The sequence below is a fragment of the Heterodontus francisci genome, chromosome 29, assembly GCF_036365525.1.
Source record: "Heterodontus francisci isolate sHetFra1 chromosome 29, sHetFra1.hap1, whole genome shotgun sequence".
NCBI lineage: Eukaryota > Metazoa > Chordata > Chondrichthyes > Heterodontiformes > Heterodontidae > Heterodontus > Heterodontus francisci.
The window spans coordinates 44664868-44720703 of NC_090399.1; the positions used below are offsets into that span (position 1 = coordinate 44664868).

The 55836-nt window shown below is 46.6% G+C and overlaps 2 protein-coding genes across 2 annotated transcripts; both read right to left on the minus strand.

Moving 5' to 3' along the window:
* Nucleotides 1-14700: 14700 nt before the first annotated feature.
* On the minus strand, nt 14701-32961 carry LOC137346257 (E3 ubiquitin-protein ligase TRIM69-like). Its single transcript, XM_068009716.1, has 6 exons — nt 32303-32961; nt 26579-26674; nt 26256-26489; nt 25941-25963; nt 25732-25847; nt 14701-18002 (listed from the first exon to the last, which is right to left on the minus strand). Exons 1-6 carry the CDS (start codon nt 32705-32707, stop codon nt 16633-16635), a joined length of 2244 nt encoding a protein of 747 aa, XP_067865817.1. The 5' UTR covers nt 32708-32961; the 3' UTR covers nt 14701-16632.
* A 955-nt stretch (nt 32962-33916) lies between these two features.
* Nucleotides 33917-35343, minus strand: LOC137346260 (syncytin-2-like). Its single transcript, XM_068009719.1, has one exon. It carries the CDS (start codon nt 35239-35241, stop codon nt 34048-34050), a length of 1194 nt encoding a protein of 397 aa, XP_067865820.1. The 5' UTR covers nt 35242-35343; the 3' UTR covers nt 33917-34047.
* Nucleotides 35344-55836: the final 20493 nt, after the last annotated feature.

The following is a 55836-nucleotide window of genomic DNA, read 5'->3' on the forward strand; positions in this document are numbered from 1 at the left end:
TGGGATCAGAGTCTAACTAATTTGGAGGGCTCGCATTTGGAATCATAGTAATTACTCGTATCTGAGATAACATATTTAAATTGGGGTCTTGCGTTTGGCATCATATTTAATTTCTCTCAAGTCTGGGATCATATCAATTGGAAACTCAATTATTGGGATCTAAATCAATGCCAATTACAAAGAAATAAAAGAACCAGGTCTCTTGTATAATAAGGTACAGTCTATACCATTGTAATGGCATTAGTGGCAGTTCCGAAGAAGGGTCACTGACCCGAAACGTTAACTCTGCTTCTCTTTCCACAGATGCTGCCAGACCTGCTGAGTGATTCCAGCATTTCTTGTTTTTGTTTCAGATTTCCAGCATCCGCAGTATTTTGCTTTTATTATTATGCCCCCTCACAACCCCGTCCCAGCCCGCCCCCCCCTCGCACCATCTTCACCCCGCACCCCCTTCCCCTGCACCACCCCCCCCCCCACCCCCTCCCTCTCCCCCTCCCCCTTGCATCCCCTCCTCCCACCGGCACCATCCTACACCTGTGTAGGGGCCCCAACAACCCCACTGCCTTGTGGGCGTCTCGGGAGAGACCAAGGCTAAGGGAGTAAACCCTAACAGAAAATCCGGAGTGGAACCCCGTAGGCGGTCATGTGTCACCTTTGGCATGTTTCCGGCAGTTCCTGCAGCCATACTGGTGCCAAACGTCGTGTCCTGCACTCCTTTGGACCCCACCAGAAAGGCCGAGAGGGGGGTTTTGACGACTGGGCAACTCTCAACCTCCATAAATTTGCCCAGGCATGCGCCATGGAGAGGTCACTCCATAGTTGCCTCACAGCGACTGAAACAACACGGAAGGCAGCAGTTACGGGTTATAAGTCCAGATAAATTGGCGTAGAAACTGGGCGCCACGGGTTGCCTTTGTCGGTGGGAGAGGTCATTGCACCTCACTGGACAGCTACCGCCCGCCTCAAACCGGGCAGCCCCCGGTCAATAAGGTTCTGTCCTGCCACAGTCTGCCTGCTTCAATGGGTGCATGGAGCTCAGGGTCATTGCCCGAAAGGTGGACTGATACACCGCACCAAACAACATGAAAAAAGGAAAGAAGATACCAGCCCTTCGCTTTGAAAGCTGGAACGTCAGAACTATGTGTCCTGGCCTGTCGGAAGACCTTACACAAATCAACGATTCTCGGAAGACCGCCATCATTAACAACGAGCTCAGTAGATTCAATGTGGACATTGCAGCACTTCAGGAGACTCGCCTCCCCGCGAGTGGCTCTCTAGCAGAGCAAGACTACACCTTCTTCTGGCAGGGCAGGGATTCTGAAGAACCAAGACAGCATGGAGTGGGCTTCGCCATCAGAAACTCCTTGCTCAGCATGATAGAGCCTCCCTCAAATGGCTCGGAACGCATACTGTCCATCCGACTGCTCACCACCTCTGGTCCAGTACACCTACTCAGCATCTATGCTCCAACACTCTGCTCCGCACCTGAAGCTAAAGACCAGTTCTATGAACAACTCCATAACATCATTAGCAGCATCCCCAACACCGAACACCTATTCCTGCTGGGGGACTTTAATGCCAGGGTTGGGGCCGACCATGACTCATGGCCCTCCTGCCTTGGGCGCTATGGCGTTGGAAGGATGAATGAGAACGGGCAGAGACTGCTTGAGTTGTGTACCTATCATAACCTCTGCATCACCAACTCGTTCTTTCACACTAAACCCTGTCACCAGGTTTCATGGAGGCACCCAAGATCACGTCGTTGGCACCAGCTAGACCTCATTGTCACAAGGCGAGCCGCCTTAAACAGTGTTCAAATCACACGCAGCTTCCACAGTGCGGACTGCGACACCGACCACTCCCTGGTGTGCAGCAAGGTTAGACTCAGACCAAAGAAGTTGCATCATTCCAAGCAGAAGGGCCACCCGCGCATCAACACGAGCAGAATTTCTCATCCACAGCTGTTACAAAAATTTCTAAATTCACTTGTAACAGCCCTTCAAAACACTCCCACAGGGGATGCTGAGACCAAGTGGGCCCACATCAGAGACGCCATCTATGAGTCAGCTTTGACCACCTACGGCAAAAGTGCGAAGAGAAATGCAGACTGGTTTCAATCTCATAATGAAGAGCTGGAACCTGTCATAGCCGCTAAGCGCATTGCACTTTTGAACTACAAGAAAGCCCCCAGCGATTTAACATCCGCAGCACTTAAAGCAGCCAGAGGTACTGCACAAAGAACAGCTAGGCGTTGCGCAAACGACTACTGGCAACACCTATGCAGCCATATTCAGCTGGCCTCAGACACCGGAAACATCAGAGGAATGTATGATGGCATGAAGAGAGCTCTTGGGCCAACCATCAAGAAGATCACCCCCCTCAAATCTAAATCGGGGGACATAATCACTGACCAACGCAAACAGATGGACCGCTGGGTTGAGCACTACCTAGAACTGTACTCCAGGGAGAATGCTGTCACTGAGACTGCCCTCAATGCAGCCCAGCCTCTACCAGTCATGGATGAGCTGGACATACAGCCAACCAAATCGGAACTCAGTGATGCCATTGATTCCCTAGCCAGCGGAAAAGCCCCTGGGAAGGACAGCATTACCCCTGAAATAATCAAGAGTGCCAAGCCTGCTATACTCTCAGCACTACATGAACTGCTATGCCTGTGCTGGGACGAGGGAGCAATACCCCAGGACATGCGCGATGCCAACATCATCACCCTCTATAAAAACAAAGGTGACCGCGGTGACTGCAACAACTACCGTGGAATCTCCCTGCTCAGCATAGTGGGGAAAGTCTTTGCTCGAGTCGCTCTGAACAGGCTCCAGAAGCTGGCCGAGCGCGTCTACCCTGAGGCACAGTGTGGCTTTCGTGCAGAGAGATCGACTATTGACATGCTGTTCTCCCTTCGTCAGATACAGGAGAAATGCCGTGAACAACAGATGCCCCTCTACATTGCTTTCATTGATCTCACCAAAGCCTTTGACCTCGTCAGCAGACGTGGTCTCTTCAGACTACTAGAAAAGATCGGATGTCCACCAAAGCTACTAAGTATCATCACCTCATTCCATGACAATATGAAAGGCACAATTCAACATGGTGGCTCCTCATCAGAGCCCTTTCCTATCCTGAGTGGTGTGAAACAGGGCTGTGTTCTCGCACCCACACTTTTTGGGATTTTCTTCTCCCTGCTGCTGTCACATGCGTTCAAATCCTCTGAAGAAGGAATTTTCCTCCACACAAGATCAGGGGGCAGGTTGTTCAACCTTGCCCGTCTAAGAGCGAAGTCCAAAGTACAGAAAGTCCTCATCAGAGAACTCCTCTTTGCTGACGATGCTGCTTTAACATCTCACACTGAAGAATGCCTGCAGAGTCTCATCGACAGGTTTGCGTCTGCCTGCAATGAATTTGGCCTAACCATCAGCCTCAAGAAAACGAACATCATGGGGCAGGATGTCAGAAATGCTCCATCCATCAATATTGGCGACCACGCTCTGGAAGTGGTTCAAGAGTTCACCTACCTAGGCTCAACTATCACCAGTAACCTGTCTCTAGATGCAGAAATCAACAAGCGCATGGGTAAGGCTTCCACTGCTATGTCCAGACTGGCCAAGAGAGTGTGGGAAAATGGCGCACTGACACGGAACACAAAAGTCCGAGTGTATCAGGCCTGTGTCCTCAGTACCTTGCTCTACGGCAGCGAGGCCTGGACAACGTATGCCAGCCAAGAGCGACGTCTCAATTCATTCCATCTTCGCTGCCTTCGGAGAATACTTGGCATCAGGTGGCAGGACTATATCTCCAACACAGAAGTCCTTGAAGCGGCCAACACCCCCAGCTTATACACACTACTGAGTCAGCGGCGCTTGAGATGGCTTGGCCATGTGAGTCGCATGGAAGATGGCAGGATCCCCAAAGACACATTGTACAGCGAGCTCGCCACTGGTATCAGACCCACCGGCCGTCCATGTCTCCGTTATAAAGACGTCTGCAAACGCGACATGAAATCGTGTGACATTGATCACAAGTCGTGGGAGTCAGTTGCCAGCGTTCGCCAGAGCTGGCGGGCAGCCATAAAGACAGGGCTAAATTGTGGCGAGTCGAAGAGACTTAGTAGTTGGCAGGAAAAAAGACAGAGGCGCAAGGGGAGAGCCAACTGTGCAACAGCCCCAACAAACAAATTTCTCTGCAGCACCTGTGGAAGAGCCTGTCACTCCAGAATTGGCCTTTATAGCCACTCCAGGCGCTGCTTCACAAACCACTGACCACCTCCAGGCGCGTATCCATTGTCTCTCGAGATAAGGAGGCCCAAAAGAGTGGTTGTAGCAGAGTTTTTGGAAAAGCAGAATGTTTCCCTGAGTGACTTGATAACTTTAAGAACAAATTAAAAGAATTGGCAACGAAATTGGGGTTGGAACTAAAATCAGGTGCCAAAAAAGCAGAGATAATTGACATAATAGCCGAACATCTGGAATTAGTAGAAGATGATGATGATGATACAGATCAAGGGCAATACGAGAAACAAGAAAGGGAATACAAGAGACAAGAAGGTAGTAGGTCCGAGAGTAATGCAGTGGAATTGGCTAGGATTCAGTCAGAAATGAAAAAACTGGAGCTTCAACAGGAAAAAGAATTAAGAAAATTTGAATTGGAAAAAGAGGAAAGGGAGAAAGAGAGAGCATTTGGTGAGAAAGTGAAAGAGAAGAGAGGGGATTTAAGTTAAAAGAGATGGAACTAAACAAAAGAGTAGTCTTGAATCCAGGGAGAATTCAGGTCAGGAAGAATCTGAATTTAGATCAGAATCCAGCAAGAAGTTGTTTAAATTTATACAGGCTCTTCCTAAGTTCGAGGAAAGGGGCCTAGAGCCATTTTTCATATCTTTCGAAAAAATAACCGAACAGATGAAATGGCCAAAAGAAAGCTAGACAGTGCTTATTCAGGGCAGGCTGGTAGGCAGAGTTCATGAAGCTTATGCCATGCTTTCTGAAGAGGCTTCTGCAGATTATGAGATAGCAAAAAAGGCTGTTCTCTCTGCGTATGAGTTAGTCCCTGAAGCTTACCGTCAGAAGTTTAGGAACTTACGGAGATTGGCTGGGCAGACATATTTAGAATTTGAGAGGGTGAAGCAGGTGAACTTTGACCGTTGGATACAGGCATTAAAGATAGAAACCACAAATGAGAACCTTCGAGAATTGATTCTCTTAGAAGAGTTTAAAAATTCCATTCCTTCAGTAGTGAGAACTCATATAGATAACCTGAAAGTTTTGAAAGCTAGTCAAGCAGCAGAGATTGCTGATGATTTTGAGTTTGTGAATAAGCCAACCTATTTTGTCCATCACCCGATAAACCTGAGAAGGATAGAAAGTGGGACAGTGAAAGGAAGGCAAGTAGCTGGGGACAAGAAGGAATAGTTGGAAATGCCCTCCTCCTCAGGTCAGAAAGGAAGGTGCTGTGGGTAGAAGTGAGGTTCACAAGCCAAAGTAGTATCATTGCAACAAAACGGGTCATCTTCGTTCAGAGTGCTGTAAATTGCGAGGTAAACCCATAGGACTTGTTGGGGTACGCAAAGTTAGTGCAGAGGAAAAGACTCTGACTGAGAGTATAGCAGACCAGGCTATAGCTTTAACAACAGCTGTGAATGTGAAATCAGATACTAAAACTAAAAGGAGTGCAGAGGTTAAGAATAAAATACCTGAGAGTTATAATAAATTTTTGTCAAAGGGGAGAGTAACTCCGTCTCCTGTAAGTGAGGCAGAAAAACCTATCATTATACTCAGGGACACAGGAGCAACCCAAACACTCTTGCTGGGCAAAGATATAAGGGTTCCACCAGAGAGCACCTTGAATGCTAAAGTTTTAGTAAATGGAATTGGTGGAGTGTGTATATCCATACCTTTGTATAAAGTATGCCTAGAGAGTGACTTAATATCTGGGATAGTAACTGTAGGTGTTGTCCACAGTTTATCAGTTAAGGGAATTAATCTACTCCTAGCAAATGACTTGGCTGGATCAAAAGTATCAGTTTCTCCTATAGTTACAGAGGAACCAAGTGAAATTAAGGAAATGGAGCAATTACAGGAACAAGTTCCGGGAATATTTCCTGCGTGTGAAGTTACCCAAGCAATGGCTAAACAGGATCCATTGTCGGAGGTAAAAGGGGCACCACAAATAGACAGCCAAGCATCTGAAACCTTATTTGGGGATTTGGATAATCCAAATGAGATGTTTAACAGATCGTCTGTCATTGTAGCATAGCAAGTGGATCCAAAGATATACCGAATAGCATAGATGGCTCTGTCAGAAGCTGAGGCGAGAGGAGTTCCGGAAGGCTATTATATGGCAAACGGGGTTTTGAGGAGGAAATGGAGATCGCCTCATAGACCTGCCGACAAAGTCTGGACAGTTGTTGAACAGATAATGGTACCACCTAAATATCAACAAGGATTATTAACGTTAGCACACGACATTCCTTTTTCAGGACATAGGGGAATTCGGAAGACCAAATCACACATAAGCAAACATTATTATTGGCCGGGTCTTACATAGGATGTGAGACAATTTTGCAGGGCATGCCATACCTGTCAAACGGTGGGAAAACCACAACCTACCATAAAACCAGGGGATGAGGTACTCGTGTTGTCACCATTACAGGGAGAACCAGTGAAAGCACGGTTCAGTGGCCCATATAGAGTGATTAAAAGAGTGGGTAAGGTAGATTACTTGATTGACACCCCTGATCACCGGAAGAAGAACCGGTTGTGTCACATTAATTTGCTCAAACAGTATTACTGCAGGGAGGAGGATAAGCCAGTACAGGTATATCAGAGAATCGGGACTGTGGAGAAGGAAAAGGATAATGAGGATGAGGCAGAAGTAGGCTTAGGCAATTCTCAGATTGAACCTCCAACTATCCAATCAGTGAATGCAGAATGGCTAGGAAAATTAAACAATAGTCTTTTACACTTAGAGGCAAAACAGCGTGAAGACTAACCAGGGTTTTGACAATGTTTCAAGAAGTTTGTTGGTATAAGCCAGGATGTACAACCTTAGCCACACATGATGTGGGTATAGGGGGAGCCATTCCTTTAAAACAACATCCTTGTTGCTTAGGTCCAGACTGACAGACCCAAGTGGAAGCAGAGGTCCAATGCATGCTGAAGGGCAGCTTAGATGAACCTAGTCAGGACAGCTGGAATTCGCAGATGGTCTTGATGATTAAACCTGGTGGGACGGCTCAAACTTGCATAGACTCTAGAAAAGTCACTGTGGTAAAAAAGGCCGACTCCTACTCAAATTCTCATTTAAAGGACTGTATGGACAGAGTGGGCAACACAATGTGTCTTAAAGAAACAGATGTGTCAGAGGGATACTGTCAAATTCCTTTGACGCCGCAGAGTAAGAAAAAAATCAGCTTCTGTTATACCGGACAGGGTTTTCAGTGTCAAGTGATGCCACATAGGTTAAGGTGTACTCGAGAAACTTCTCAGAGAATAGTGAACCCAGTAGTGGTCAGTGCTCCTAGCTGTGCAGTTCACCTGGCTGAGGTGATGGACAATAGGGACACTTGGAAGGAAAACACGAAACAATTGGAAGACTATGCTTGTAGATTTGAAATGGGTTAATTGCGACAACCTTCTGAAAATTTAAAGCCAAAATGTTTTGGTGGAACTTATTGCTGTTGTCTAAACATTTTAGAAAGTGTATGCCTGTAAATGCGAAAGAAAATATGTTAGCATTTTTTCAATTTATACATTTTTTTACCCATTATAATGAAACGCATTTCAGGAATGGTGTTTCATTCCACCAGGGGCAGAGGTGTTACGATCCTATAGTTTTTTTTCGGGCAGAATGCGTTGTGCCTTTAAGGCTGGAAAAGGAGATGTACTGCTTTAAGAACCAGCAAGTCTCAGTGAGAAAGTGCATTTTGGTTGCCGTTGGATATAACCATATGGAGAGGGGACGAACCAGCTTCAAAGAATGCATCCTGGTTACCTGGCAACAGCCATTCAGAGACCAAGGACTGTATATACAATGTTGCAATCTTTTGAACCGGCTTTTTAGTTGAGACAGACTATTCTAACTGAGGAAACAGACAGACACCTGTGTGTTAGCACCTGAAAGGAGTGCTCTCAGACCATTTAAACGAAAGGAAGAGAATTTAATCTGTTTATTTATTATTTTCTCTCAAAATTCTAAAAAGTCAAGCCAAAACAGAGATCTCTGATAATTTAAATTGAAGGAAGGGAAATTAGATTGTGATAATCTTTTATCCCGCAAAAATCCTAAAGCCAAATTGTTTCATTAAAAAGTGTTTGCAAGTTGTTAATTGTTGAAATTCATCACTGGAGAAGGGGCAAAGATTTCGACTTCCACATTAGACTACGGAGTGTTCTACTATTGAAGAACCTTTTTTCTCCATCGGACGGCTGTGAGGACTTCAAGCAGCATTGGACTGTTCCACATCCGGCAGGAGCGTAAATCTGCAAGGACTCTATTTTTTTCTATTTTAAATGTTGTTTCTATCTTCTCAGTGTTTAATAATTTAGTTTTTCTAATTAAACAGTTAATTTGTTGATTTCAAGACATCTGGTTTGGTTAGCTTCATTCGGGGGTTAATAGATGGTACAATTTGGCTGGGTTTTTCTTTAATTTGGAAAGTTTAAAATGATATATTAGGCGATTGGTGGAGGGACAGGATTGAATTTATAGTGCATTTCTCCCACCACAATCAGAATCATATATTTTGATTCGGGGTTTTGACTGGAACGGTAGGTCATATCAATACTTACCCTTGATCACAATCTTAGTCCTCATGTTCTGATGCTCCTTCCCTTCACTGAACGTAATGCCACTCGATACTTGTGTTGAGTTCATCCCATTCAGCTCCCGGTCCTCCTGCTCTTTGCCCTGCTCTGCTGCCACGCTTTATATCCCATTCCATTCTTGATCAGTTCCTGCTCCTCATGGTCTATCTGTGGACTGGGAAAGAGGAGGGACCGAGCTACCTGGGGAATGGGAATGAAGAGGGACAGAGCAACCTGGGGAATAGGGCGAAGAGGGACCGAGATACCGGTGGAACACAGGAGAAAAGGGACCGCGCTACCTGGGGAATGAGGACGGACCAAGCTACCTGGGGAATAGGAAGAGGAGGGACTGAACTACCTGGGGAATGGGAATGAGAATGGACCGAGCTACCTGGGGAATGGGGAGAGGAGCGACAGAGCTAGCTGGGGAATGCGAATGAGGAGGGACCGAGCTACCTGGGGAATGGGAATGAGGAGGGACCAAGATTCCTGGGGAATGGGAATGAGGGACTGAGATACCTGGGGAATGGGAATGAGGAGGGACCGAGAACCTGGGGAATGGGAATGAGGGACTGAGATACCTGGGGAATGGGAATGAGGACGGACCGAGATACCTGGGGAATGGAAATGAGATGGGACCGAGATACCTGGAGAATGGGAATGAGGAGGGACCGAGATACCTGGAGAATGGGAATGAGGAGGGACCAAGATACCTGGAGAATGGGAATGAGGAGGGACCGAGATACCTGGAGAATGGAAATGACGACTCCATCAAGGGCACATGGGACAGCCTTATTGGTCCGGTCTCAGAATCTGCTGTGCAGGCATTGACTGTAGTCCAGAAGCCCATCCAACAGCTGACTCACCAGTTTCAGCTGCCATGGGCCATCCAGCAGGTCCCCTGCAAGCAGACAATGGAATGGAAGACAGAGCCTCCCAAACTCAGTGGAGGTTTTGCCTTCTGCTGCTCAGGGTTCAGGAGACAGACTGGAAGTCACCATAAGATAGGGTTACAGTCTGTCACTGAGACCTTGCGGGGCATCGCAGCTGCCATCATGGTGCTGGGTGAGTTTGTTGGTGAGCCAAGCAGAGCATGCATGGACTTGTTAAAGGCAAATGGTGTCTGATTAACTTGATTGAAGTCTTCGATGAAGTAATGGAGAAGGTTGATCCAGGCAGCGCAGTAGATGTATATATGGAAGGTCTTCAACAAAGTGCCACACAGTAGGCTTGTTATGAAGTTGGAAACCCATGAAATTAAGGGTAATTTAACAGTATGGATACGGAATTGGCTCAGTGACAGGAAGCAGAGGGTGGCACTGGATGGATGTTTTTCAAGACTGGGAGGTGGTTTGCGGTGGTGTTCCCCAAGGGTCAGTTTTGGGTCCATTATTCTTTTCAGTGTTTGTAACTGACCTAAACTCATTATTAGGGAGCAGCATTCTAAAGTTTGCAGGTGATACAAAACTTGGCTAAGTAGCAGTGAAGAGAATAGTTGTCGATATCAGGATGACATAGCCAGAACGGTGACACGAGCAGAAGCATGGCCGATGGAGGTCTGTGCAGACATGCAGTGTGATGTTATGCACTTTGGAAGGACTAATATGGAAAGATAGGAAAAGAATATCAAAGCAAAAAGATGGTGCTCGAACTTTATAAATCAATGATTAAGCCTCAGCTGGAGCATTGTGGACAACTATGGGCACGATACTTCAGGCAAGACGTAAAGGCCTTAGAAAGGCTACAGAGGAGGTTTACCGGAATGTTACCAGGGATGAGGGATTCCAGTTATGAGGAGAGGTTGGAAAAGTTTGGACAGTTATCCTTGGAACAGAGAAGGTTAACCTGATAGAGGTTTCCAAGCTGATGAGAGGTTTGGTTCGAGCAGATAGAGAAAACATATTCCCTCTGAGCCAAACGACCAGTGCGGCGCCCAAAGCCCCACTTCAAAGATACTTGCAAGTGTGACATGAAGGCCCTAAATGTCGACTATCGCACCTGGGAGTCACTAGCTGGTGAAAGAGAGAAATGGCAACACATCCTGAGGACTGGTGTGCACTACCACAAAGACCAGTTACTACAGCAGCTTGGCAACAGGTGCCAATGTCAAAAACAACAACTCACAGCGTCACTTGGCAGCTTCACCTCTGGCACTTGTGGCAGAACTTGTCTCTCAAGGATTGGCCTTCACAGCCATCAGCCAAGCTGCACCAATGAAGACACCCCCACCGAAATGGATTCTTTGCTGTGTGTCCATCATCTTCGTAGATGAAAGGAAAGCAACCAACAACATTCCCTCTGGCGAGTGGGTGATTAACCAGAGGTCATAGATTTAAAATCAAAGGCAAAACATCCAGAGGGGAGACAGGGAGAAATTCTTTCACTCAGAGACTTGTCGATCTGGAACACTTGACCTGAAAAGATGGTGGAAGCTGATTCCTTGATTAGTTTTCAAAGAGAGTTGGACAGGCATTTGAGAATGAGGGACTTACAGGGTTACGGACCCTGATTGGAATCCCATTAGATTGGAAAATAGCAAATGTAACTCCTTTATTCAAAAAGGGAGGGAGACAGAAAGCAGGAAACTACACGTCAGTTAGCTTAACATCTGTCATAGGGAAAATATTAGAAGCTATTTTATTAAAGTTGTTATAGCAGGGCACTTAGAAAAAAATCAAGGTAAACAGGCAGAGTCAACATGGTTTTGTGAAGGAGAAATCATGTTTAACCAAGTTATTGGACTTCTTTGAAGAAGTAACATGTGCTGTGGATGAAGGGGAACTGGTGCATGTACTGTACTTAAATTTCCAGAAGGCATTTGATAAGGTACCATATCAAAGGTTATTGTGGAAAATAAGAGCTCATGGTGTTGGGGGTAACATATTGGCATGGATAGAAGATTGGCTAGCTAACAAGAAACCGAAAGTAGGCATAAATGGATCATTTTCTGGTTGGCAAGATGTAACGAGTGGTGTGCCACAGAAGGGACCGAAGGGATGGTTGCTAAATTTGCTGATGACACAATGATAGGTAGGAAAGTAAGTTGTGAAGAGGATAACTACAAAGGAATATAGGCAGGTTAAGTGAATGGGCAAAGATCTGGCAAATGGAGTATAATGTGGGAAAATGTGAAATTGTCCATTTTGGCAGGAAGAATAAAAAAGAAGCATATTATCTAAATGGTGAGAGATTGAAGAGCTGAGATGCAGAGGGATCTGGGTGCCCCAGCGCATGAATCACGAAAGATTAGTTTGCAGATACAGCAAGCAATTAGGAAAGATATTAGAATGTTATCATTTATTGCGAGGAGAATTCAATACAAAAGTAGGGAGGTTATACTTCAGCTATACAGGGCATTGGTGAGACCACATCTGGAGTACTGTGCACAGTATTGGTCTCCGTATTTAAGGAAGGATGTAAATGCATTGGAAGCAGTTCATAGGTTTACTAGACTAATACATGGAATAGGCGGGTTGTCTTATGGGGAATGGTTGGACAGGCTAGGCTTGTATCCGCTGGAATTTGGAAGAATAAGAGGCGATTTGATTGAAACATAGAAGATCCTGAGGGGTCTTGGCAGGGTGGATGTAGAAAGGATGGTTCCCCTTGTGGGAGAATTTTGAACTAGGGGTCACTGTTTAAAAATAAGGGGTCGCCCGTTTAAGACAGAGATGAGGAGACATTTTTTTCTCTCAGAGGGTCATGAGTCTTTGGAATTCTCTTCCTCAAAAGGCAGTGGAAGCAGAGTCTTAGAATATTTTTAAGGCAGAGGTAGATAGATTCTTGATAAACAAGGGGGTGAAAGGTCATTGGGCCTAGGTGGAATGTGGAGTTGAGATTACAATCAGATCAGCCAATATCTTGTTGAATGGCGGAGCAGGCTTGAGGGGCCAAGTGGCCTACTCCTGCTCCTAATTCGTATGTATGCTCATATGGACAAAAAAAATAGGAATGCGGAACTCAGCACAACTGCTCTTGAAACAGCTCGCACAGGCACGATGAGCTGAATGAACTCCTTTTGTGCTGTAAGTTTCCATGATTCTATGAACTATGGACTGGTGCGTTGGTTTGTAGGGTGTATCTGGCTGATGCCACCTCCATGGGTGGCAGCATGACCCTGGACCCTAGTCTTATAACACCAGACCCCTCACCAGTTGTTTCACTCAACCCCTTGCCCAGCCGCATAAATCCTGAATCCTGGGATCCAGGCAGCAGCTTCCCTGCTCCAAGAGCAGATGGCTGCAAGAGTTGGCAAGGCTTATGCCCATGGCCCATCAGACCTCCATTCCTCCACCACATGGCTTGTAGCCAGTGCAGGGAGGGCAGCAGGTACCAGAGCTGATCTGGGAAGTTGGAGGAAGTGGGTGATTGAGGCAGCCTGAGAGACATGAAGAATTTACTTCCTCTCTCTACCACCTCCACTTTCTCCCCTCGTCACCTAATGGAGCAGTTAGCAGAGGGCCATTTGCACTTTTATTTGTTAATGTTTTGCGTTATTATAATGTTTCTTTTGAGTAATTGTTGAAGTTGCATTATTGCACGTTCTTAAAGTTGAACAAATTGTCAACATTTTTGTACTTAGCCTTGTCTATTTCTGAATAAACCTTCCCATTCCTGTCAATAACAGATGTGGACAACCAACAAATGGCGTTACATGTGTAAACCCGAAGTCTCTGTTCAGTTTAACATTGGTAGTTAACAATTGGGGATTGTAATGAATCTCTTTTGATTTTTAAATGATCGATCTCCAGTGCTCCCAGCTCAAGGGAGATGAGGCTGAGTTGGAGGTCACTGTTTGATGATATGGTCTACAAGCCGTGCTTTGACAGCTCTGCCTTGTTGAACAGTTGGCTCCTGTACAGGCTCAGCACACCTCAGCTGTTGTTCCCCAGGCAGGACATTCATCTCGACTGACTCCTTTCCTGGAATATCCAGTTCCAGGCTTTGTTCCAGAGAACAACTGTACAGGACCCAGCACATTAAGATAATCCCAGCCGCACTCTCTCTCCCTGGGGAATACTGCAGTAGAACCTCAGATCTATCCACACACCTGAAGCAGCTCCTTCAACATGCCAGTGGCTTATCTCCATGCCCTGCCTGGTGGAAATATGGGCCTCGTGGCCCCAGTGTGTGGTGCCTGAAAGTTTAAAACTCTCACCCTTGTTCTCAAATTCCTCCATGGCCTCGCCCCTTCCTATCTCTGTAGCCTCCGGCAGCTCTGCAAACCTCTGAGATTTCTGCACTCCTCCAATTCTGGCCTTTTACGCACCCCCAATTTTAATTGTACCCCCACTTGGCAGCCGTGCCTTCATTTGCTGAGGTCCTAAGCTCTTGAATTCCCTCCCTAAAACTCTCCACCTCCCTACCTCTCTTTCCTCCTTTAAGATGCTGCTCAAAATCTACCTGTTTGACCAGGTTTTTGCTCATCTGCCCTAATGTGCCTTGGTGTCCAATTTTGTTTGATAATGCTCCTGTGAAGCACCTGGAGATAAACTCACCTTTAAAGCCACTATCTAAATACAAGATGTTGTTGTTGATGAAATGGTGACATCAGCCGGTGTTAGGCCTTGTCCCCAATTAGCCAAACCCCCTGCCCCCACCAAAATATGTGAGTTATGTCAGAGCTCCTTATGATAAAAGCATTGTGAGTTGATGCAGCCTGCATGGCATTCATGTGTAGGATTCACAAAGGAGCAGCGCATACTACCAGGACATTAGGGCACGTGGAATCCCTTCCTGTTTGGGTTGCGCAGTGTTACAGACAGGTGGTAAGGGTTGTGGGTGATTCCCACTGTTCATCTCCCAAGTGACCGCAATCATGTTTTGTTTTAAAATATTGAGTTATCTCCTGAGTGTTTTACTTGTGAAATAAACAGACAGTGATAGGTTTTCTTGCAGGTTTAAACAGGAGATTTATTATTTCTGAACAATATTCATTCCCGAAATGTTCGCAACACCACTCACGCATGCATTCACTCTCATATGCACTCTTAAGAAAAGATGGATAGAAGGTAAAGGGTAGGAGTTCAAGGTGTGGTAGGCGCTCGTGGTTTACCTGTTGAATCTTCTAAGTAGGACAGTCTCTTTTAAAGGTGGAGGCCTGGGTTTTTTGTAGTCTTGAACTTGTTGAGGTGTTGTAGATTTCTGGTGGTTAAGATTTCAGATTGGAGGTGGCAGTTACTTTCAGTTCTCTGCTGCACCAAATTGAAGTGTAGAATTAACAGCAGGGTTTCTTCTTGTTTAGGCTGGATCTTTCCACAGCTCCTGGCTGGACTTCTTCTCTGTGATCTCTCTCTCTCTCTCCAGAGGGTTACCTCTTAAGGTCACAATTCATCATATTAGCATTTCTGGTACCTGACACATGGTCTTCTCCCCTAGTGTGACCACACAATGGATCAGGATGTGGAATCCATGGCCATCCATTAAGGTCTGGATGAGTACAATCCTGTTATGATGTAGCTACCTTCTTTGTTTCAGAATAACCCATTCAATTCAGGAGTGTCTCTTGATGGTTCCAGGGTTGGTGTAATTGGCACCTCTTAGTCTGGAATGTAACCTTTTGTCCTTTCAAAACAGTGAGACAGTTTGAATACACAGGCTGAAGATCATCTGACCTTTGGCGGCCATCTTGCAGCACACTGTCCACTTTTTAAAAGGAAAACTTAACTTCAAAGTCCACATTGAATAAAGTTCATATCTTAAAAGAAGGAATATGATCACTCTTTATTGGCATGACAGCTGTCAATCTTCACAGCTGAGCTTCAAAACCGTGCGAGTGCCAGCAATCGTTCCAAGCACCTTGGGGAAACCAACCACATGTCAAAACTCCAGTGAACTCCATCACTGCTCCACAACTGTAACAGTCATTTGCCCTTCACAACAGGGCATCTGTCCCCTGCCAGTGATTGACCCTCTCTGCCCCTTGACTGATCAGGCACAGATTCCCACCCCCACCCCACAGAGGCCTGGAAATGAGTCACTCTTGTGGAAATCTAAAGCCGCTGTGAGCTTCACCTCCAGAGCGATGCCGATCGAGGGCCTCAGGTCCTCCCTCAGTAAACTGCAGAGCTGGCCCATTGCAGACTCGGTAAAGAATGCACAGCCCCTAAAAACTCAAAGTGGGGCCTGTACACGCAAGTGGAGTAACTGCAAGCGGGATGAACTCTCCGCCTGCATAACCTCACTTGTGCTTAGTCTAGGGGCTTCTCATCTCCAAGGCTCTCTCTCTCCCTATCCTCCTCCTGCTGTTTTCCTTTTTCTCTTCCACTCCTAGTTATAGTGCTGGAGGAAGAATAGCAAGACAGTGCACAATTTTAAACTCAATGATGATGGACAAAGCTTGATCTCCTAGCACTGTAGTAAGATTATAATGTGAATAATTTTGCTGTTTAACTATTTCTGTGACACACAGGGCTCAACTGAACTAACATATTTGCCCTAAGTTGCTGAAGTGATTACGAGTCATTGCAGGAAGGTGAGAATCAGATAACTATGGGTGCCTGTGCAATTTGATAACCCTCCTCAAATGGGTGCAATTGACAGAAACTTGCCATCCTCCTTGTTTCAGTCTGGGGATGTGGTCAAGACTGATTTCAAGTGCAATGGATTTTTAAAGCAGAGTTAAAGTTTGTGGAAACTCGGACGCAAGTTAGTTTCGAATGTAAATGAGTTCTGAGCGTAACTCACTTGCACTCGTGTTTCCGCGAACTTTCATGTGCCTGGATTACGCTAATTTGACTGGCGGAAACAAGCTAGGAAACTCTAGGTCCATAAGTTTATCAGTGTAGAAATGAAGGTCAGGGAGTTGTACAAACTCAACCTAGCGAGAATAAAAGGACCAGCATGACCCTAAAATAGCAATGCCAAGTGTAACTGCAGAAAGCTCAGCCTCTCCCACCAAAGCACACCATACTCCATTGTACGCCAGCAAGCCAGTCATAATCCAACAGTCCCTAAAGTAGCCCATCATAGCCAAGCATAGCCCAACGATGCCCAATGCAATCCAGCACACACCAGCAAGCGGATAAAAGCTCAGCAGTAGGAGCCACAATCCAAAGTACCCCTTCGTACCGCAACACCACCAGCAGATCTCAGCCACGTTGTGATAACCTAACAAAGAAAGGCATAGCCCAGCATGTCCCAGCAAACCACAGCAGACCCACCAGACCCAGACGTCATAATCCGACAACCATACTAGTCCAACATGGGCCGCAAAGCTTAGCATGATCCAGAAAGGCAACAGGTAACCTTTTGAAGCAAGAAGCAACCCAACTAAGCTCAGCCCAACCAAGCAAGCCCCGATGGGTCCAGCATAAGACAGCAGTAAGCAGCACAAGCCAGCGTAACCCAGTACGCTGCAGTACACCCAGGAAATCCCTGCAAGACTTCTGTTATGCAGCAGAGCCCAGCACAAGCCGAAAAATCCGAGCATACTACAGCACACCAGGTATGTCTCCGTGAAATTAGCACGCCATGGTGAGGTCGCTGCCAGCAAGACCAGTAAACCAAAGCAGAGCCAAGCCCATTTCCAAGAGCTCCAATCCAAGTGCAAGTTCCTAGCGTTCCCAAGGGTAGCAGAGATTGTCGCATCCTCCCTCTCATAATCTGAGCATTGACTGATTCCATCCTCCTCGGCGTTGGGATTTGTAACAGTCGTGTGACACAGCCAAAGAGGCTCGGCATTCTTACCAACATGATTCAGTCCTGGACTGAAGAAAGGATAGAGTTTCTCAGTGAAAGTGTCGCTGAAAGTGTAAAGGTGGGACATGCCATCAGCATTGTAAAAGGACACTTGCCCTCCCTCATAGTCGAGGTAGATGCCAATCTCCTTGGGCTTCATATCCAGGTTGAGATCAATCAGTGCGAAGGTAAAGGCCTTGTACTTAGCCCCATTCCTCAGTCCCACAGCCCAATATCCATTGGGGGGTGATAGGATGATATCCCCTTTCCTGTTGACTGACTCCCTGGCCACTCCCACAGTCCAGGTGGTCTTGCCGCCCACCTTCACCTCCCAGTAGTGCTTCCCTGAAGTGAATCCGTCAGAGCTGAGGACACAGGGGCAGGGGTCAAACCTCTGAGGGTCGTCAGGTACTTGCTGTCGTTCACCTCCATGCGTCACGCTGGTCAGGTCCTCGGACAAAATGAGCCAGGGGCTTGCCGTGACAGGGTTCAGCGTCAGCGAGGCCGGGCCTGTAACAGAACAGAAATAGATCAAGATATGAAATTTACGTCCGCCAGGAACTGCTGGACGCCAATTACAACAGCAAGCACAAACAAATTCTGTTGCAGGACGATATAGGTCCACTGATGGTCTACTCAGTTTGCCACCCATTTATCTCCTAAGGGAAGGAGAACAGCAACAATAGGTCGATTGAGAATAAACAGCTGATGTTCAGAGAGAAGCAGCTGAAGTAGAAACTTGGAGTGTCTGGCAAGGAGCACTGGGCGGAGAGATGTGGGGCAGTCCCATAAATGCTAGCCTGCCACCACCCGAAGCGGGTCGCTAACCTGCCCATCACCAGCCACCCCCTCCCCGTGATTTAATCATTTAACTGCCTACAGCGAGGCAGCCTCATAAGATCAGAAGGAGCAAGCCGAACTGTCTGGAGCAGGGATTCCGAGGTCCCCCCTCCCAACCCCAAGTTATGAAAACTCCACAGGCATCCCCTCCCCCCACTCCACCCTGTAATACAACACCAAGTATTTTCTTCCATATAATAAGTCATACAATTAAACATATATATTTATTAATTTTCTTAAGCTTACTTAATGTGACTCAAAGATTGATCACACAATCTCCAGCGCAGTACTGAGGGAGTGCTGCATTGAGAGAGGTAGGAAACTAGAGGTAAGAAGTGAATGACAAGCTTTTGTGTCCTACCAGCAAGGTGAAGCAGGTCTTGAAAAAAAATTCCTTCCTTACTAACAGTAAGGTGCAGTGGCAATGTCGCTAAACTAGTAATCCAGATATCCAGGCTAACGTACTAGGGACATGGGCTCAAATTCTACCACAGCAGCTGGAGGAATTTAACTTCAATTAGTTAGTAAAAGCCTGGAATTGAAAGCTAGTCTCAGCCATGGAGCGATCATCGATTGTTGTAAAAACCCATCTGCTTCACTAATGTCCTTTAGGGAAGGAAATCTGCTGGTCTGGCCTGAGCCCAGACTCACAGCAATGTGGTTAACGTTGGATATACTTGCATTGGAGGTGTTACAGCAAAGGTTCACTGGATTGGTCCCTGGGATGAGAGGGTTGCCCTATGATTAGAGGCTGAGTAAATTGGGCCTATATTCTCTGGAGTTCCCACTGGTCAGGAAACCTAGAACACGGGGACACAGTCTCAGGGTAAGAGGTCAATCATTCAGGACTGAGATGAGGAGAAATTACTTCACTTAAAGGGTTGTGAATCTTTGGAATTCTCTACCCCCAGAGGGTTGTGGATGCTCCATCGTTGAATACATTTAAGGCTGGGATAGACAGATTTTTGGTCTCTCAGGGAATCAAGGGATATGGCGAGCGGGCGGAAAAGTGGAGTTGAATCCCCAAGATCAGCCACGAGCATTTTGAATGGTGGAGCAGGCTCGATTGGCCATATGGTCTACTCCTGCTCCTACTTCTTGTGTTCTTGTGACTCTTAACTGCCCTCTGAAATGGCCTAACATGCCACTCAGTTGTCAAGGGCAATTAGGGGTGGGCAACAAATGCTGGCAATGCCCACATCCCATGAAAGAATTGAAAAAAATGTGCCTTTGGACACACAGGTGTTATAGAATTAAGAGACGTTCCTGTTTACTGATACGCAGTTTGGTGAATTTCTATGTATTACTGTTCAGGGCCTGATTAACTTAAGGGAGCAGGCAATTCAGGGAAACTATCTTGAAATAATGCACCAGTGTTGGGGCATTCAATGAATTCCTTCATGAGTGTGAAAGAATCCCACTTTTAGAGTTACATCTTTGAATGAGCAAAACTGCCTTTAAAATGTACACAGTCATTAAGTCTATTTATGATACAGATGATTTAAAATCCAATCATACTTTAACCCCACTTCCTTTAATCGACAACTAGAAATTAGGTGCAATTTTATATTTTTACACTACCGTCATGTCAAAGAAAAACGAACACAGGATGTGGCCTGCACTCGGCCCGAAACCTCAGTATTATTGGCAGTCACCAGAGTGAGTGGGTGTAAAGGAAATGCTCTCTTTTAATGACTCTATTGTCACTGCCGGTTGTTTATTCTTATTCACTAACTGCTGCTCCTGACCGAATGAACTGAGGAAATACACTATCTTTTTGACGCCCTTTTCTAATGACAACCTCTCTGTACATCCTGCTGGCCCAGTTCTTTAACGCTCTGCCCTGCCGTAATCACTGTGCTGATTGACTTCATATCGCCCGTGCAAGTGCCAAGTAAACCAATCAGATTGGCCAATTCTAACCTGGAAGTGCAAGTTAGGCCTAAGATTATCGGTCAGGAGAGCAGCGGATTGAAATGGTGAACGAAACAAGACTTTCCATTGGTTATTTTGGGCCGAAACCTCCTGGCTCCAGGACATTAGTCCAGGCCTCGGGATTACTAATCCAGGAACATGACCACTTTGCTACAGTACACACAAGGAAACCTTCCTGTGGACCCCTGTAGGGTCGCAGGCTGCCGGTTGAGAAACCGTGACTTAGAGCATTTGTAGGAGCACCACATGGGGCTGAGGAGGGTTTTTAAAAAAAATAAAATTCATTCTTGGGTGGTGGGCATCACTGCCAGTATTTATTGCCCATGAGAATCTGGTGGTCATCTTCTTGAAACACTGCAAGCGTAGCAGTTCAAGGCTTACTAGTGTGGCTTACTAGGCTATTTCAGAGCCAATTACATTGCTGAGTCTGGCGTCACATGTAGGCCAGACCAGGAAAGGGCAGCAGATTTCCTTCCCTAAAGGGCATTAGTGAACCAGATTTTACAACAACCCAGTAGTTTTATGAACCACCATTAATGATAACAGTTTTTAAAATTCCAGACTTATTTAACTTATTTATTTAAATTCGCCCACAGTCAGGGTGGGATTTGAACTCATGTCTTCAGAACATTAGTCCAGGCCACTGGATTATGAATCCAGTAACATTGCCATTCTGCTCGAGTACCCACGAGGATCCTGAATTTCCATTGGGATTCTCCTGATCTCTTGCCATTGATGTCATTTCTCCACAGAAGATAGGATGGGTAATCATAGAATGCTTACAACGCACAAGGAGGCCATTCAGTCTGTCGTGTTTGTGCTAGCCCTGTAAGAGCGAATTGGCCAGTCCCACTCCCCTACCTTTTCCCCATAGCCCTGCAAATATTTTCTCTTCAGATAGTTATCCAATTCCCCTTAGAAAGCCACGATTGAATCTGCCTCCACCGCACTCTCAGCCAGTGCATTCCTGATCCTAACTACTCGCTGCGTAAAAAAATGTTTTTCCTCATGTTCCTCTGGTTTTTTTGCCAATCACTTTAAATCAAACACTTCTGCCAATGAGAACAGTTTCTCCCTCTCTACTCTTCCAAACCCCTCATGATTTTAAACACCTCTATCAAATCTCCTCTCAACCTTCCCTTCTCTAAGGAGAATAGCCCCAGCTTCTCCAATATATCCTCTGAAATATTCTCACAAATATTTTCTGCAGTCTAATGTCTTCACATCCTTCCGAAAGTGTGATGCTCCGAATTGGACACAATACACCAGCTGAGGCTGAAGCAGAAGCAGAATTTTTGAAAGGTTCACCATTATTTACTTGCTTTTGTACTTCATGCCTCTATTTATAAAGCCCAGAATCCCATATGCCTTATTAACCACTTCCTCAACCTGCCCTGCTACCTGCACTGATTTGTGCACATATACCCCCAGGACTCTCTGCTCCTGCACTCCCTTTAGAATTGTGTCAAGAAAAGCAGTGGTCCCAGTACCAATGCCTGGGGAATCCCACTATATATCTTCCTGCAGTCCAAAAAACAACTGTTCACCACTACTCTCTGTTTTCTGCCACTCAGGCAACTTCATATCCATGCTGCCACTGCCCCTTTTATACCATGGGCTTCAACTTTGCTGACAAGCCTACTTTATGGCACTTTATCAAATGCCTTTTGAAAGTCCATTTACACTACATCAACTGCATTACCCTCATCAACTCTCTGTTACTTTATCAAACTGATGGGCATAATTACTGCTGGAATTCTTTTATTCATTCATGGACTGTGAGCATCACTGGCTAGGTCAGCATTTGTTTCCATCCCGAATTGCCCTTGAGAAAGTGGTGGTGAGCTGCCTTCTTGACTCGCTGCAGTCCATGTGGTGTAGTGCTGTCAGAGAAGAGTTCCAGGACTTTGATGGTGAAGGAATGGCGACACAGTTCCAAGTCAGGATGGTGTGCGACTTGGCGGGCAATTTGCAGGTGGTGGTGTTCCCATTAATCTGCTGCCCTTGTTTTTCTAGGTGATAGAGGTCGCGGATTTGGAAGGTGCTCTCAAAGGAGTCTTGTATATGGTACACACTGCTGCCACTGTGCTCTGGTGGCAGAGGCGGTGAATGTTGAAGATGGTGGATGGGGTGCCAATCAAGTGGGCTGCTTTGTCCTGGATGGTGTTGAGCTTCTTGAGCTGCACTCATCCAGGCGAGTGAGATTATTCCATCACACTCCTGACCTGTGCCTTGTAGTCAGAGGACAGGCATTGGGGAGACAGGAGGGGAGTTACTCGCCACAGAATTCCCAGTCTCTGACCTGCTCCTGTAGCTACAGCATTTATATGACTGGTCTAGTCAAGTTTCTGGTCAATGATAACCCCCAGGATGTTGATAGTGGGGGGATTCAAGGGGATGTGGTTAGATTCTCTATTGTTTGAGATGGTCATTGCCTGGCACTTGTGTGGTGTGAATGTAATTTGTCACTTATCAGCCCAAGCCTGAATGTTGTCCAGGTCTTGCTGCGTATGGACACGGACTGCTTCATAGCTGAGGAGTCACAAAAATGGTACTGAACATGTTTGCAGGTGATTGCACAATCACCACTCTGACCTTATGATTGAAGGAAGGTCATTGATGAAGCAGCTGAAGATGGTTGGGCCTAGGACACTACCCTGAGGAACTCCTGCAGTGATGTCCTGAAGCTCAGATGATTGACCTCCAACAACCACAACCGTCTTCCTTTGCGCTAGGTATGACTCCAGCCAGCAGAGAGTTTTACCTGTGATTCCCACTGACTCCACTTTTACTAGGGCTCCTTGATGGCATACTCAATCAAATGCTACCTCGATGTCAAGCGCAGTCACTCTCACCTCAATTCTGAAATTAAGCTCTTTTGGTCAAAATTCAGGACCTGCTTTTATTATGAAATTCCTTAACTTGATCCACTATCTAAATTCTTCATTTCAACCATTGAGGTTTCCACTTATCAAGTTTAAAACAGTGCAATCACGGGAACATGTGTTAAAATAATGGTACGACCTGCCCTAAAATCCCAGGAGCTGCTGTCAGAGACATGGCCTAATCAGTCCATTTGTCAGTCTGGTCTGATGCTGCACTAAAATGTGGTCGTCAGGTACAAAAATGATCAAAAAGGTCTAATGGAAAGTTAGATTTATAAGTATAAGGCCAGAATATAAAGGGGAGGTAGTTTTGCTACAGCTGTACAAAGCCCTTGTTAGTCTACATCTGGAGTAATGTGTACTGGGCACTGCACCTTAGAAAGGATACATTAGCCTTGAAAGGAGTGCAGCACAGATTCACCAGAATGTTACCAGGACTGAAAGGGTTAAATTATGAGAAGAGATTACATAAACTAGACTTGCATTCCTTGGAATATAGGAGGTTCAGGGTTAAGTTGAATCATAGAATCATAGGAAGTTTACAACATAGAAACAGGCCACTTGGCCCATCGTGTCTGCGCCAGCAGGAGAAAAAAAAAAACCCCAGCCTAATCCCATTTTTCAGCATTTGGTCCTGCAGGTGACGGCACTTCAGGTGCACATCCAGGCCCCTTTTGAATGAGTTGAGGGTTTTCTGCCTCTACCACCCTTTCAGGCAGTGAGTTCCAGACCCCCACCACCCTCTGGGTGAAAAGATGTTTCCTCAACTCCCCTCTAATTTTTTGCCAATCACTTTAAATCTATGCCCCCTCGTCACTGACCCCTCTGCTAAGGTAAATAGGCCCTTCCCATCCACTCTATCCAGGCCCCTCACAATTTCGTACATCTCAATTAAATCTCTCCTCAGCCTCCTCTGTTCCAAGGAGAACAATCCCAGCCTATCCAATCTTTCCTCATAGCTGCATTCTTCCAGTCCCAGCAACATCATTATTAATCGCCTCTGTACCCTCTCTAGTGCAATTACATCCTTTCTGTAATGAGGTGACCAGAACTGCACACAGTACTCAAGTTGTGGCCTAACCAATGAGTTATACAGTTCCAGCAAAACCTCCCTGCTCTTTGACTGGTTTTTAGGATTTTAAAATGAATTGATAGGGTTGATGGAGAGAAACTTTATCTGATGGTGGGGGAGACTAGGACAAGGGGACATAAACCTTAAAATCAGAGCAAGGCCATACAGGAGAGAAGTTAGGAAACACTTCTTCACACAACAGTTGATATAAGTGTGGAACTCTCTCCCACAAAAAGCAGTAGATGCTGGAGCTCAATTAATTTTAATCGGAGATCAATAGATTTTTGCTAGACAAGGGGATAAAAGGAGAGAGAGTCAAGGCAGGTTTGTGGAGTTAAGATACACATCAGTCATGATCTCACTGAATGGCAAAGCAGGGTCAAGGGGGTCAAACAGCCTCCTCCCCTGTTCCCATGCTCCTGTGGTGTTAGACCCATGACCGAATCCTGAGGGCGGGGTCTTATACACAATGGCAGGGTGCCACTATGTGTCATTTATTTTGAATTTCTAAATAGCCACCTTGCTAGTCTGTCAGGGGGAGAAGATCTCATGGAGGGGTTGGGGGAAAACTAATGGGTCTGAAGATCTCCGAATATTTTGCCAATGATCCCTTTTGCTGCAGTTACTTTCACCAATGGAAATCAATCACTCTGTGTTGTCAAACCAGCACTAGCAACCCAACCCACCCCACCCCCCCTCACCCCTTCCCCCTACCAACTCCATACTGCCACTGGCTGCAGGAAAGGCAAAATTGCTGCCATTTCTGACAGGGCAGCATTAGCCCTCACGCCCAGCCTCCTTTGGTGACATCAAGGCCAGAGGTTTGACTGTTGCAAAGAGTGCCCGCCCTCCTTGGAATTTACCAACAGGATGCAAGCCCTTACGAGAGCAGGTCACGCCTCCCAATTCCATCTCTGCCTCAATTCCTTCCGAGGCCCAGGAACCTCGGGGCTCTGATTTATATCTGCACAGCTGGCCAATACAATGGCCTACTGCGTAAAGGCATGCATGTGGGTGCAAATCATACTTCAGTCACCCAAGTACATGCAACAGCCTTGGCTGAGTGGGTAACACTCTCGCCTCTGATTATGGGTCCATAGTCCCACTCGGCAGACTCGAGCACAACATCTAGACTGACAATCCAGTGCAGTACCATGGGAAAGCTGCACTGTCAGAGGTGCTGGCTTTCGGATGAGCTGTTAAACCTAGGCCCCATCAGCCCTCTCAGGTGGATGGAAAAAGATGCCAAGGTGCTATTTCGAAGGAGAGCAGGGGAGTTCTCCCCAGCGGCCTGGCCAATGTTTATCCCTCACTCAACGTCACTAAAAAAGATAATCTAGTCACTAGCTCTGCTATTTCTGGGACTTTGCTGCGAGCAAATTGACTGCCGTGTTCCTTACAAAGCAGCCGTGACGACACTTTAAAAACACAGTGACTGTAGAGTGCTTTGGGAGGCCCTGAAGTCATAAATGGTGCTGTATAAATGTTAGTCTTTCTAACAATTCACCTGGTTTGATGACATCCCTCAATTCTTTCCACACACTGTACTGTAAAGGACTTTTCAGTATTTCCAAGGAGAGGTCTTCAGATATATCACCTAGTGCTTTAAAGTCTTCTGTGGACCTGTACATATAAAAACACATCAACACCCCTGAAGTGAAAGTGGTGTCACAACAATTAAGCTCTTGGATGTTTTTCTATGACTAAAGTACATACCTCTTCTTTCGAAAACTCAATCCCTTCAAAAAAAAAAGAAAATTATTTTAACCCACATTAAGCTGTTTTTTTTTTCCTGTCCAGACATATCTCACAGTTCCTTTGCTAGACTGCTTAAATAGGATGTAGGTGGTTGGAATTATACTTTGCCAAGCAATTATGATAAGCTTTAAGCAAATCCTTGACACATGCACACACATGCACACACCACTCTGTAACATTGAGCTCCATTTTCACTTCCTCTACACCGAAAGGAATAGAAAGTTGTGTCTGTATAAAGTCTGCGGTCTGAATCCCATTCTCTCCGCACTTTACCTGCAGGAATCTTAAGTCATCTCGTTCCTGCATCAGTTCCTTTTCCTTTACGATTTCCGTCCCAATGGAAGTCAGCTGTTCCTGGATCTCCCCCAATCTTACTTCCATCCTTTTCGAAATGTTTTCCTTCCTTCCATCCAGTTTTTCCATCAAACTTTGCTCCTTTCTCTGGATGAACTGGTTCATTTCAGCGAAGCATTGCTTGATGTGGTTTTTCTGAGTCACAAATGCTTCCTGCACGGGGGAGAAAGCCCAATATTTACAATGGACGATATGGGGACAAGTAGCTCAGTAACAGTGAGAGCAATATCTGCTGAACTTACCTCCACAGCTGAGATGTTGTGCTTTTGTTGAAGTTGGACCTCGGTGAAGGTTTTCTCATTCTCCTGCAGTTTGTCCAAGGAATTCCTCAGTGCGTCCTACAATCAAACAGGACATGATCAAATAAAACCACACAGCCCATCAGACCTCCCAGACAACCAATGCTACAGCTTCAACACTACTTGTGGTAGATTCCATAACCTCTGGCTGTACAACTACCCCCAGGTCTCCGTCCTGCTGACTTTTGTGGAACCCCTTCCTTCTGTAGCCCCACCATTGGCTGCTGGCATGCCTTCAGGTCAGGGTTGCCAACTCTGCTGGGACATATTCCTGGAGGTTTTAATCACCTGACCTCTTGCTTCTGACTGCCCCGCCCCCACCCTCTCGCCAATGGTCGCCTGACATAGAACAGAGAACAGTACAGCAGAGTACAGGCCCTTCGGCCCACGATGTTGTGCCGAACCTTTAACCTACTCTAAGATCAAACTAACTACCTACCCTTCATTCTACTATCGTCCATGTACCTATCCAAGAGTCACTTAAATGCCCCTAATGTAACTGCTTCTACGACCACCGCTGGCAGCGCATTCCACGCACCCACCACTCTCTGTGTAAAGAACCTACCTCTGACATCTCCCCGAAACCTTCCTCCAATCACCTTAAAATTATGCCCCCTGGTGATAGCCCTTTCCACCCTGGGAAAAAGTCTCTGACTATCCACTCTATCTATGCCTCTCATCATCTTGTACCCCTCTATCAAGTCACCTCTCATCCTTCTTCGCTCCAATGAGAAAAGCCCTAGCTCCCTCAATCTTTCTTCGTAGGACATGCCCTCCAGTCCAGGCAGCATCCTGGTAAATCTCCTCTGCACCCTCTCTAAAGCTTCCACATCCTTCCTATAATGAGGCGACCAGAACTGAACACAATATTCCAAGTGTGGTCGAACCAGGGCCTTATAGAGCTGCAGCATAACCTCGCGGCTCTTAAACTCGATCCCCCTGTTAATGAAAGCCAACACACCATACGCCTTCTTGACAACCCTATCAACTTGGGTGGCAACTTTGAGCGATCTATGGACATGGACCCCAAGATCCCTCTGTTCCTCCACACTACCAAGAATCCTGTCTTTAAGCCTGTATTCTGCATTCAAATTCGACCTTCCAAAATGAATCACTTCACACTTTTCCAGGTTGAACTCCATCTGCCACTTCTCAGCCCAGCTCTGCATCCTGTCAATGTCCCGTTGCAACCTACAACAGCCTTCCACACTATCCACAACTCCAGCAACCTTCGTGTCATCGGCAAACTTGCGAACCCAGCCTTCCACTTCCTCATCCAAGTCATTTATAAAAATCACAAAGAGCAGAGGTCCCAGAACAGATCCCTGTGGAACACCACTGGTCACCGAGCTCCATGCTGAATACTTTCCATCTACTACCACCCTCTGACTTCTATGGGCCAGCCAATTTTGTATCCAGACAGCCAACTTTCCCTGAATCCCATGCCTCCTTACTTTCTGAATGAGCCTACCATGAGGAACCTTATCAAACGCCTTGCTAGAATCCATATACACCACATCCACTGCTCTTCCTTCATCAATGTGTTTTGTCACATCTCCAAAGAATTCAATAAGGCTTGTGAGGCATGACCTGCCCCTCACAAAGCCATGCTGACTGTCTCTAATCAAACCATGCTTTTCCAAATAATCATAAATCCTGTCTCTCAGAATCCTCTCCAATAATTTGCCCACTACCGACGTAAGACTGACTGGTCTATAATTCCCAGAGTTATCCCTATTCCCTTTCTTGAACAAGGGAACAACATTTGCCACCCTCCAATCATCCGGTACTACTCCAGTGGACAGTGAAGACGTAAAGATCATCGCCAAAGGCGCAGCAATCTCTTCCCTCGCTTCCCGTAATATCCTTGGGTCTATCCCGTCTGGCCCCGGGGACTTATCTGTCCTCATATCATTCAAAATTTCCAGCACATCCTCCCTCTTAACCTCAACCTGTTCGAGCATATCAGCCTGTTCCACGCTGTCCTCACAAACGACCAGGTCCCTCTCACTAGTGAATACTGAAGCAAAGTATTCATTTAGGACCTCCCCTACCTCCTCCAACTCCAGGCACAAGTTCCCTCCACTATCCCTGATCAGCCCTACCCTCACTCTGGCCATCCTCTTGTTCCTCACATAAGTGTAGAACGCCTTGGGATTTTCCTTAATCCTACCCGCCAAGACTTTTTCATGTCCCCTTCTAGCTCTCCTAAGTCCATTCTTCAGTTCCTTCCTGGCTACCTTGTAACCCTCTAGAGCCCTGCCTGATCCTTGCTTCCTCAACCTTAAGTAAGCTTCCTTCTTCCTCTTGACTAGCTGTTCCACATCTCTTGTCATCCAAGGTTCCTTCACCCTACCATCCCTTTTCTGCCTCATCGGGACAAACCTATCCAGCAGTCACAGCAAGTGCTCCCTAAACAACCTCCACATTTCTGTCGTGCATTTCCCTGAGAACATCTGTTCCCAATTTATGCTCCCCAGTTCCTGCCTAATAGCATTGTAATTCCCCCTCCCCCAATTAAATATTTTCCCATCCCGTCTGCTCCTGTCCCTCTCCATGACTATAGTAAAGGTCAGGGAGTTGTGATCACTATCACCGAAATGCACTCCCACCTCTCCCATCCTCTCCCTGCACCTCTCTCCTATGCCAATCGTAAACTGAACAGACTCTTTCTTATTCGCTCAGTTGGTTCCTGGCTTTCATTGCCCCAATGGCTTTTCTCCTCAGTGGCTCACAGCAGTGTCCTGGAGACACCAGGGCAATTCAGGAGGGTTGGCAACCCTTCTTCAAATGCTTTGGTCCCCTGCTGTAAAATTCCTTCCCTAACCCTCCACCTCTCCCTGCCTTTATAAGGAAAAGACTCACATTTCTATAGCACATTATGATGTCCCAAAGCACTTTACAAGCCAATTAAGTACTTTTGAAAAGTAGTCAATCTTGTAAAGAGGAGACTTAGCCAATTTATGCACAGCAAGCTCCCACAAACGGCAGTGTGATGATGACTGGGATATCTGCTTTTGTGAGATTGGCTGAGGAATAAGTATTGGCCAGGATACTGGGGATAACTCCCCACTCTCTTTGAAGTAGTGCCATGGGATCTTTTATACTCACCTGAGAGGGCAGACTGTTTCATGTCTCATCCGAAAGACAGCACCTCTGGTGCAACACTTCCCTCAGTGCTGCATTGGGAGTGCCATTCTCGATTTTATGCTCAAGTCTCTGGAGTTAGATTTGACTATTGACTCGGGCAAAAGTGCTACTCACTGAGCAAGGGGGTAACACGGAGAAGAGACGTCAGCCTCTTTGACCTCTCAGAACACCAACCCTATGTCTTACGCATTACAGCAATAGGCAGAATTGGTAACTCCTGCCCACCCCAAGTCTCCATTTCAGTGACTCCAACTTCTTCCTCACTTCATGCCACTATTGACGACCGTGCTTTCAGATGGGTAGGCCCCCTGCTCAAGAATTCTTACTCCGAGCACCTCCACTAAAATTCTCTGCCTCCCCTTCCTCCTTTAAGCTTTTCCTTAAAACCCAACTCTTGGACTAAGCTGCTGTTCCCCCCCCCCCCTCCAACCCCAACCGCCCCCTCCTAATATCTCCTGTTTAGGTGTTGTATCTTTTTTTTAAACCACTTCTCTTGCTATGAGGCACCTTGGGATCTTTTTCCATTTTAAAAGGTGCTATATAAATGCAAGTTGTTGTTGAAAGGAAAGATGTTTAACAGCTCATCGAAAAGACAGTGCCTCTACAATGCATTATCAGCTTGGGTCTTGATAGAGGCTGCAATCCCACAGTCTTTTGACCTAAAAAGAGACAAGTGCCACCAACAGAGCAAAGCAGGCACATTTTAAGGTCATATACACCCACATACAAGTACAGAGAGACTTGGGTGTACTTGTACAAGGAACATAGAAAGTTAACATGCAGGTACAGCAAGCAATTAGGAAGGCAAATAGCATGTTGACTTTTATTGCAAGGGGATTGGAGCATAAGAATAAGGAAGTCTTTCTGCAATTGTACAGGGCTTTGGTGAGACCTCACCTGGAATACTATGAACAGTTTCAGCTTCCATATCTAAGGAAGGATATAGTTACCTCGGAGGTGGTACAACAAAGGTTTACTAGGTTAGTTCCTGGGATGGGAGGGGTTTCCTATGATGAGAGGCTGAGTAAATTGGGCCTATTCTCTCTGGAGATTAGAAGGCGAGGGCATCTCATTGAAACAGACAAGAGTCTGAAGGAGTTTGACAGGGTAGACACTGAGATGTTATTTCCCCTGGCTGGGGAATCTAGAACACGGGGGCACAGTCTCAGAATAAGCAGCTGATCATTTAGGACAGAGATGAGGAGAAATTTCTTCACTCAGAGGGTTGTGAATCTTTGGAATTCTCTACACCAGAGAGCTGCTCAGTCATTGAGTGTGTTTAAGGCTGAGATAGACAGATTTTTGTACTCTCCGAGAGTTAAGGGATATGGGGAGTGGGTGGGAAAGTGGAGTCGAGGCAGAAGATCAGCCATGATTGTATCGAATGGCAGAGCAGGCTCGAGGGGCCGAATGGTCTACTCCTGCTCCTACTTCTTATGTTCTGAGAACAAATACTGTATGACCCCAACCAACTCAGAACAGATATATCACACAGTCCCATCTATACACAGAACAGATACTGTGTTTTTCCATATATACAGAACATATACTGTATCAGTACCATATATACACAGAACAGATACTATATTCTCCCGAATATACACAGAATCATGCTGTATCAGTACCATATATACACAATATACACAGAACAGATACTGTATTCCCCGAATATACACAGAACTATGCTGTATCAGTACCATATATGCACAGAACAGATACTGTATTCCCCGAATATACACAGAACACATGCTGTGTCATGCACACACATAAGTATAGAATCAACAGAAACTGTATCACACACGGACACGTACAGAACACACGCAGACACTGTATCACACACCAACATACACAGAATATATACATATACTGTATCACACGCACACCTACAGAACACATAGAACATAGAACAGTACAGCACAGTACAGGCCCTTCGGCCCACGATGTTGTGACGAACATTTAACCTACTCTAATATCAATCTAACTACCTACCCTTCATTCTACTATCATCCATGTACCGATCCAAGAGTCGCTTAAATGTCCCTAATGTATCTGCTTCTACTACCACCGCTGGCAGTGCATTCCACGCACCCACCACTCTCTGTGTAAAGAACCTACCTCTGACATCTCCCCGAAACCTTCCTCCAATCACCTTAAAATTATGCCCCCTGGTGATAGCCCTTTCCACCCTGGGAAAAAGTCTCTGACTATCCACTCTATCTATGCCTCTCATCATCTTGTACCCCTCTATCAAGTCACCTCTCATCCTTCTTCGCTCCAATGAGAAAAGCCCTAGCTCCCTCAATCTTTCTTCGTAGGACATGCCCTCCAGTCCAGGCAGCATCCTGGTAAATCTCCTCTGCACCCTCTCTAAAGCTTCCACATCCTTCCTATAATGAGGCGACCAGGACATAGGTAGAGAACATAAGCATATCCAAATTCACTGCACAACACACACAACCTGTACACATTTTAAACTCAGGCATCCAAGGTTGAAATGTAACCCCCACCCCACCCCACCTTGTAAGAGGTGACATGAGCAGCGAGATCCTGGTGGGCGGCCCCCTCTTGGCACTGATCACACATCAGTTTCAGGTCAGTCTCACAGAAGTAGCTGAGGTCGCGGTGTTGGTGCTGGTGCTGCGGACACGGCTTCTGCCGGTCCGCTGAGCCGGCAGCCTCAATCTGCCGGGCTTTGTCCGCCGCGTTTCTCAGAGCGTGAACCGCCTTCGTCCTCCTGCTGGGGAACACGGCCCGGCACTCGGGGCAGGAAACTGTGGGCTCCTGGCTGTCCCAGAACTCAGTGATGCAGGGCTGGCAGTAACTGTGGCCACAGTCCAGCGTGGTGGCGTTCCTGAGGACCTCAATACAGATGGGGCACAGTAAATCCTCATTGAAACGCACAGCCTGCTCGATCTCCGCCATCGAACTCCAATTCACTTTCACTTTCACACCCTACACTCGAAAAATATAAATATATATATCCCCTTTCTATCTGTACTTAACCCAGGGATGTTCCAAAGATACTTTCACAAATGGGAAGGCTGCAGCAGAAGTTGTTGGATGAAGACAGCAGCGGAACCAACAAATTTCACTCAGTCTCAGACCCTCAACATTTCATAGCTTATTTCGGTTCTGCTCCGCACCAACCGCAAGAAATTTTGCGAATGTTCAGTTGTTTAACCACAGCCCCGCCCCCCACGTCTTTCCCGCCACCCCACCAAAAAATATACTTTATTCATAAAAATCTGTTTAAAAATGCATTACAGAACAGTTCAAAACAGCACCAAGTTGACATTCCAACAAGTGCCTCACAACCCTCCCATTCAGTTTTACATACAATGTACATTTTACAGCAAATCCATATTTGGTGTATACTTCCTGAAGGGTGTCCAATGCTTTCAGCCCCTGGGTTCACTATGGTGGGGGGACCTTACACAGTGTTCTTTCCCCATTGGGCCTTGTGAGAAACGTAGCCCACTTAATAATAATTTACACCAAGTCAAACTCTGAAGAAGTAAGTTTATTTAACGGTCTTGCAAGATCGGGTGTCCTACAAGCAGGCACACCGATCAACATATTCAGTTCATGTTTATACAATACAAATCCATTTGTCCACGCCTTTATTTTACATTATTGGTTATAACGTATTATGACACTAACCTATCCTATGGTTGCTACAGTCTCCTCCTCTGTTTACTTCTCCCCCTACTCTAACTTTCTAGCCCCTAACTCTTGTTTTTGTTTTACCTTATTTGGCTCTCCATTATGTGTTTTAACTTGCAGCTGTCAGCCTTTATCTTAGTGGGGCAGTTTCTTATTCACTACATCCTTTGTTCTAACTCTTGCTGTTTCTCTGTTATCTGCCTAAGCACAATTTTTAAGTGATGTACTGTCCCAAGGTCTGTACTTACATACCCTTATCAGTTCTCTTTTTCAGTGATGTACTGTCGTAAGGTCTCCACTTACATACCCTTATCAGTTCTCTTTGTCAGTGATGTGCTGTCTTAAGGTCCCTACTTACATACCCTTATCAATTCTCTTTGTCAGTGATGTACTGTCTTAAGGTCTTTACTTACATACCCTTATCAATTCTCTTTGTCAATGATGTACTGTCTTAAGGTCTCCACTGACATATCCTTATCAGTTCTCTTTTTCAGTGATTTCATTATGTTGTGCACAAATGACTTCTTGGTAACTTTCCACAAGCTGTAGAAACAACATTTCAATATTTCTTATTCTCACAATTCCCCCTTTTCTTTTACTTAATCCTTGTTGTTTTCTACATACTGCGGAGGGTTCTCATATGTCCTCTCAAATCTTCTGAGCATTATTTCAGCCGCCTTTTCAATGTCTGTATTTCCGTTGATACTATCCACTTTGTCATTACCTAACAGGTACATACTTTCTTCCTGGCCTCTTTGTATTGACATCTGCTTCGTCAAAGCTGTCTCAATCAATCGCTGTGTCAGCCCTCTTACACAAGGAATAATACAACACCCGATGGCTATTAGTATTCCGACAACCATGATCAGGGAGGTAAAAACCGAGATTATCATGCCTTTCCATTTTCCAAACCAGGATTCAAGCCACCCCGTCAGGGAAGTGTCTGCTCCTGAATTTTCGGCCATCTCCTCTGCTAAAGTTGTTAACCCTTGCAGTGCTCGGGTGATTGAACCATCGGGTGCTGTGTTATTTGGGATAAATGTGCAACATTTCCCTCCTAACATTATACACACGCCTCCTTTTTCTGCTAAGATCATATCTAGAGCCAGTCGATTTTCCCAAGCCATTCTACTAGTGGCATCTAATTGTTCAGCTATACCTTTTACCGCATCTCTAGTATAATTTATAAATCTTTGTTGGATGGAATAAATATAATTTATCCAATCTACATTTTTGTTAATAGTGACCCACCGAAACAAAGACTCGAAACCGGCGGTTATTTGGTTTCGGGCCTTGAATTCATCAGGTACCCCTCTTGGGACCCCTATGAAATCCATGTATACCTGGTCGTCAAAAGAGTTCGCTATCGCTTCCCTTTTACCCCTTTCCCTCGTTATTATCTTTTGTTTCTCAAATGCCAAGGTGAATGGTATTGCCAATTGAACAATTGCGCACGTCCCCTTCCACTGGGAGGGTAGGGTCTGTCTCAGGATTTTTCCTCCGCAATACCACCATAAATCCGCTCTGGGGACATTCAATGATGAGTAGTTCCCTCCCCTGACTCTTCCAGTTACGTCGTCAGTCTCTATGCATGACTTCAACTCTCCCATATTTCTGGTTAGCTCCGCACCGTGTCGACGTACGCATGATGTGTGATTCACACTGGTGGCTAAAAATGAAGGGGGAGTCCTTGAATCCTTTTTCTCTAGGGGAGGGAACATTATTGACAAGGATATGCAAGTTTGAATACCCCAAGCCTTCTTATCCTGATATAGGGCTAACATGCATTCCATGCCCTTTCGGTCACGCTCCCACCCCAGCGGGAAAGGTACTACTTGAGCTATCGGTTTACCAGATGCACAAGCATAGCAATTGTTTTTGTTCAAACTTTTTACAGTATATTTTATCCATTCTACCCAGGCATTTGTGTCCCTGTAATCGGTTTCTATCTCAATTGTCTTTCTCAAGTCTTTTACCTCTATTATTTTTACTATGTTAGGATCGTTATGAGAGGTCCCTTTTAGTTTGTTAGATGGTTTACCAGTCTTATCTATTGTTACCTGAAAACAACATTTTAATTCACCTTTCTTTTTCCCTTCTCTAACTGTTACTCCAAACACCTTGTTGTCTAATTGGAAGTGGGTAATACAAAAACATCCAACCCATTTTATTTCCTGGCTACTTTTGAAAAGAAAGAGAGAAGGCACACAATATTACAGACAGTATTTCCGCGCTCGCACCGTTATATTAAAAAAATTCGTTACTCAAAGTCTTTTTAGCTTTATTTTCAATGGTTCTTCTGTTAATTCGGTTGTCCAAGTTCCTTCCTCGGCCGGGGGTTGTACCGGCCCCTTGATTCTTGTGTAGTGGGTCCAACCTCTTTCTGCCGTTCTTATGGCTGTTTCAGTGGTTAGGAGAGTCTGGTATGGTCTTTCCCAGTTCAGTTGTAGTTTAGTCTCTTTCCACGATTTCACCAGAACCCAATCTCCTGGTTGGATCTTGTGCACTGCAAATTCGAGAGGTGGGGTCTGTGCTAACAGGCCTTGCTTCCTGAGGAATGACAATGAGGAAGACAACGCCAGTATATAGTTCTTTAGAAACGAATCTTTAGTTTCTAAGGTTGGCATCTTGCCCCTGGTTCCCAGATAGGGTACTCCGAATAGCATTTCATAGGGGGACAGTCCCACATCTTTTCTAGGGGCTGTCCGAATTCTGAGTATCACTATAGGTAAACATTTTGTCCAGGGTAACCTTGTTTCAAGTATCAGTTTGGACAGGTGTTTCTTTAAGGCCTGATTCATTCTTTCCACCCACCCTGAAGAGGGAGGGTGCCAAGGGGTATGGAAGTCCCATTGGATTCCCAATCCCCTAACTATTTCTTGTAATAGCTTCGAGGTAAAATGACTTCCTTGGTCTGAAGTGCTGTGGCTGCCACAGCTTGCACACACTCTGGCCACCCCTTTTAGCTATTTCATTGTGGTTTCTGCCACTTAAAATCAAAGCTCAGCAAAGCTACTATTCCTAACTTGGCTATATTTCCCATTAAGCATTGTACCATGCCTTTCTGCTCACTTCCACATTCCCCCCTTTTATCATTCTATGATAACCTTCTCTCTCTACTGATCAACTTATATATGATTATATATATATTCACTAGGAGTATGTGGATCTATTTACTCAAATAACATTTAAACAGTATAATATAAAAGCAAATATAAAAAACTCAGCAACTGTTGAATCAGAAGGGTAGGCTGAGCCACCCTCTAACAAGGGGGTGTGTATTAGCCTGGTCGGTATGTTTTTCATTCTAACTTTTCCCTAGGATTGTCATGTCTGGGTGATAAGAAGAGTGCTGTTGAAGTATAATGTCTCTCTCTCTCTCGCTGTACCAGCTGCAAGGCCAAGTTGCATCTGCAGCCCTGAAGTTATGAAGTCATTTCTGATAAGCTTTCCCTCCCTGCAGCACTGAAGCTAGCTTGTTAGCAGTACATGACTGATTAATTGTTTCATCTTAAATGTTCCCATGTAATTCTGTTCTTAAAAATTCTAAAATCTAAATTCTGTTCTCACAGTCCCCCTTTTGATTCTTCAAAACATTTTTAAAAATCAGTCCCTTGATCCCACCTCGGTGCCTTTAATGGTCTCTATTTATCTAGAGACAGCCTTCAACACCCAGAGGGGTCGCACTCAATACGTCGCCTGCTTGTGCCATAAGAGGGGCCTGCGGTAACTCTGTAAAGGCATACGTTTTGCAGGGGCTTCAACTACTTGTTTACAACAATGCCTTTTACTATCAGATTTCTAAGGTCTTTCATCTGGCCCCTATGGCCGATATTATTGTTCTGCCACTGCGGGTCTTGATTAGGGTATTTTTGTTCAGCTGGTTCGTTTCCCCCTACCCCGGGAGGGTTTTCTCTTTCCCAAATTTTCAGGGGTCTTCTACGAGGACTTTCATTTCCTTTTTAAACACTCTTACCTCTCCTGACGTTAATGGTGCACTAACAAATCCAATTTCAGTATCTCCTATTGGTACCTCTCTCAAGGGCATCATTGTCTTCGGAGACTCTCTGTCTCTATCGTCGTCGTTATCGTCGGGTTTAGGGGTGGTCCTTCTTGCTGTCCTTAGATCATATTTGGGTCTTTTTCTCCTTGGTTTTTGACTCTAAATCCCAATACTCCAACATCCGTCCCAATGGACTTTCTGGAGGGATGTTGCCGGCAGACTTTCCTTGTCTCCCATCGTCTTCCTTTTTAGACGATTTATTTCCCATGGTAAACTGAAGGGTCTTGTACCCGACAGTATTCACCTCCTAGCTGAAGGGTCTTATACCTTACGGTATTCACCTCCTAACTGAAGGGTCTTGTACCATACAGTACTCACCTCCTAGCTGAAGGGTCTTATACTGCCCCACAGTATTCACCTCCTAACTGAAGGGTCTTGTACCCTACGGTATTCACCTCCTAGCTGAAGGGTCTTGTACCCTACGGTATTCACCTCCTAGCTGAAGGGTCTTATACCTTACGGTATTCACCTCCTAACTGAAGGGTCTTATACCCGGCGGTATTCACCTCCTAACTGAAGGGTCTTGTACCTTACGGTATTCACCTCCTAACTGAAGGGTCTTATACCTTACAGTATTCACCTCCTAACTGAAGGGTCTTATACCTTACGGTATTCACCTCCTAACTGAAGGGTCTTATACCATACAGTACTCACCTCCTAGCTGAAGGGTCTTATACTGCCCCACAGTATTCACCTCCTAACTGAAGGGTCTTGTACCCTACGGTACTCACCTCCTAGCTGAAGGGTCTTATACTGCAGTACTGAGAAGGTCTTATCCTACAGTTAACCAGTATTCACCTCCTAACTGAAGGGTCTTATACCTTACGGTATTCACCTCCTAGCTGAAGGGTCTTATACTGCCCCACAGTATTCACCTCCTAACTGAAGGGTCTTATACCTTACGGTATTCACCTCCTAACTGAAGGGTCTTATACCCTACGGTACTCACCTCCTAGCTGAAGGGTCTTATACTGCAGTACTGAGAAGGTCTTATCCTACAGTTAACCAGTATTCACCTCCTAACTGAAGGGTCTTATACCTTATGGTATTCACCTCCTAACTGAAGGGTCTTATACCATACAGTACTCACCTCCTAGCTGAAGGGTCTTATACTGCAGGACTGTAAAATTCACTCCTCAAGGACTTTTGGTACTTAGAAGGTCTTATCCTACAGTTAACCATAAGTCACCAAGATAATACTTAAAAGTCGTTTTTCTTACCTTGGTCCGTGCACGGAGTTGCCTGACTTCACATGTGTACCTGCCGCACTAAATACTCGTTCAGAGTGACTTCCCTAGGATCGTTTTCAGTCAATTACTCGAGTCCGCTACCAACGAGAGAAACGAGACCGTTTTTAAATTAACGGGACGCGTCTTCTCGTCTGTCGTCGGCCGCGGTCCCGGCAATGATGAAGAGATCCCGGACGAGCCCCCAATTGTGAGAAACGTAGCCCACTTAATAATAATTTACACCAAGTCAAACTCTGAAGAAGTAAGTTTATTTAACGGTCTTGCAAGATCGGGTGTCCTACAAGCAGGCACACCGATCAACATATTCAGTTCATGTTTATACAATACAAATCCATTTGTCCACGCCTTTATTTTACATTATTGGTTATAACGTATTATGACACTAACCTATCCTATGGTTGCTACAGTCTCCTCCTCTGTTTACTTCTCCCCCTACTCTAACTTTCTAGCCCCTAACTCTTGTTTTTGTTTTACCTTATTTGGCTCTCCATTATGTGTTTTAACTTGCAGCTGTCAGCCTTTATCTTAGTGGGGCAGTTTCTTATTCACTACATCCTTTGTTCTAACTCTTGCTGTTTCTCTGTTATCTGCCTAAGCACAATTTTTAATTGATGTACTGTCTTAAGGTCTTTACTTACATACCCTTATCAATTCTCTTTGTCAATGATGTACTGTCTTAAGGTCTCCCCTGACATATCCTTATCAGTTCTCTTTTTCAGTGATTTCATTATGTTGTGTACAAATGACTTCTTGGTAACTTTCCACAAGCTGTAGAAACAACATTTCAGTATTTCTTATTCTCACACTGTGTTACAGAGGTGCTTGGGATGAACCTCGACAAAAACCACTGCATCTCTTTCCACACCTGCTTTGCAAAGGCACATTCCAGAAGGAGGTGGGCAACAGTCTCTTCCCCACCACAGCCACCTTGAGGGCATTGTGCAGAGGGGGTGAGACTTCGGGCGTGCAGGAAGGATCTGACGCGGAGGGCTGTTCTCATAACCAGCCAAGCTACGTCTTGGTGCTTGGTGGGACTACAAATGGTATGGGAAGCAAGAACTAACTTAAAAAATGGGTATAAGGATAGCTTCAATTAATGTGTGTAGCATTAAATCCACTACGCAATGTGTTTCAACTTTGGATTACCTCGCCAAGGTCAAAGCCGACCTACTGTTTCTGCAGGAGTGTGGAATACCACACCTCAGCACCTACAGGCAATGGTTGCGATGGTGGTCCCACGGGCCATCGATCTGGTCGGGGGGTAATGATTCCCGTTCCTCCGGCCTGGGTATTCTGCTGCGGGGAGGTAACTTCACCATCTCCGAAGTTAAGGAGGTGGTGGGCGGTCGCCTCCTCGTAGCAGATGTAATGTACAACAATGCTCTGCTCCGGTTGATCAACGTGTACGCCCCGGTACAACGCAGCGAGCGTCTGACCGTCTTCCAGCAGCTCCCACTGCTGCTGGCAATGTCCAGGCCGGTTATTCTAGGCGGTGACTGCAACTGCATCATCGATGCGGCTGGACGATCCGGCAGAGACAACAGCAAACTGGACGCTACGTCCAGATTCCTAATAGAAACAGTTAAAGATGCCAAACTGCACAATGTCTTCAGCAAACCTGCAGACGGAGCACAGCGTAGATACACATGGTCAAGATCGGACGGGTCTGCCCGTTCCAGGATTGACTTCCTGTTTGTGTCCCGTGCTGTCACGGTCGGATCCACCGACGTCAAGCCGGTGTTCTTCTCCGACCACTGCCTCTGACTGGCCGACTGTCACTTACAGGACGACCAGCGGGTTGGCAGGGGGACATGGAAGCTCAATGCTACACTGCTGACCCCAGAGAACGTTGAGGAACTCAAAAGGGATTACAAAGGTTGGGGAACCGTGAAACCCCTCTTTGAGTCTCCAGTTCACTGGTGGGAGGCGATTAAGGAGAACATCAAGAGGTTCTTTATCTTCAAAGGTGTTCGGAGGGTGAGAGAGAGACAGAGAGAAATGTCCCGACTCCAGAAAAGTGTGCAAAATCTGCTCCGGTTTCAGTCGATGGGCGTCGAGGTCAAGGAGGACCTCCATGAGGTGAAGAGCCAGCAGGCCTCGCTCTTTGCCAAGGAGGTCTCCAAGATCATCTTCCGGTCCAGCGTCCGCTCCATCGAGCAGGATGAGACGTGCTCACGTTACTTCTTCCAAAAGGTACACAGAGAGAGCTCTGTGATCAGCAGCCTGAAGGAAGAAGATGGCTCGGTAACGTCTTCACAGTCCGACATACTAAGGATCAGCAAATCCTTTTATGCTGGGCTGTATGACGCGAAGCCCACAGACAGCAGAGCCTCCCAGTCCTTCCTGTCATCTATCACAGAGGTCTTAGATGACAGCAGGAGGGAGAGACTGGACAAGCCGCTAACTCTGAACGAGCTGACAAAGGCCGTCGAGTCCTTCGAGACGAGAAAAACTCCCGGAAGCGATGGCTTACCGGTCGAGTTGTACTCGGCCCTGTGGGACTGGGTCGGCCCGGACCTGCTGGAAGTATACGAGAGTATGCTCCTGGCCGGCAGCATGTCAGAATCCATGAGGAAAGGCATCATCACCCTCATTTACAAGCGGAAGGGGGAGAGGGCAGAAATCAGAAATTGGCGGCCCATCTCACTGCTTAACGTAGACTACAAGATTCTGTCAAAAGTCATAGCCCGTCGAGTCAAGTCTGCTCTGGAGTTAGTGATCCACCCCGATCAGACCTGTACTGTACCCGGCAGGAAGATCTCTGATAGTCTCGCACTGCTCAGGGATACGATCGCCTATGTAGGGGACAGGAGGGCGGACACCTGCTTCATCAGCCTGGACCAAGAGAAGGCTTTTGACAGGATATCGCACACCTACATGATGGACGTGCTTTCCAAAAGGGGGTTTGGGGAGGGAATCTGCAATTGGATCAAACTGCTCTGCACAAACATCAGTAGCGCAGTCTCAATCAATGGGTGGGAATCAGAAAGTTTCCCGATCCAATCTGGAGTCAGACAGAGCTGTCCTCGCTCCCCTGTATTGTTTGTTTGCTGTATTGAACCCTTTGCTGAGTCTATTAGGAAGGATGCGAGCATAACTGGGGTGACAATCCCAGGCAGCGGAGGCACTCAGGTTAAAACCTCCCTGTACATGGATGACGTCGCCGTCATCTCCTCGGACCCGCTGTCTGTGCGCAGACCGATGAGCATCTGCGACCAGTTCGAACTGGCCTCAGGAGGCAAAGTTAACCACGGCAAGAGTGAGGCCATGTTCTTTGGGAACTGGGCTGACTGATCCTTTGTCCCCTTCACCGTCAAGTCAGACTACCTGAAGGTGCTGGGGATATGGTTCGGAAGGGCCGGGTCGTGCACCAAAACCTGGGAGGAGCGAGTAGCCAGGGTACAATACAAGCTGAGCATGTGGGAGCAGTGATCTCTCTCCATTGCGGGTAAGAACCTGGTCATCAGGTGCGAGGCGCTCACGTTGTTGCTGTACGTGGCGCAGGTCTGGCCCATACCCCACTCCTGCGCTGTGGCGGTCACCTGAGCCATTTTCCACTTCATCTGGGGATCCAAAATGGACCGGGTCCGGAGGGACACAATGTTTAGGGCGGGAAAAATGTACCCAACGTCGCCCTCATCCTGATGACTACCTTTGTGTGCGGCTGCATCAAGCTGTGTGTAGACATCCAAGTGTCACTACGTGCTGAGGTTCTATCTGTCCCTGGTGTTGAGAAAGATGAGCCTGGTCATATTGCCGCGGAACACTCCATCCATCAGGCAGTGGTATGCACGGAATGTCCTCAAGGCCCTACGGGAAAATGAGACAGTGGATGCACCAAAGTCATTTGGCAGAATGCCGCATCACCAGAACTTTCAAACAAGCACCAAGACTCAATGGGGAAAGACCACTGTGTAATGTCCCCCCACCAAGCTGAACTGAGGGGCTGGATCCATGGAAAACCCCTCGAACTGTATCCGGAAAATATTTGTTTGCTGTAAAATGTACATGGCATGAAAAAATAAATGGAAGGGTTGTGAGGCAACTCACTCCTGTATTGAAGGAAACTGATCTCCTTTGCACTCTTTGTATTTTTTGACTTGATGACGTTTGGAACTGTTTTGTAATGTATTTTTTTTTACAGATTTTTATGAATAAAGTATATTTTGGAAAAAAAAAAGTCTTGGTGCTTGTTTGAAAGTTCTGGTGATGAGGCATTCTGCCAAATGATCCCCCAAATGTCACCTAAAGCTGCATCTGCTGCCTCTTTGATAACTCAGCCATGCTCAGTCCAGAGGCAGGAAGTATCAGAAATAAGCACTGCACCTTAAAGTGTTGCTGTCCAAGCACAAGTGGCAACAGGTTCTGGGCAGGGAGGTCAAAGCTGTTTCCAGTGGCAGAAGGGGCAGATTTAAGGTGATTGGCAGAAGGACCAGAGACGACACAGAGTGGTAGAGTCATTTACGGCACAGAAGGAGGACATGCAGCCCATTGAATCCATGCTGGCTCTCCATGGAGTTATTCAGTCAGCCCCACTCCCGGTCTCAATCCCAATGGCCATCCAACATCCTCTTGACTCCATTGATCGTCTCCAATTCCACTACCCTCGTGGGCAGTGAGTTCCAGGTCATTACCACCCGCTGTGTAAAAAGGTTCTTCCTCATATTCCCCCTGCATCTCTTGCCCAAAACCTTCAATCTGCATCCCCTAGTCCTTGTACCAATAGTTAATGGGAACAGATTTTCTTTGTTTAACTTATCTAAGCCTGTCATAATCTTGTACATTTCTATTAAATCTCTTTTGTTCTAAGGAGAACAAACCCAACCTTTCCAACCTCACCTTGTAACTAAAATCCTCCATCCCTGGAACCATTCTGGTAAATCTTCTCTGCACCCTCTCAAGGACACCCACATCCTTCCTGAAGTGTGGTGACCAGAACTGGATGCAATACTCTAGTTGGGGCCTAACCCTGGGGGAAGGTTTTTTTTCCACATGTCTGAATCGGCGGTGGAAGCAGATTCAAAGGGAAATTGGATCAATACATAGGAACATTTTTAAAAATTCATTCATGGGATGTGGGTGTCACTGGCTAGGCCAGCATATATTACCCATCCCTAATTGCCCTTGAGAAGGTGGTGGTGAGCTGCCTTCTTGAACTGGTGCAGTCCATGTGGAGTAGGTAGACCCACAGTGCTGTTAGGAAGGGAGTTCCAGGATTTTGACCCAGTGACAGTGAAGGAACGGCAATATAGTTCCAAGTCAGGATGGTGTGTGACTTGGAGGGGAACTTGCAGGTGGTGGTGTTCCCATGCATTTGCTGCCCTTGTCCTTCTAGTTGATAGAGGTCGCGGGTTTGGAAGGTGCTGTGTAAGGAGCCTTGGTGCATTGCTGCAGTGCATCTTGTAGATGGTACACACTGCTGCCACTGTGCGTCGGTGGTGGAGGGAGTGAATGTTTGTAGATGGGGTGTCAATCAAGCGGGCTGCTTTGTCCTGGATGGTGTCAAGCTTCTTGAGTGTTGTTGGAGCTGCATCCATCCAGGCAAGTGGAGGGTATTCCATCACACTCCTGACTTGTGCCTTGTAGATGGTGGACAGGCTTTGGGGAGTCAGGAGGTGAGCTACTCACTGCAGGATTCCTAGCCTCTGACCTGCTCTTGTAGCCATGGTATTTATATGGCTACTCCAGTTCAGTTTCTGGTCAATGGTAGCCCCCAGGATATTGATAATGGGGGATTCAGCGATGGTAATGCCATTGAATGTCAAGGGGAGATGGTTATATTCTCTCTTGTTGGAGATGGTCATTGCCTGGCACTTGTGTGCCGCAAATGTTACTTGCCACTTATCAGCCCAAGCCTGGATATTGTCCAGGTCTTGCTGCATTTCTACATGGATGGCTTCAGTATCTGAGGAGTCACGAATGGTGCTGAACATTGTGCAATTATCAGTGAACATCCCCACTTCTGACCTTAAGATTGAAGGAAGGTCATTGATGAAGCAGCTGAAGATGGTTGGGCCCAGGACACTACCCTGAGGTCCTCCTGCAGTGATGTCCTGGAGCTCAGATGATTAATCTCCAACAACCACAACCATCTTCCTTTGCACTAGGTATGACTCCAGCCAGTGGAGGGTTTTCCCCCTGGGAACATAGGAAGATAGGAACAGGAGAAGGCCATTCAGCCCCTCGAGCCTGTCCTGCCATTCAATGAGATCATGGCTGATCCGCGGCCTAACTCCATATACCTGCCTTTGGCCCATATCCCTTAATATCTTTGCTTCACAAAAATCTATCTATCTCAGATTTAAAATTATCAACTGTTCGAGCTTCAACTGCTGTTTGTGGGAGAGAGTTCCAAACCTCTACCACCCTTTGTGTGAAGAAGTGCTTCCTAACATCTCTCCAGAATCGTCTGGTCATAATTTTTAGACTATGCCCCCTAGTTTTAGAATCTCCAACCAGTGGAAATAGTTTATCTTTATCGAGCCTGTCTTTTCCTGTTAATATCTTGAAGACTTCAATCAGATCACTCCTTAACCTTCTAAATTCTAGCGAAAACAGGCCTAATTTGTGTAATCTCTCCTCGTAACTTAACCCCTGTAGTCCAGGTATCATTCTTGTAAACCTACTCCCTCCAAGGCCAATATATCCTTCCTAAGGTGTGTTGCCCAGAACTGCTCACAGTACTCCAAGTGGGGTCTAACCAGGGTTTTGTACTGCTGCAGCATAACCTCTGTGTCTTTATACGCCAATCCTCTAGATATAAAGGCTAGCATTCCTTTAGCCTTTTTGATTATTTTCTGCACTTGCTCGTAGCATTTTAAAGATCTATACACCTGAGCCCCCAAATCTCTTTGGACATCCACTGTACTTAACCTCTTCCCATTTAGAAAGTACCCTGCTCTATCCTTTTTTGGTCTAAAATGGATAACCTCACACTTGCCTGCAATTGAAATCCATCTGCCATAGTTTTGCCCACTCACCTAGTCTGTCAATATCTCTGCAATTTTATTCTATCATCTAGACTGTCTACAATGCTGTCGAACTTTGTATTATCAGCAAATTTGGATGTATGACTTACTATGCCATCATCCAAGTCATTAATGAATAATGTGAATAATTGAGGCCCCAACACAGATCCCTGTGAGACACCACGAGTCACATCCTGCCAATCGGAGTACTTACCCATTATCCCCACTCTCTGTCACCTACCACTCAACCAACTTCCTAACCATGTCAATAATTTGCCCTCAACTCCGTGGGCTTCGACCTTAGTTAACAGTCGCTTCTGTGAGACTTTATCAAATGCCTTCTGGAAGTCCATATAAATAACATCCATGGACATTCTCCTGTCCACTACCTTAGTCACTTCTTCAAAAAATTCAATGAGATTTGTCAGGCATGACCTTCCCGTCATGAATCCATGCTGGCTGTCCCTGATTAACTGAAATTTTTCTAGGTGTTCAGTCACCCTATCCTTGATTATAGACTCCAGCAACTTGCCCACCACAGATGTCAGGCTAACAGGTCTGTAATTTCCTTGGATCCCCCTTCTTAAAAAGTGGAGTGACACGTGCAACCTTCCAATCCAGAGGGAGCACTCCTGAATCTCGGGAACTCTGAAAGACTATAGTTAGGGCATCTACAATGAGCTCCCCTACTTCCTTTAACTTAAAAGGGGGAAACATTACAGAGCTATGGGGAAAAGAACAGGGGAGTGGGACTAATTGGATAACTCTTCCTAAGAAATGGCACAAGCACGATGGGCTGAATGGCCTTCCTCTGAGCTCTATGGTGACATGATAAGAACAGCAGTCACAGCCCAGTCAGTATCAGACGTTAATATTTGTGAGGGTCCATCCGAGTGATAGAGCATCTTGGAATGATCCCATCCAGAGTGATCACACAGACCAACAGACACCTCACATAGTGTTTACTGCACAGAAACAGGTAATTTGGCCCAACTGGTGTTTCTGCTCCACACAAGCCTCCTCCCACCCTCGCTCATCCTAGCATATACTTCTATTCCTTCCTCCCTCATGTACCTGCCTAGCTTCCTTTTAAAGGGGTCTCTGCTATTTACCCCATACTACCAGAGTACCTGCTAACTGTAACTGAGTAACACTCATCCATGCTTTCGATACCTGTAGACTTGACTATTCCAATGCACTCCTGGCGAGCCTTCCAAATTCTACCCTCCGTAAACTTGAGGTCATCCAAAACTCTGCTGCCCTTGTCCTAATTTGCACCAAGTCCCATTCACCCATCACCACTGTGCTTGCTGACCTACATTGGCTCCCAGTTAAGCAATGCCCTAATTTAAAAATTCTCATCCTTGTTTTCGAATCCCTCCTTGTTATCGCCCCTCCTTATCTCTGTGATCTCCTCCAGTCCCACAACCCTCTGAGATATCTGTGCTCCTCTAATTCTGGCCTCTTGGGCATCCCCAATTTTAATTCCGCACACCGTTGCTGACCGCACTTTCAACTGCCTGGGCTTCAGGCTCTGAAATTCCCTTCCTAAACCTCTCTGTCTCTCCACCTCGCTTTCCTCATTTACGACACTCCTTAAAACCTACCTCTTTGACGGAGCTTTTGGTCATCTGACCTAATATTGCCTTATGTGGCTCGGTGTTAAATTTTGTTAACATTCCTGTGAAACACATTGGGATGCTTTATTTGGTCAACAGCGCCATAGAAATGAAAGTTTCTGTTGTTGGCTTTATTGGTCTTTCCTTGTATATGTTTTAACATGCCATCTGTTCATTGGTCAGACTTCCGACGCTCCAGTTGTGATTTGTTGCTGATTAATGAACAAAGTGATCCCTGACAACGCTAGCCGCTGTTGCAGGTTTATGGCGCTTGCGCAGAAAAACGCACTCCTCCTCCCTCCCCCACGCCCCCCCCCCCACAACCGCTTCCCAATCGCAGGCCGCTCCGCTCCCCCCCAGGCCCGCTCCGCTCCCCTCCGTCATCGGCCCGTTCGCTCCCCCACTCGCCGGCCGCTCCGCTACCGCCCCCCCTCCCCGGCCCGCTCCCGGCTCCGTCCCGACCCGCTCCCCGGCCCGGGCCCGCTCCCCGGCCCCGACCCACTCCCCGACCTCGGCCCGCTCCCCGGCCTTGGCCCGCTGGTTCGTTCGCTCTCTCACTCCACCATTGTGTGCTGCCATGTGTTTGTTAGTTTGCCTCCGTGCGATTATTTGAGCAGCGCCATCTTTAGTTGTGACAGCTGCCTAAAGTCGCAGACTGTGACGTTTTAGTGGCGCAGGCTGCATTTGCGCATGTGCCACAGCAGCGCCACCTAGCGGTAGCGTTGTCAGCAAATGCAGCCATTAATGAAATGATGTTTGACTTGTTGAGGCTGAAGTGTTGTCACCTTGTAATTACACAATTCTTTCCATGGTATTGCTGCAGCGCCTCCAGTGAGAGGAGGGTATAATTACAAGCGTGACATGTTTACATAGACAGTTTCTGTTGTAAATGTGGAGGTAAGAATTTGTAATGGAAAAAGTTGCCAGGATATAAACGGAGAGGTACTTGATTAATAGACATATTCACTGGCGTTGAGTTTCTGCCAGTTATATCTGGTGCAATCTGGATAGTATTGGCCGAACCAGCGCAAAAGATCATGGAATTTTTAATGTGGTTAAGTTAAAACCACTTCAGTTTTTTGTTTTCCGCAATTTTATACACCGCTTCAATTTGCCCGAATTAGATCCTGCCCACAAAACTGACCACACACCCAGACTGAACTGCATATTCCCAGAAATTGCGCTGGTTTGGGGTTCAAATTGCAGCCACTTTCTTAGGCACAAGTCCACACTTGTTTTAAAAGCTTCCATCTCTAAAATGATTTCATTTCCAAAGGAACTGACCAGCGTACACCGATGAAACTATGAAATGGTTCAGTGTTGTTTTTTCAGAATCATTTTCAGTGATTTTAACTCAGAAGGACGGCTGGACGCTTTATTAAAAATGCTTTTTTTTTGTGGTTGAAACCTATTTTCTGTTGTATTTGTAAAACTGCACATATTTACTTAAAGATACCAAGGAATATTTTGATGGAAAACAAAACAATCGCGCGTTCTGTAATGCTGCCCGGCAGCACTGGGTCCTGGATGGTTTTACTTTTAAGTGAAATGAACCAGTACAATTTCGAGCACGTTTTGGGCCCAATTCCCTCATTGCACCCAAAACAGAGACTCGACCCTGGGTATTTATCAATCACAACACATATTCCCAATAAGCAAGTTAACAGCTCAGTAAGGAACATCACATCTCCAACCTCTTGCAGCTCCGGTGAAAGGTCGTCGAACTGAAACGTTAGCAAGCGAGGACCATTTCTAAGCCCTGCCCCTGCTCTGACTCTCTGGCCACTTGCTTTGGCCAATTTAGAGGCTGCCTCCGGGCCCATCGTCCAATTGAGGAGGGCGGGCCCCAAATTGGGCAAACCCAATCGAAAAGCCTGCAGCTTTGGAAGGTGGGTACACCTCTCCGCGCTCTGCAGTAAACAGACAAGACGGAAGTTCTCCATGACCTGTTTATTCAAGCATATGCAAGGGAGCCGTAACTCAATCAATGATTGAGGACGGACTCTCCGAACGTATAATTACATTGGTAATTATACATGAAGGCATTACTTCATCAATATCCAATCCTTATCTGATGTAGGTCACTGACCTGAAGCGTTAACTCTGCTTCTCTCTGCACAGATGCTGCCAGACCTGCTAAGTATTTCCAGCATTTCTTGTTTTTATTTCAGTTTTCCAGCATCTGCAGTATTTTGCTTTTATTTAGTATTGTGTCAACACCTGATGTTTTTGCAACCCTGCTATGCATTTTACTGTAACACCGCACCAAACAGCACGACAAGAAAAGGAAAGAAGGTACCAGCCCTTCGTTTTGCAAGCTGGAACGTCAGAACTATGTGTCCTGGCCTGTCGGAAGACCTTACACAAATCAATGATTCTCGGAAGACCGCCATCATTAACAACGAGCTCAGCAGACTCAATGTGGACATTGCAGCACTTCAGGAGACACGCCTCCCTGTGAGCGGATCTCTAAGAGAGCAAGACTACACCTTCTTCTGGCAGGGTAGGGATCCTGAAGAACCAAGATAGCATGGAGTGGGCTTCGCCATCAGAAACTCTTTGCTCAGCATGATAGAGCCTCCCTCAAATGGCTCGGAACGCATACTGTCCATCCGACTGCTCACCACCTCTGGTCCAGTACACCTACTCAGCATCTATGCTCCAACACTCTGCTCCCCACCTGAAGTTAAAGACCAGTTCTACGAGGAACTCCATAACATCATTAGCAGCATCCCCAACACCGAACACCTATTCCTGCTGGGGGACTTTAATGCCAGGGTTGGGGCCGACCATGACTCATGGCCCGCCTGCCTTGGGCGCTATGGCATTGGAAGGATGAATGAGAATGGACAGAGACTGCTTGAGTTGTGTACCTATCATAACCTCTGCATCACCAACTCGTTCTTTCACACTAAACCCTGTCACCAGGTTTCTTGGAGGCACCCAAGATCACGTCGTTGGCACCAGCCGGACCTCATCATCACAAAGCGAGCCTCTTTAAACAGTGTTCAAATCACATGCAGCTTCCACAGTGCGGACTGTGACACCGACCACTCCCTGGTGTGCAGCAAGGTTAGACTCAGACCAAAGAAGTTGCATCATTCCAAGCAGAAGGGCCGCCCGCGCATCAACACTAGCAGAATTTCTCATCCACAACTGTTACATAAGTTTCTAAGTTCACTTGAAAAAGCCCTTCAAAACACTCCTACAGCGGATGCAGAGACTAAGTGGGCCCACATCAGAGACGCCATCTATGACTCAGCAATGACCACCTATGGCAAACGTGAGAAGCAGAATGCAGACTGGTTTCAATCTCACTTTGAAGAGCTGGAAACAGTCATAGCCGCTAAGCGCATTGCACTGTTGAACTACAAGAAAGCCCCCAGCAAGTTAACATCCGTAGCACATAAAGCAGCCAGAAGCACTGCACAAAGAACAACCAGGCGCTGCACAAATGACTACTGGCAACACCTATGCAGTCATATTCAGCTGGTCTCCGACACCGGAAACATCAGAGGAATGTATGATGGCATTAAGAGAGCTTTTGGGCCAACCATCAAGAAGATCGCCCCCCTAAAATCTAAATCAGGGGACACAATCACTGACCAACGCAAGCAAATGGACCGCTGGGTTGAGCACTACCTAGAACTGTACTCCAGGGAGAATGTTGTCACTGAGACTGCCCTCAATGCAGCCCAGTCTCTGCCAGTCATGGATGAGCTGGACGTACAGCCAACAAAATCGGAACTCAGTGATGCCATTGATTCTCTACTCAGCAGAAAAGCCCCTGGGAAGGACGGCGTTACCCCTGAAATCATCAAGAGTGCCAAGCCTGCTATACTTTCAGCACTCTACGAACTGCTTTGCCTGTGCTGGGACGAGAGAGCAGTACCACAGGACATGTGCGATGCCGATATCATCACCCTCTATAAGAACAAGGGTGACCGCGGTGACTGCAAAAACTACTGTGGAATCTCCCTGCTCAGCATAGTGGGGAAGGTCTTCGCTCGAGTCGCTTTGAACAGGCTCCAGAAACTGGCAGAACACTGCGCCCTGAGGCACAGTGTGGCTTTCGAGCAGAGAGATCCACCATTGACATGCTGTTCTCCCTTCGCCAGCTACAGGAGAAATGCCATGAACAACAGATGCCCCTCTACATTGCTTTCATTGATCTCAGCAAAGCCTTTGCCCTCGTCAGCAGACGTGGTCTCTTCAGACTACTAGAAAAGATCAGATGTCCACCAAAGCTACTAAGTATCATCACCTCATTCCATGACAATATGAAAGGCACAATTCAGCATAGCGGCACCTCATCAGACCCCTTTCCTATCCTGAGTGGCGATAAACAGGGCTGTGTTCTCGCACCTACACTGTTTGGGATCCTCTTCTCCCTGCTGCTCTCACAAGTCTTCAGAAGAAGGAATTTTCCTCCACACAAGATCAGGTGGCAGGTTGTTCAACTTTGCCAGTCTAAGAGCGAAGACCAAAGTACAGAAAGTCCTCATCAGGGAACTCTTCTTTGCTGACGATGCTGCATTAAGATCCCACACTGAAGAGTGTCTGCAGAGACTCATCGACAGGTTTGCGGCTGCCTGCAATGAATTTGGCCGAACCATCAGCCTCGAGAACACGAACATCATGGGACAGGACGTCAGAAATGCTCCATCCATCAATATCGGCAACCACGCTCTGGAAGTGGTTCAAGAGTTCACCTACCTAGGCTCAACTATCACCAGTAACCTGTCTCTAGATGCAGAAATCAACAAGCGCATGGGAAAGGCATCCGCTGCTATGTCCAGACTGGACAAGAGAGTGTGGGAAAATGGCACACTGACATGGAACACAAACGTCCTAGTGTTTCAAGCCTGTGTCCTCAGTACCTTGCTCTATGGCAGCGAGGCCTGGACAATTCATTCCATCTTCGCTGCCTCCGGAGAATACTTGGCATCAGGCGGCAGGACCGTATCTCCAACACAGAAGTCCTTGAGGCGGCCAACATCCCCAGCTTATACACACTACTGAGTCAGCGGCGCTTGAGATGGCTTGGCCATGTGAGCCGCATGGAAGATGGCAGGATCCCCAAAGACACATTGTACAGCGAGCTCGCCACTGGTATCAGACCCACCGGCCGTCCATGTCTCCGCTTTAAAGACGTCTGCAAACGCGACATGAAATCCTGTAACATTGATCACAAGTCGTGGGAGTCAGTTGCCAGCATTCGCCAGAGCTGGCGGACAGCCATAAAGGCGGGGCTAAAGTGTGGCGAGTCGAAGAGACTTAGTAGTTGGCAGGAAAAAAGACAGAGGCGCAAGGGAAGAGCCAACTGTGTAACAGCCCCAACAAACAAATTTTTCTGCAGCACCTGTGGAAGAGCCTGTCACTCTAGAATTGGCCTTTATAGCCACTCCAGGCGCTGCTTCACAAACCACTGTCCACCTCCAGGCACTTACCCATTGTCTCTCGAGATAAGGAGGCCAAAGAAAGTCTCTGACCTCTCTGCTAAGGTGAATAGACCCTTCACCTCCACTCTATCCAGGCCCTTCAAAATTTTGTACACTTCAATCAGATCTCCCCTCAGCTTTCTCTGTTCCAAGGAGAATAACCCCAGCCTTTCCAATCTTTCCTCATAGCTGCATTTTTCCAGTCCTGGAAACATCCTTATAAATTTCCTTTGTACCCTCTCTAGTGCAATTACATCCTTTCTGTAATGAGGTGACCAGAACTGCACACAGTACTCAAGTTGTGGCCTAACCAATGAGTTATACAGTTCCAGCAAAACCTCCCTGCTCTTATATTCTATACCTCAGCTAATAAAGGAAAGGATTCCATCTGCCTTCTTAACCACATTATCGACCTGTCCTGCTACCTTCAGGGATCTGTAGATATTCACTCCAAGGTCCCTCACTTCCTCTACACTTCTCAGTATTTTCCCATTAATCGTGTATTCCTTTGCCTTGTTTGACCTCCCCAAATGCATCACCTCATACTTCTCCAGGTTGAATTCCATTTGCCACTTTTCTGCCCATCTGACCAGACCATCAATATCTTCCTGCAGCCTACAGCTATCCTCCTCGCTATCTACCACACGGCCAATCTTTGTGTTGCCAGCAAACTTATTGTTAATATATACCACAAAAAACAGGGGACCCAGTACTGAGCCCTGCGGAACGCCACTGGAAACAGCCCTCCAGTTGCAAAAACATCCATCAATAATTACCCTTTGTTTCTTGCCACTGAGCCAATTTTGTATCCAGCTTGCTACATTCCCCTCAGTCCCATGGGATTTTATTTTTTTTAACCAGTCTGCCATGTGGGATCTTGTCAAAATCCCTGCTAAAATCCATGTAGACCACATCAACTGCACTACACTCATCTAATTTCCTTGTTACTTCTTCAAAAAGTTCGATCAAGTTGGTCAAACAAGATCTCCCCTTAACAAATCCATGCTGACTGTCCTTGATTAGTCTGTGCCTTTCTAAGTGACAGTTTATCCTATCTCTCAGAATAAATTCTGATAATGCGCCCACTACTGAGGTTAGACTCACAGATCACAGGTATCTCCGAGAAATACAACGTTCCTCGGACTGCTACTCTCGCCGCATCCTGAGATCCACTCTCAGTGCTATGCGCCGCCATATGCACACACTGGACCTCTCTCTCCAGCAGCACCGTCTCACCTTATCTCAAATCTGTTCTACTCCACAGTTTCATCTCACCTTACGTCTCATCCGACGCATTAACAAAAAACCTTTTTTCTTCCTTTCAGGTGTTAAGGAACGCAAGCTCCAGCAGCTGATGGGGACTAATGCCCCTCCAGATCCTCCTTCCGCTTCACTTCCCTCTGACCCCACCCCTTCTGATCTGACCCCTTGCCGTGTATTCACTGTACCCTCTGACCTCCCCCTCTCTGATGCTGAGCGTTCTGTACTCAGCAAAGGTCTCAGTTTTATCCCCTTACGCCCCCACCTCAATGAATTTCGCGCTCGGCTTGACGTTGAGCTCGTCTTCCGTCGCCTCCGCCTCCGGGCTCACTTCTTCGACCAGGAGTCCTCCCCCCGACCAGCAGACCCATTCACCCGCCTCCAGCATTCTCCCTCTACCTGGACCCCTCACCCTGGCCTCTTACCCGCTCTTGATCTCTTCATTGAAAACTGTCGGCGAGACTTTGGTCGTCTCAATTTCTCTGCCCCCCTCACTCACTCTAACCTGTCCCCCTCTGAACTTGAGGCATTCCGTTCTCTCAGGTCTAACCCCGACATGGTCATCAAACCTGCAGACAAGGGTGGTGCTGTTGTTGTATGGCGTACCGAACTCTACCTTGCAGAAGCTCAACGCCAACTCACAGACACCTCTTCCTACCTCCCTCTGGACCATGACCCCACCACCGAACATCAAGCCACCGTCCAAAGGACTGTCACTGACCTCATCTCCTCTGGAGATCTTCCCTCTACAGCTTCCAACCTCATAGTCCCGCAACCCCGGACAGCCCGCTTCTACCTCCTTCCCAAAATCCACAAACGGGACTGTCCCGGCAGACCCATTGTGTCAGCCTGCTCCTGCCCAACTGAACTTATTTCTTCCTATCTAGACTCTATCTTTTCTCCGCTGGTCCAGTCTCTTCCCACCTACATCCGTGACTCTTCTGACGCCCTACGTCATTTTGACAATTTCCAGTTTCCTGGTCCCAACCACCTCCTCTTCACTATGGACGTCCAATCGCTCTACACCTCCATCCCCCACCAGGATGGTTTGAGGGCTCTCCGCTTCTTCCTGGAACAGAGGCCCAACCAATCCCCATCCACCAACACCCTCCTCCGCCTGGCTGAACTTGTTCTCACATTGAACAACTTCTCCTTCAACTCCATGCATTTCCTTCAAGTAAAAGGTGTCGCTATGGGTACCCGCATGGGTCCTAGTTATGCCTGTCTTTTTGTGGGATATGTCGAGCATTCTTTGTTCCAGTCCTACTCAGGACCCCTCCCCCAACTCTTTTTCCGGTACATTGATGACTGTATCGGTGCCGTTTCCTGCTCCCGCCCCGAACTAGAAAACTTTATCAACTTTGCTTCCAATTTCCACCCTTCTCTCACCTTTACATGGTCCATCTCTGACACTTCCCTTCCCTTCCTCGACTTCTCTGTCTCCATCTCTGGGGATAGGTTGTCTACCAATATCCATTATAAGCCCACTGACTCCCACAGCTACCCCGACTACACTTCACACCCTACCTCCTGTAAGGACTCCATTCCATTCTCCCAGTTTCTCCGTCTCCGACGCATCTGCTCTGATGATGCTACCTTCCATGACGGTGCTTCTGATATGACCTCCTTTTTCCTCAACCGAGGATTTCCCCCCACTGTGGTTGACAGGGCCCTCAACCGTGTCCGACCCATTCCCCGCACCTCTACCCTCACCCCTTCCCCTCCCTCCCAGAACCGTGACAGGGTTCCCCTTGTCCTCACTTTTCATCCCACCAGCCTCCATATCC

Excerpts from the sequence above, each read along its gene's own strand:
- LOC137346257 (XM_068009716.1), bottom strand. The coding sequence starts at position 32,707 with ATGGCGGAGATCGAGCAGGCTGTGCGTTTCAATGAGGATTTACTGTGC. Across the intron at positions 26,490-26,578 it reads ACAACATCTCAGCTGTGGAG|GAAGCATTTGTGACTCAGAA; the intron begins GTAAGTTCAGCA and ends TCCCCCGTGCAG. Across the intron at positions 25,964-26,255 it reads ATGACTTAAGATTCCTGCAG|GGATTGAGTTTTCGAAAGAA; the intron begins GTAAAGTGCGGA and ends TTTTTTTTGAAG.
- LOC137346260 (XM_068009719.1), bottom strand. The coding sequence starts at position 35,241 with ATGGAATGCATGTTAGCCCTATATCAGGATAAGAAGGCTTGGGGTATT.